Source organism: Prionailurus bengalensis, chromosome B4, assembly GCF_016509475.1.
Source record: "Prionailurus bengalensis isolate Pbe53 chromosome B4, Fcat_Pben_1.1_paternal_pri, whole genome shotgun sequence".
NCBI lineage: Eukaryota > Metazoa > Chordata > Mammalia > Carnivora > Felidae > Prionailurus > Prionailurus bengalensis.
This window is the reverse complement of record NC_057358.1, coordinates 90,076,820-90,148,908: the sequence shown is the minus strand read 5'-3', so window position 1 is coordinate 90,148,908 and position 72,089 is coordinate 90,076,820. Positions and strand designations below refer to the sequence as shown.

At 41.8% G+C, this 72,089-nt stretch overlaps 1 long non-coding RNA gene across 1 annotated transcript; it reads left to right on the top strand.

Moving 5' to 3' along the window:
- The first annotated feature begins 27,620 nt into the window (after window positions 1–27,620).
- On the top strand, window positions 27,621–33,221 carry LOC122472938. The gene is made up of 2 exons (XR_006294560.1): window positions 27,621–28,003; window positions 32,893–33,221. It is a non-coding gene; the product is annotated as an uncharacterized LOC122472938 (long non-coding RNA).
- The last annotated feature ends 38,868 nt before the right edge of the window (window positions 33,222–72,089 follow it).

Here is a 72,089-nt window from a genome sequence, read left to right as displayed (position 1 = left end):
GCTTTGCCTCATGCCTGTCCAGCTGCTCCTTTTCTATTTATTTTTATGTCTTACTCAAACCCCTTCTCTTTTGTAATTGATGACTTTCCAGCCTTAATGTTTAGCCAGGGGAATTAACAGATAACCCAAGGCAATGATTTCATTGCTATGGACTCAAAACACTACCATTACACTGGAGGATACAGAATTTTATGGTTTCTCCTTTCTAGATTCCATTCCAATGGAGTGTGAAATCCAATGGTTGTTAGACGGCAGGAAGCTGAACTGGGCTCAGGGTTCTGGACACAGTGACAGCTTGTTGGCACAACTTTGCTACCTAGAGAATGAGGGAGCCACACACTTTCCCTTTAGAGAAAGCCTCATGTCCTCGGTGAAGACAAGTTTTATAAAATGCCTTGACACTCAATTGGTTTGGCTTTTTCTCTCAAACAGTCTATTATGTGCTAAAACAATATTTCCTTTCTTTTGATTTACATAACTTGTTTAAGATTTGTAAATTTCCTGGATCAAAATTTTGTGACCTATTTAAACTTTTTATATCTTTTCTATACTGCCTCCACCCCTCAAATTCCAGTCTTTGCTTCCAAAATCTAACAAGCTAAAGATAGTGACTCTCCTGTAGAAGTCTCTCTAACGTTCATAGGAAATGCTTGAAAGTAGACAAGCGAATCACTGAGAGACCACTAAGCTTTATTTCAATTTAGGACAGGGGTAGTAAACATTTAGTTCAGTCTGATTTGTAATGTAGACTACAGAATATACTCTCTCTCATGTGACCCCTCCACATGGTCCCTAGACATACACTTGTGATACAACCAGGGAGAATGGTAGGAAGAGGATCAGATCTCACAAACTTTTCCCAACAGAGATACAGGAAATGGGGTTTCCTGAACACTTAATCCTGAAAGGTGCAGAGTGGAGACCTCCTTAGGAAGACACTGATAATAGAAGGAAGAGAAAAATGGAGAGGGAAGGAACAGAAGAAAAAAAAGAAAGCATTTGTGAACACCTCCTATGTGGCTGACATTGTAATGCATTGACCTTCATCATCAGGAGACAGAGCTAAACTCAGAAGTCAGGTGTCTTGGCTCAAACCTTGGCTCTGCCCCCCATCAGCTATGATGATGAGCAAGCTACCTAACTACTTTGTGTCTCAATTAATTTCCTCACTTTAGAGGGTTGATGTGAGGATTCAATGAGGTGATACCAGTTCAGAGCATAGAACAGTGCCGGTAGAGTAAACAACCAACATATGTTGGCTATTATTGCCAATCATCACATTTAGTCAAATAATTTATCACAGAATCAAGAGAGAAAGTGTTTCCATCCAGGACATGGGCTGTTCATTCACTCAGTTATTCAGTAAATATTTATTGGTCACACCTTCTATTAGACAGTCACTCTTCTAGGTGCTGGGGCTATAGCAGTGAACAAAACGGACCAAGACTCTGGTTATAAGCATCTTTTGATCTAGTACCCTTGGAAGCTGACTCCTTGGAAGGGAAATGCTTATATATTCCTTTGAAATGAGAGTTTTGTGTGAAAGAGAGGGAGAATGAAGATCTAAGTTTGAGAGTCAACATAAGATTAAAGCATTTAGTCATTTATGAAACACAGTAGTTAAGTAACTTGACCAAGGACACATAGCTGGTAGGTTACTTTTTCAATTATAGCTCCTGGTTTACAAAGACTCAGTTTACTGAAAAATCTGAAAGCCAGCTTATCTCAGTGGTAATAGCCTGATAAGACTATTTAGTGATTTCTGTCCAGTAGCTCTTTCTGATTCTGCCTGATTCATTCTTCTCTGATTCATTTTAGTCCTTTGACACCTGGTTTTTCTCCTTTCTTATTGATGGTGGGGGTCACCCCACATCCTTTCAATCTTTCCCCTACCTTTTTAGATTAACAACAATTGGTTCTGTTACTTATGATAAAAAATCTTAACTGACAAATCTTCAGCAATTCAAAAAGTGTTGAGGTCTCTCCATGCCTTACAGGAGTGAGGGGGAGACCCAAGATGATAAACTAGAGGCAGAAATATGAAGACTTTATGGGTATTAAAAAGAATGCTAAGCTTTAGCTGAAGAAAACCATAAAACCACTAAATAGTTTTGAGCATGACTGTATTAGTCAGGGTTCTCCAGAGAACCAATAGGAGATAGGTAAATGAGAGATAGATAGATAGATAGATAGATAGATAGATAGATAGACAGATAGATAGATAAAGAAGTTATTATAAGGAACTGGCTCGTGCAATGAAGGAAGCTAAGAAGTCCCAACATCTGACAATCTGCCATCTGTAAACTAGAGACCCAAGAAGCTTGTGTGTAGGTCCAATCTGAATCTGAAGGCCTAAGAACCAGGAGCACCAATGTTCTGAGTCCTAGTCCAAGGGTAGGAGAAGACTGATATCCCAGTTCAGCACTCAGGCAAAGAGACCAAATTATCTCTTACTCAGACTTTTTGTTCTATTCAGACCCTCTTTGTACTGGATGAGGCTCACCCACACTGTGGAGGGCGCTCCACTTACTCAGTCTAATTCAAATTTGATCTCATCCAACACATCCACACAGATGTACCCAGAACATAATATTTAACCAAATATATGGGCGCCCTGTGGCCCTGTCAAGTTGGCACATAAAATGAACCATCACAATGAGGGAGATAACCAAAGATGGTTTCAGAATTTCTCTTCGGAAGTAGCTAGTGGTGACAACCTGATTCAAGAGGAAGACCAGTCTTTGAGCTCAATCTGCAGAGCAAGCACTCTGCTTATTAAGATTTTTGTGTGTGATACAGCTCTGGGGATGATATTTAGAAGGAGCTAGAGGTCTCCAGAATATATCCATGGTGATTGTTATGAAAATGCAACTCCCAAACTGCTTGCTATGGGAGAGTAATTGACACATAGCCCCAAGTGCTGTGCTCTGTTCACACTAAGTGCCGTGCTCTGTTCACGTTAAGGCCATGCTTCCCATGGTTGCTCCCAGACAATGACAGAGTATAGCAAGGATACTAATGCAGACCCATTCCTGCAAGACATGGGACACGATGGCAGTTTTGACTCAGACTCCTCATCAGCCAGGTAGAAACTTTTTTAGAACTGCAGACTGAGATTCTTCCTATCCAACCTTCCTTCCATCCCTCTCCTTTAAATGGATCAGGCCAGTATCTCTCCCATCTCTTTCAACCTCCCATCTCTTTCTCCCATCTCTTTCAACATCCTCCCCTTTTCTCACAGGAAATTCCTTTTATATCTCATCCATGCTTTGGCATATGCTTCTCAGAGGATGCAAACTACATAACGCAAAGATAAAATAGATTGCTATCTTGGAAATATCACTCTGGAGGCTCTGGGAGAATGGACTGGAGGAGTGTCAGAGGATATGGAAAGACCAGATAAGAGGTAATATCAATAAGCCAGGCAAGAGTTAGTGGTGGCTTTTACCAGGGTAATGTCAGCTCAGGTTCACATTAAGCACAACAGATACCAGATTTTATGAGGGATTTCAAGTTTCATCTCCTACCAGTCTATTTCTGGAGATAGGCTCCTCATATACTACCAGAGTATCCCAGGCTGTATCTAAAAGAAGGAGAAAGTGTATTTGGAGTGCTTCTGTACCCACAGCTAAACCAGTTTGGTAAAAACAGGCACTGACCCCATGGAATCTGGGATGGTTTCCTTCAACTAGTTTTATAGACTATTCTATGATTCAGGTCATATTCAAGTTTCAAGCATTATGAGATTTTTCAATGATAGGGATAATACCATTGATATTTGTGCCACTATGATCAGAAAGGGGTCAGAATTTCCATTGCTAACACTATGTTTCCAGAGCCATAAAATTTACAACTTGCTGAAACATGGCACACGTAATTAGCTACAAAAATTTTCTGTATTTCCCACAAAGACTCCATCACTCCATTCTTAAAAAGCAAGAATAGAAATATAAGTAAAAGTTAGTTTAGAATTCACTTAATATAGGGGCGCCTGGGCGGCTCAGTTGGTTAAGCAGCCGACTTTGGCTCAGGTCATAATCTCACAGTTCTCATAATCTCATAAACTTGAGCCCTGTGTCAGATTGTGCTGACAGCTGGGAGCCTGGAGCCTGCTTGGGATTCTGTGTCTCCCTCTCTCTCCACCCTTCCCCCACTCACACTCTGTCTCTCTCTGTGTCTCAACGATAAACATTAAAATATATATATATATATATTTTTTAATTTTTTTTTCAACGTTTTATTTTATTTTTGGGACAGAGAGAGACAGAGCATGAACGGGGGAGGGGCAGAGAGAGAGGGAGACACAGAATCGGAAACAGGCTCCAGGCTCTGAGCCATCAGCCCAGAGCCCGACGCGGGGCTCGAACTCACGGACCACGAGATCGTGACCTGGCTGAAGTCGGACGCTTAACCGACTGCGCCACCAGGCGCCCCCCAAAAAATATATATTTTTTTAAAAGAATTCACTTAATTTTTAACAGTGACTTATACAATCAAGCTTGGTGAATAAAAATCTTCATGTGGAGAAGCAAGGGTTTTCTATAGGTATTCCATCAGAGAGTCACTAAAAATGTACATTTGTTGCACTTCTAGATGACCCAATTGCTGCTCAATTCAAGGGTTTCATTGAGATCAGTAGGAGGAGGAGACTTTTATACAGACCTTTATTTTCTTTCTGGGGAAAAAGGCTTTGAAAAAGCCATCACCGTCTCTAATTCTTAAAGATTATGGCAAGGCTGAACTGAATCTCCAAAACAAACAAAGAAAAAAACAAAAACAAAAAAGGGAAATGAAGGCAAAAATCTTGATACCCAATGTCCCATACTAATGTCATTGAGTTATTTCTTATTCCGATCAGTGAGTGGACTTAAAAAAAGAGAGTCTATCTCATTCTTTCATGTTCATGTAGAGGCAATGTCTTAACTGATATTGCTATAGCTGAATGTGCAGCAACTATATTTTAAAGCTCACTTTCCCCATGGATGGCAAGCCATTTAATTAAAAGTTTCAGTCGTGCCTTGACGACAAGGAAAACAGACTGAGAACCGGAGCGAGGTCTCTGGAGGAAGTTGGAGGGTGGGGTGGGGGCCTCCACCAGCAGGTAGAATAGGTGTTTGTCATTTCCTCTAATTTCTTGAGACCACCCACAGGCATGAAGGATGGTGAACAAAGCCTGAGGAATGGAGACTGTCTTCAAAAAGTGCTTCCTGGGGGATGTAAGGGACAGTAAGAAAATAATTTGCTGGTTTCTAAATCAGCTGACATGGCTTTTTGATCATTCAGATGGGACAGTTCTGCCTGGAAGGGATCCATCTTTTTTTGTTCCAAAGACTAACACAAACAGATACAAATCAAAGGAGGTGTTCTTTCAATAAAGGAAATTCCAGAGAGGATGCCTAGGCTTAATTAAAATATAACCCTTTGTTTCAAGGGCTCTTCTTTCCCTTGCAAAAGGAAATGCACTCTCTGAAGAAGCATATGCCAGAACTGGTGAGAGAGGATTCTTCAACAAGTAAGGATCTGTCTACATTCAGGGCAACATCTTAGGGAAGCCTTCAAGGGGATCGTGCCTGGAGTCCCGTCTGACTTAACTCATCATCACAGTCCTTCATCACAACATAATGAGTGTTATTACTTCCTCATGTGGCCTGTGGGCTTCGTTAATTAAAGAATGGAAAGGTAAGTAGTTCCAACCTTTTGCTTTTAATTAATCAGAAGATGTGTTTTCCATCTTCAAGTTGCTGCGCAGCAAGCAAAGTATTTACTCTGCCTTCCAGGACCTAAAAGAGTTCGGTGAAAAAACTCAGCTGCTGGTTTGAGGTTGTGTAGACAGCACCGTAGATGGTTGGCTGTCCTCTTCTTTCTAAAATTTAAATCGGTTGTACACCACAAACTCATGCTCTTTTTGTTATGTTATGCTGCCTTCCTGTTCCCTTGATTTACTTAAACTTCTAGCTTTACAGTCATTCTTCCATATTAAAATATCCTCTACACTTCAAATAGAAATATATTATTACCTGGAAGGAAAACACGTCAACATTAACAAGCATCACACATTAGCAAAGGCAGCATTTCAGAGAATGAGCAGGGCACGAGTATATTTCCTTTTGGAAGGAACTTAGGAGAAGCCTGGAATGGGAGGGTGAGTAGGTTTTATCTAGTATGCCAGCCCTCCACAATTAATGTTGGCTGCCTCCCAGAGCTCTGTTTTGAGAAGGAGCCTGGAGGCAAAGAGTCTAAGCTCTGTAGGAAAAAGAATTGCAATTGCTTAGTGATATCTACCTTGCTGGAGGCTTGATAGTGAGGAGTGAAGAGACACAACATCCTGCTAAGAAAACCTGCCTTGCTAAGCCACTGAGAGAAGTAGAGGTATAAAGTGAAAACTGTCCCATCTCTCACTAAAACCCCAAATCTTCCAAGTTTACCTCTATAAGAGAATCTCTTAGTGGCGGGGGTGGGGGGGTTGCGGAGGGGGACAGAAGACCAGAAAGCCTCTACTATTCACTCCTTCCAGATTCACTTTCACATTAGAGAGATCTCATACCATGGTGGCCAATGAGAAGTCAGGCCACTTAACAAATACTCTGGCTCGTTTGTAGACATGTGACCCTTCCCTCAACGGCCCATAGCATGGCTGAAATAGTTGGTTTATTCAAAGAAGGCATCTCTGAGAAGAGCTGGATGAAAATAAGTCTATAGAGCAGAGACTTCTTAAACCTTTTTATGTCATGGAACCCTCTGGCGCTTTGGTGAAGAATGTGGAACTCCTTGTCTGAAGAGTGTTTTCTGGTTTGGGGGTGGTTTTAAATTAATTGATTTTTTCAGTACAGTTGACATACGATGTTACTCTAATGTTACACGTACAACATAGTGATTGTACATCTCTATGCATTATGCTATGCTCACCACAAATGTAGCTACCATCTGTCAGCACAGAATGCTATTACCATACCATTATTATATTCCCTATGCTGTACCTTTTATTCCCATGACTTATTCATTCCATGACTGGAAGACTGTATCTCCTACACTCCTTCATCCATTTCACCCAACCCCCAACCCCCTTCCCTCTGGCAACCATCAGTTTGGTCTTCATATTTATAGGTCTGATTCTGCTTTTTATTTATTTGTTTATTCATTTGTCTTGTGTTTTAGATTCCACGTATGAGTAAAATCATATGGTACTTGTCTTTCTCAGTCTGACTTATTTCACGTAGCATCATACCCACTAGGTTTATCCATGTTGGTTCAGAATAATGTTTTCAAATGGGTAAAACGAAGGATTAAAAGGAAACCTGTAATATTGAAATATAGGCAGCAAAATATTAACATAAAAATGTGATCTAGTAATATATGGGCTTCTTTATTACTTTATTAAATAATAAGACAATACATTTAAAGTATAGGGAAGTTATAATTAAATTTTGAGGTGCCTGGGTGGCTCAGTCAGTTGAGCATCTGACTTCGGCTCAAGTTATGATCTCATAGCTCCTGAGTTTGAGCCCCACCCCACCCCATCCCCACTCCCACCAGGCTCTGTGCTAACAGCTCAGAGGCTAGACCCTGATTCAGATTCTGTGTGTGTGTGCGTCTCTCTCTCTCTTTGCCCCTTCCCTGCTTGCACTCTGTCTCTCTCTCAAAAATAAAAAAAATTAACCATTAACATTAAACATTTTAATTTAATTAAAATTTTTAACTAAAAAAATTAAATTTTTTTAATGGCATTGCAGCGTGAAAGCTATTGGTCTTAATTGGCTTGGAACATTAAACTTTGAGATGGCCCTTATCTTACCTCCTCAAACATATTCAGAAGAAATATGAGAAAGCAACATAGATGTCTGGATCACCAGCATGAGTACACAACCCACAGCATTTGGTGGGTGAAGGACCACTAGGCAGAAAGCTGCCCAGTTGTTGGCCATCTACATCAACTGAACATCTTCAGATAGGAAGACTTTGAACCTGTGCAATCTACCAGCAAGTGTAATAACAATCACAACTTCAAAGTAGTGATGAGCAGAAAAAATATTTAGAGCGGCTCCTGGGTGGCTCAGTCGGTTGAGTGTCTGACTTCAGCTTGGGTCATGATCTCTCAGTTTGTGGATTTGGGCCTTATGTCACGTTCTGTGCTGATGGCTTGGAGCCTGGATCCTGCTTCAGGTTCTGTGTCTCCCTCTCTCTGCCCCTCCCCTGCTCACGCTCTCTCTCTCAGAAATAGATAAAAACATTAAAAATTTTTTAAAAATATTTAGAGATGTCTGAAACAATAATGTGATATTAAAATACCTGATTTTTACTGCTGAAAAAGCCAATGATAGAGGCCAAACTTCTGAGGTTTGTTGCTGTGGTGGTGAATTAGTAGACCTAAACATTGCATCCCTTCTGTATTCCCATTTTTTCTTTGTGACTCTGCAATTACTCTCGCAAAATGCAGAATGTACTTTCTCACTCTAGGCTTTGGACTCAGCCATGTGACTTACTTTGGCCAAAGTAATATAGGCAGAAGTGATTGTATACCAATTCTGAGCCTATGTCTTAAGAAACCTCATGTGTTTTCATTCCCCTTAGTGCACTCTCTGAAACCATGGGAAGCCCCAGACTAACCCAGTATCTAAGGAGAATAAAAGACACTTGGCATGGGGTGCCTGAGTGGCTCAGTCAGTTAAGCGTCTGACTCTTGATATCAGCTCAGGTCATGATCTCATGGTTCATGGGATGGAGCCCTGTGTCGGCCTCTGACAGCACAGAGCCTGCTTGGGATTCTCTCTCTCTCTCTTTCTCTCTGCCCCTCCCCTGCTCATGTTCTTTTTATCTCTCAAAATAAATAAACATTAAAAAAAGGACACTTGCCATAGAACTGCCTAGTCAACCTACAAAACTGCAACAAAAGGCTGAATCAACCAGCTAAGATCACTCTAGATTAGACAACCACTAATACGTGGGTAGGATCTATGTTCAGAAGAGCTATTCCAGATGACCTATTAATGCATGAAAAATAAATGTTTGTTGATGTATGCCATTGAGATTTTTTTGTGATTGTTATACAGCAATAGCTGACTGATACACTATATTCATAATTTAAAGAAATGCTAAATTTCAGTTAGATCATGTGTAATATTTAGAGGTTAATAAACATAAATGTGCAGTGCTTTCTAACTCAAATTCACAAACCCTTCTAAAGCACACAGGGTACCCACAGCTTAACTTTCAGGCTCTGCTAAAATAACTGAGATTCCAGAATGGCCCCAAAATAATATTACTGAAGTCTGAGAAAGATATAAAAATACATATAACAATAATCCTAAAAGAGATGAAATAACAGTATGACAGCAACAAAAAACTAATTAAAACTATGTTGTTGATATTTTGCAGTAGATTTAAGTTTATTTATAAATTTTTAAAAATTATTGTATATGTTTTTACATTTTTATTAGACATGTAAGTTAAATAAATTGAGCATTAAACAAAGTATAAATAATTGTGGCTATTGCTGTCCACATTAAAAAGAAAAGCAAATACAAAAACCCTGAGCATTAAAAATCTGTTACTACTTTTTTCTGTGTTTAAGCTCCAATTATTCTCATTCCCACTCTTTCTGAATACTGATGGTATTGCAGGATTTTTGTTTTTACCTCAAAACCCAGGATTTGATATCTCATCACTTTGAAGAATGAACACAAAATAAAATGAGCAGCAGGCAAAAGTTTCTTAGAGGACAAGATCAGAAAGTAAGGAAAGTATAAAAGCTCTCTCTACAGAGAGCAGGCATTCAAAAGTGAATGACCATGACTATAGGGTTTTGTAGGGTTTGGGTCCCCTTGTTCCTTCTCAGGTTCTATTCTGGCTAGGTAACTCTAAATGCCTAGTCATTCCATTTTGATTGGCTTGTTTCCATTGTATGAGGGGTGGCATAGGGACATACCATTCCTTGTGGGTCATACACTTAATGGCCTACTTATTTTTAGTCAGGTCTTTTGTTATCAGCTTCCTGAAGGAAACCTGCAGGAGTGGGGGGGGGGGTAGGTGGTATCTGTCACATTCTCAAGAGGAACTTTACACCTGAGAGAGTTTGCTCTAGGTCAGACATCCCCAGAAGAAATGTGTTAAAATATGTGTTTTTTTTCCCAACGCAGGGACCTTCAAGCCCTAGTCTCTCTCTTTCTGCCTACTAAATCTTATCTTTCCTTATCAGAATGGGGTACAATTGGGGAAGATCTTCCCCCTTCAAATCAAACATTCACCTCCTCTTCTGTTCCAAGAGGAATGAACAGGAACAATGATCCCTTTTAGCTAAATTATTGCCTCCAACACACCAGGATATCATCTCTTTCTCATGTCCAGGAAAGGACTTTCACAACAGACCATGGTACAGTTTGTGAAGTCTGGGCTACCTGTTCTAAACATCAGCGTGTGTGATGATTAATTTTATGTGTCGCCTTGGCTGGCCATAGTGTGCCCAAGCTAAACATATTTCTGGGTGTGTCTATGAGGGTGTTTTGGAAAGAGATGGGCATTTGAATCAGTAGACTCAGTAAGGCAGATTGCCCTCCCCAGGGGTGGGCATTATCCAACCCATGAGGGCCTGAAGAGAACAAAATGTGGAAGAAGGAGGAATTTGCCTCATTTGCTCCATTTTTCCAGCCTCGCTGATTGAGTTGGGATATCTCATTACAGACTAAGATCTACACCATGGGCTACCCTGGTTTTTAAGCCTTCAGACTCAGACTGAATTATAACAATGGCTTCCTAGGTCTCCAGCTTGCAGACACAGATCATAAGACTTCTTAGCCTCCATAATTGTGTGAGCCAATTTCCTATAATATATATGTGTGTACATATCCTACTGGTTCTGTTTTCCAGAGAACCCTGATTAATATACTATGTATAGAGCACCAACAAAATGATCTAGTCAGCTCTATACTAAGATCAACTAAAATCTTTTCATTTCTATCAGTTTACTTTGATGAAAAAATCAGGCCTCTACATGAGCAGATGCTTGAACCAAAAGACATGCATGTCCTATGTGTAATCAACAATTTTCAGGAATAGGACAGCTTAAATCCAAGTTTAGAGGTAAATTATCTAATCTTCTGGGTCCCTCTACAAGCACATTCAAATAATATTACCAGTAGAAATGTTAACATCTTGCCCAAACTTCCATTGCTGTTACTCAAAAGAACTGGGGGAAAAGCCATAAAAACAGAAACATCTTCTTAAAAGTACCCATGAATTAGTAAGAAAGTAAGTCATACTTAGACCAAAACAAAGTGAAGTGGGAAACAAAGTTAAGGAGAGCACAACAGACATCTTTTCCTTGAAAACATTTACCAAATCAGCTGATCTTGAGCATTCATTGTCAAAACCCATACAGCTTAGGATACAGGAAATAAGTCCTAGAGCCTTCCAAAGGCAGGTCATATAATGGGAGATGTTATTCACAAAGTGAAAATTTCCAAAGGTCTGCTCTCTCAGTGTAAGGACAAAATATAAACAATAAGCCTCATGTCAAAGCACTGAAGAGAAAATTGCCTTCCAACATTGGTGTGAAATAGAGGTAGGGGGGCAGGGGAAAAAGAAATCCTCCTTGAGAAATCATCCCCATAAACAAGGCCTTGTGTATAATTGAGTCTAAATTTATACCAACTGAATGGTCTGAAGAACCTCAAAGTAAGAATTTAGTTGACAAGAGACCAGACTCTTAGTGCCCTCAAGTATGTGGTAGAAACAAATGCAAATTCACATTGGAAGAGCCTCAGAGAATTCCAATATAGAAAAATGGGCAGCTCTCAGGCAAAAAGAAAACAAAAAAAACCAAAAAAAAAACCCAAACAAAACAAATCACAAAAAGGAACTATTAGCAAGAGCCAAAAGAAACCACAAACAGCAGAATCAGATCCTCAGTGACTTCAGATACTGGAATCATAACATCCACAATATGAAATAATTATGTTTGATATATTTCAATAAATAGAGGAGAGTCTGGATAATGTGATTAAGCAATAAGTAAATGTTTAATAGAGTAAAACAGAACTTCTGGAGGTGAAAAATGCACTAATTGAAATTAGAAATTCAATAAATGGTTTCAACAGCATATAAGACATAGCCACAGAAGGAATTAACACATTGGAAAACAGAAATGAAGAAATGCTCTAAAATTCAGGCTAAAGAGAAAAGAGATAGAAAAGATGAAAAACAGATTAAAACAAATAGATATAATGAGAAAACATTTTTTTTTAATACTGGGAAAAAAAATATCCTAGCACTTACTGTTACTCAGATAACATAAAAAATATCCTGTGTCATTCAAGGTCTCAGAAAAATGGTCACACTAAGACTCACATTGAAGAACGGTTATCAATGAAATACTTAAAAAGAGAAAAAAATTAGGAAATATATGAGATATATGCAACAAAGTTATTTTAAAATCTTAGTTAAGGAAGAAAAAAGATATTCTGCTGAGAAGTTCAAAGGCTACACAAATACTTGATTTGAATTTCACAATTTTTAAAAGGAATTTAAATTTTTCAATGAAACAACCACCATACACACTGCAAAGTGTTATATCCCAAATTTCAATATACTGGAGACCAGTATTAGACCACTCATCAGGCCATTGATTGATCTCAGAATAAGTAAATATTATGAATTTTAACTATAAGATACATTTATAGCAAGATAAATGAATAAATATCCTTCTAGATTTTGTTATTTAAAAGTTACATTTGAAGAAAAAATATATATAATAACCCCTAATGAAGTTTCCAGATAATATCAAAATGTTGAGATTAGGCTGGAGAAAGGCAGGAAAAGGGTTTTGAGAGTACAAGCATATGCAGCCTTTTCATCTTGCTGGGGAATTTATAGATGTCTATTTTCTTAAGTAAAAAGCATTAAAAAGAAACAGAAAAAGTGGAACAAATGGAAATAATAAATCAATAAATACAGACCCAATATATCAGTAATTATAGTAAGTGTAAATGGACTAAATTACCAGCTCAAAGTTAGAAATTGTCAGATTGGAGTGTGTGTGTAGAAGAAACACATCTTCTCTCCATACTTTGGAGGCATAATCTACTCTCTCTACTCCTTATTATGCATGTATGGTAAGCAAGTCTCTTCACCTTTCTGTACCTCAGTTTTCTCATAATATGGAATATATCAGTTAGGTGTATCAGTTAGGGTATCTTTGTCTAAAGTACAGCATCCGTTCTTGATTAAAAAAAAAAACTCTCAACAAAGTAGAGATAGAAGGAACATACCTCAACATCATAAAGGCAATATATGAAAGATCTACAGCTAATATCAACCTCAATGGGAAAAAGCTGAGAGCTTTCCCTCTACAGTCAGAAACAAGACAGAGATGTCCACTCTCATGATTGTTATTCAACATAGTACTGGAAGTCATAGCCTCAGCAATCAGACAACAGAAAGAAATAAAAGGTATCCAAATTGGTAAGGAAGAAGTAAAACTTTCACTTTATGCAGACAACATGATACTCTGTAGAAGCCCTGAAAGACTCCACCAAAAACTTGCTAGAACTGATACACAAATTCAGTAACGTAACAGAATACAAGATCAATGTACAGAAATGTATTGCATGTCTATACACCAATAATGAAGCAGCAAAAAGAGAAATCAAGGAGTCAACTTAATTTACAATTGCACCATAAGATACCGAGGAATAAACCTAACCAAATAGATAAAAGATCTATATTCTGAAAACTATAAAACACTTATGAAAGAAATTGAAGATGACACAAATAAACAGGAAAACATCCCATGCTCATGGATTGGAAGAACAAATATCGTTTAAATGTCAATACTCCCCAAAACAATCTATACATTGAATGCAATCCCTATCAAAATACAATCAACATTTTTCACAGAGCTGGAACAAACAATCCTAAAATTTGTATGGAACAAGAAAAGACCTCGAACAACCAAAGCAATCTTGAAAAAGAAAAGCAAAGCTGGAGGCATCACAATTCTTCACTTGAAGTTATATTACAAAGCTGTAGTGGTCAAGACAGTATGGTACTGACACAAAAACAGACACATAGATCAATGTAACAAAATAGAAAACCAGAATGAACCCACAACTATAAGATCAACTAATCTCCAACAAAGCATGAAAGAATATCCAATGCAAAAATAACAACAACAACAACAACAAAAAACAAAAACAGTCTCTTCAACTGATGGCATTGGGAAAACTGGACTGCAACATGTAAAAGAAACTGCAAAAAAATACCTTGCAAAAAAATAAATTCAAAATGACAAACAACCAGGAAACTATCAAAATCCTAGAGGAGAACACAGGCAGCAACCTCTTTGACCTTGGCCATAGCAACTTCTTACTTAAGACATGTTTCCAGTGGCAAGGGAAACAAAAGCAAAATTAAACTACTTGGACTTCATCAAGATAAAAAGCTTCTGCACAACAAAGGAAACAATCAACAAGACTAAAAGGCAACTTTCAAAATGGGAGAAGATATTTTCAAATGACATATCAGTTAAAGGGTTAGTATCCAAAATCTATAAAGAATTTATCAAATCAACATCCAAAAATCAAATAATCCAGTTAAGAAATGGGTAGAACGCATGAATAGACATTTTTCCAAGGAAGACATACAGATGGCTAACAGACACATGAAAAGATGTTCAACATCACTCATCATTAGGGAAATGCAAATCAAAACCACAATGAGATACCACGTCACACCTGTCACAATGGCTAAGCTTAACAACACAGACAACAACAGATGTTGGTAAGGATGTGGAGAAAGAGGAACCCTCTTACACTGTTGGCGGGAATGCAAACTGCTGCAACCGTGCTGGAAAACAGTATGGAGCTTCCTCAAAAGTTAAAAATAGAACTACCCTTCAGCCTAGCAATTGCACTACTAGGTATTTACCGAACAATACAAAAATATTGATTCAAAGGGACACATACTCCCTAATGTTTATAGCAGCATTATCAGCAATAGTCAAATTACAGAAAGTGCCCAAATAAATGCCCATAGACTGATGAATGAATGATAAAGAAGTTGTGGTATACACACACACACACACACACACACACACACACACACACACACAGACTCACACACAATGGAATACTACTCAGCCATAAAAAAGAACGAAATTCTGCCATTTGCAACAACATGGATGGAGCTAGAGTGTATTATGCTAAGCGAAATAAGTCAGAGAGAGACAAATACCATATGATTTCACTCATATGTGGAATTTAAGAAATGAAACAGATGAACACTAGAGGAAGAAAAGAGAGAGGGGGGCAAACCATAAAACTGACTATTAACTATAGAGAACAAACTGAGGGTTGATGGAAGGAGGTAGGTTGGGGATGGGTTAAATGGGTGATGGGTATTAAGGAATGCACTTGTTATGATCAGCACGGCATGTTGTATGTGGGTGATGAATTACTAAATTCTACACTTGTGGGGTGCCTGGATGGCTCAGTCAGTTAAGCATCGACTTTGGCTCAGGTCATGATCTCATAGCTTGTAAGTTCGAGCCCCACATTAGGCTCTGTGCTGACAGCTCAGAGCCTGGAGCCTGCTTTGGATTCTGTATCTCCCTCTCTCTCTGCCCCTCATGCTCAATCTCTCTCAAAAATAAATAAACGTTAAAAAAAATTTTTTTTTCATTTAAATTCTATACCTGAAAGTAATGTTACACTACATATTAACTAACTGGAATTTAAATAAAAACTTGAAACAAAGGAAAAAAAGGATGCTTTTGTCTACAAGTACTAGAACCCCATCCCTTAAGAGGATTTAATGATGAGAATATTTATAATCATGCACAGAAGTCCAAATAGGAGTTATGTCAGCATGTCTGCTTTGCCCTCAAGCTAGCTCTCCTTATAATCACAAGATAGCTCCCACACTTTCAATCTTGTGCAGACACAACCACATACCGCAGCAGAAGAAGCCGTGTCTCCTCTGGGACCTCTTTTAGAGAATAAAAAATCTTTCCCAGAGTCTTCCCAGCTGCCTTCTCATCACCTTTCATTGACTAGAATGTTATCTCTTGTTCATGTCTAAACAATCCCTATCAAGGATAATGGGAAAACAATGACTTATGATTACTCCAGTTGCTGAGAGAGGGGGACATGTGAAGGACTTACGTCATAGGGGAAAGGTAAACACTCAAAGAGAAATCGAAGCTCTATCAGCAAGAAAAGAGAGAGAAAGAGTTGTCATACCGGCAGCCAACGCTGTTATAAATAGGGATGAGAATCTTTCCCACAGGACTGATGCAAGAATAATATTTGAAAGTCCCTAGAAAGTGACCCAAAGAAGACATTTCATGAATATTATTCTTCCTTCCATTTTCCCTTTCTTTCTCTCATTTCCCCCAGTTACAGTCTTGGCTTCTTTTTCTCTCCTCCATGTATTGGTTTAAGGTATTAGAACTAGAGTATGTTAACTAGCAGCCTGGGAAAGGTCCCATGGTACTCACCCCACCCCTGTGCTGACAAACTGTAAGCAACCCTCAGAAGCCACAAGGCTGATCTCCAACTGCCTTCTGGGCATTCCAGCTGAGAGAACATTTAAATAGTGTAGAAGATCCAGTTAGCAGTAGCCTGGTCCTCATGAGGATTCTTTACATGACTATCCAATTATCCATCCAATATAGTCAATTTTGGTGCAGGTTTTGGTAAATGCAGATTTTCTGTGTTTAGTCATCATGATAATTTACACTTACACATTTTGTAGGTTTGTTGTACAATTAAAGTGACTACACATGCAATTAGTTCAGAGTTTTAAATTAGAACCCTGTAATTCATATGCACACACATAATTTTATGAAGAGAATAGCACAGCTAACACTGTGAATATAATGATTTAAATACTATGTATATCAAACTACAGCAAAGCAAAAAATATTATTTCCTTTTGCCTGATGGATTTCTGTAAACTGACTTTATAGGTTTGGGAGGTTGGTTTTACCAACATCATAATAACAAATAATAGTTAACTTATTGAAAGCTTGCCAGAAACCAAGCACTCTTCGATGTGCTTTTTACAATTATTAAATTTCATTTAAATGGATTTATTTCATTGAAATGAAGAAACTGAGACACCAGGATTAAGTGATTTACTCAAGATCACAAGTATCAAAGCCAGACTTAAAACCCAGCCAATCTTTCCCCAAAGCTAACTCTCTTAACCATGTTCTAATGAAAACCCTATTGTTTAAGAAAGCTTGACTTACATTTGCTCATCCTCGCAACATTAAATGAACTAAGTGATGGAGATCTACTAATGGCATACCCAATCTCTCTTTCCCTTCTCCACTCACCACACCTAAAGAATTATTTAGTATCTAGGACCCCTGTCATACCTGCTCTCTCCACCCTTACTTCTCTCTTTGACTCCAGTTCATTTGCCATTTTTGAATTCACACACACACACACACACACACACACACACACACACACACCAAGTACTGTCCCACTTTGACCCCAGTAGGTCCTGCTCAAAGCTTACACATGTATTGTACCCCTTGGTCTGACCATCCTCTCTTAGCATGCAGCCTGGAAGGGATCATGGCTCTGAGGTGACTGCTGGGGGTCAAAGGTATTACAGGACCTTCATCTTTCAAGAGATAGCTGCTGAGAAGGCACACCTACCCTACCATACCTAACCAGAAATGGGCCACGTTAATGTTTGGCTATATTAACTTTAGGGAGCTGAAAGCATGATATGAGATGAAGACATACTGGGCTCCGTTCCCACCTCCATCACCACCCCAATCTCCCAGCATTACTTCTGCCATTTTTTTCTAGCCTATGTTTTCTTGGCTCCTCTCTTCTCATGTTCTTCCTCTACTGCCAAATTGTGTATATATTTCATTTCTCCAGGACAATTGAAAAGATGAACCTAAAAAGTGCATTGCATTAAGGAGTAGGGAATAAACAGAATTTTAAGAGTCCCTTTGGAGGCTTATAGCATTCTGAGTTACTGATCTGTACAAATGTAGGCAATCACAACTAACAAAGTCATTAAAATGAGCCACTTTATCACCCAACCCCATTCCGGCAACACTGTGTTACAGCATCTTGCTTCACTTGCCTAACTAAAGCAAGTAAGATTCCAAACAGTTCTGGGTATAGCCATAAATTTTAAAAAATTAATCACCTTAGGACAATGTGAAAGAATGGCTTTTTCTATGATTAAAGGACACTACTGAACTGTGAATATAGGTGAACAGGTCTGTAGTTGCTGGGTAGAACTAAGCTGCTCTGCAGAAGAAAGGGCGGCTATAGAGCAGGGAGAGGAGGCTATGGATTCCAGTGTAAGGGAAACCAGAGCAGAAAAACTAGATGAGGCCAGAAGGAAGAGCAGAAAAAAACCCTCTTTGACCTCAGCATTGCAGAGATTGAAAGAGAGGAAGGTCTAAAGGGACTTTTTGAAGTAGAATAATATTAAAGTGAGATAACGTCAAGTGAGATAACATGAATTGTGCAAAGTCAATTATCCTCGCCCCTTACAAAATATGCAGGAAAATTTATATTGCTGGCTTGTGTTTTGATTCTAGAAAATTCTCTAAGATGATGGCAAATAAGCGTCGATACCAGCTTCCAAGGCAGAAGAGGGCAAAAAGAGATACAAATTGGGGACAGGTGACTTATTGCTTAGATGGGTAATAGTAAAAATAGTAACTTTCACTGCTTTGGAGATTAATCTTCCAGTTCTTACTTGACATTCATTTCCTTCTATCTTCTTTCTATATCCACAACACATTTATTCTCTATTTTAGCAACAATCACACTTCAAGATAACTTATTTATTTATGTGTGCTCTTCTCCTCCCCATACACATACACATGCACGCGTGCACACCCACACTCACAAAGTGGTTCTGAGCTTCTTGAGGGTGAGAAAACTCTTATTAATTTTGATGTACCCAGTCCCCTGCTTGCCTGTAACACAGGAGACATTCAATGTATGTTTACTCAAAAATATGAAAAAACAGAACTTGAATAAAACTTTCAATTCTGGAAAAAAGGACTTCCAGAACCAGATGGATTGACCTCGAGCATGCTGTTTTCATTCACGTTGAATGTAATTACCTGTATTTGTAGGCAAGAAACGCATCTTCTATATTCACAATGCATTTCAAGCCCACAAACACAATGGTCAGTCTGAAAAATCTTGTAGACCCATTCTTTGTGAAAGTGTCTATAATGTGATCTGAACTTTTGAGAGAAAGACAGTATAGACGCTCCAGATATGATTGTAAATGTACTTGACGCCCCCTCCCCAGATTTAGAGAAATCATATGTTTTATAAACCACTGATGGAACAGATTCCAGAATCCAGGTAGAACTACGTGGGAGTGGTGGAGACCGTTGTCTGTCAGCCTGTAAATATTCTCCTCTGTTCCTTTCAGTGCTAGAGTGGTAGGTGCTCTAGCCTATTCAGCAAGGCTCTGGGTTCCAAGTTGGACACTACAGTCTCAGTATTTCTTGCAGCTAGGTGTGATCATTTGACCATATCATCAACAGCATAAGATTAACAGAAGGGATGTTTGCAACTTCTGGGTCATCTTCTTATAAGGAAGACACTTACAAGGAAACTACTCCCTCTTTCTCCTTCCTTCTAACCAGAATGGAATGATATGGAGCAGAGAAGCAAGCTTCTACCTTGAGGACAAGGGAGATGTCCCAGAATAGAGACTCTAATCTGTTTTGTGTCGTGGACCTCGTAGGCAGTCTGGTAAAACCTATGTAGCCCTTCTCAGAATGATGTTTATAAGTGCGTAAAATAAAATACACAAGGTTAAAAAAGGAAAATATACCAAAATATGCTTTTCAAAATTGTGTTTAAAAGTTTTGATATAATAAGTATGTGTTTATTAACCCATCAAATACCAAGCCCTAGAGGCAGGTGTGCCATTAGCAGTGATATAGTGTAATATTATTAAAAGATACATGCAACAAATGAATATGATACAAAAATTACCTGTTATTTCTATTGGTAGCAAAGTCATAGGTACTGCTGATATCATGGTTGTTTGTTACCTGCATTCAAAAGTGAAAGGAAACTTCTATCCGTGGCCTCCCAAGGGCCCATGGACCTAAGGTCAAGACCCATGCTCTGAGAAATAGCGGAGAAAGAAGCTGAAAGATGATCCCAAGGAGCAGAACCACCTACTTGCCATGGATTGCCAAGCTACCTCTTTTTTTTTTTTTTTTTTAATTTTTTAAATTTTATTTATTTATTTTTGGGAGAGAGAGAGAGAGAGCATGAGCAAGGGAGGGGCAGAGAGGGAGACACAGAATCTGAAACAGGCTCCAGGCCCTGAGCTGTCAGCACAGAACCCAACGCAGGGCTCAAACCCACAAACCGTAAGATCATGACCTGAGCCGAAGTCGGTCACTTATCCGGCTGAGCCACCCAGGCGCCCCATTGCCAAGCTACCTCTTGACTGTTACAGGAGAGAAAAATCAACTTCTATCTCATTAAAGCTACTGTATTTTACAGACTCTCTGTTACAGCAGCTTAGTCTGCACTCTAATAGAGTGAAATATCATAGTCCATCAGCAAACTGTCCTTTGCTGAGGCCAGATATTTTGAACTCTAAAACCTGCAGTTTTCTGCTGCTGAGGAAGGTGAGTAAAGAAACCAGGATGGTGGGGAGAAGAGGTATCCAGAGCGCAGGGCCCTCAACCCTTAGGCAGCAATGAATGCTCCTCACTCAGACACTCTCACCATTACTTCTCTTCAATTCACACTACCAGTTTCCCCGGGTCTCGGAAAAATGCCACCTCAGTCATTTTAACTCAGAGAAGTTCGGATTCCTCCCGGGTTTGATGTGGCTGGAACTACATCAAACAAAAGTGATAAAGAATGCCTCTTAAGGATTTAGTCTAACTGGCCCTTAGTATCTCAGAAGAAGGACAAGAAAAAAAGGAGAGCTTCCTCCAGCCATTATTGTGATTGCCCCAACCTTTCCATTTACTAGACAAATTTTTTTTTTTTTCAACGTTTATTTATTTTTGGGACAGAGAGAGACAGAGCATGAACGGGGGAGGGGCAGAGAGAGAGGGAGACACAGAATCGGAAACAGGCTCCAGGCTCTGAGCCATCGGCCCAGAGCCCGACGCGGGGCTCGAACTCACGGACCGTGAGATCGTGACCTGGCTGAAGTCGGACGCTTAACCGACTGCGCCACCCAGGCGCCCCTACTAGACAAATTTTAATCTCGGCCCCGTCATGTGAAACCAAATTAAGATCTGAACAATTCTTTGTCATTCTCCAGAAAGGGATTATACAAAGGAATGGAAAAAACAACTAAACAAAACTTTAGCTGTTATTAAGAAGAGACCAACATAGGGGTGCCTGGGTGGCTCAGTGGGTTAAGCATCTGACTTCAGCTCAGGTCATGATCTCGCTTTTTGTGAGTTCAAGCCCCACATCAGAGCCTGCTTCAGATCCTCTGTCTCCCTCTCTCTCTGTCCCTCCCCCACTCACCCTGTCTCAAAAATAAATAAAAACATTTTTAAAGACAGAGAGATCAACAGAAAACCAGGTGTGATAGAATCCTGAAAAATTTTTTTATCACACTGCTTGGCAGATCTTCTCAAGTCCTAGAGAAATAACTAGTTTTGTTTAAAAGGTTAAAAACTATTTAAGTCAGAGGCAGTAACGTAGAGCATTTTGTGAACACTATATACCATTCTGGGTCAAAGGAACACAGGTTGCAAAGGAAGAGGAAGAGAAAGGCATTGCAAAGTAACCTCCCATTGCATTGAGAATCTTTCTAAAAGACCACGAAAAGTTGTGTCCTCTTTAATATAGATGCAAAAAATGAGGCAGGAGACAGGAAAAACCTACTGATGGTAACAATAACAACAGCTAATATTGATCAGGTTTGTGTAAAATCAGCATTATTTCTTCCTTAAATGTCTGGGAGAATTCACCTGTGAAGTCATCTGGGCCTAGGATTTTCTTAGTGGAAGGTTTTTTATTTTGAATATAATTTCTTTAACAAATAGAGGGCTTAGAAATGTTCTATTTCTTCTTTGTCATTTTTGTTAATGCATGTTTTTCAAGGAGTTGGTTCACTTCATCTAAGTCCTTGAATTTATTGGCATATACATTGACTATGATATTCCCTTACTATTTAATGCCTGTAGGATCTCTAATAATGGCCCCTCTGCCCCTCCTCATACTGGTAATTTGTGTGTTCTCTCTTTTGTTTCGATCAGTATTGTTAAAGGTTTATAAATTGTATCAATTGTTTCAATGAACCCACTTTTGGCTTTTTGATGCCCTTCATTTTTCTATTTCACAGATCATGTGGAAGTCATGTGATCTGGGGACAAGTTTTTATAGGATTCACTCTGACTGATGTTTGGGGAATACACTAGAGGGAGCAAGGGCAGAAACCCAGAGGCCAGTTAGGAAGCTAGGGCAGTGATCCAGACAGGTGGCTTGCACCGGGGTCGTAGCAGGGGAGATGGTGAGAGTTAGTCATACTGGGACATCTCTTGAAAGGAGAACCAACAGGATTTAATGGCATTTTGGATGTACCATGTGAGAGGAGAAAGGTTGCAGGTAACTCCAAGGATTTGGGACCAAGCAAGTGGAAGAATTCAGTGGCCACTAACTTAGATGGAAAAGTCGGTGTTACTGTTATAATTAATGAATGTGCTATTCACTAATAGCATATGAAGGAAAAATAATCAATAGAATAATTCCAGTTCATAAAAAGTATGAGTGACTGAGTTTTTTCCTCTGTTTCTTAACAAGAATTTATTGCATCTATGATGTGTGAAGCTTTATGTAGGTATGCGGAATCTAACGATGCAGTGACTTGACCCAAGATATTCAAAGAGACAGAATGAAACCTGACTGGTGACTTGGCATCAGAATAAGACTGCTTTTTGGGAGGTTTGCTGTGAAGCAAGGAATCCTGCTCTAATTTTCTAAAACTAATTAAGTGACCACCGTCTTACTAGCTGTGTGGTCTTGAGCACATTCTCGACTATAGTTTTCCAATTAATCTATCAAGGATAATGGGTATTCAGTAATTATTAATTTCTTCCCTCCCTAATACCTATAAGTTGTAAGTTGCCCCAACTATAAATTTTAGGGATAGTCTTACCTTGGCTATGAAGGAAATAATGATGAAAACATTCATTTTGACTTCCCAGATACTCTATGTGGATTTGGTACTTTCTGAGAAGTCTCTTCTGAGATGGGAACTAAGTCCCTATCACCCAACCCGGGGACCCCCAGGCAGGGTCCTGCTCAGGGGTCGTACATCAAGTTCACTGCAAGAGCAGAGGCTCCCAACAGGTGCAGCACCCACGACTGTGTGCAGCTCTGGATTTACACATTCACACACAGAAAGAATATTTGCTGCCAGATCTCCTGTGTCGAGATACAGCAATGAGCTGTATGAAGGGGCCTCAGTGTATCAGGAGGCAGGCGAGTATTTTCCCGAGCACCAAGTCCCCATGAAAGCCTGAATGTGGACCCAGAGTTAGCCAGAGTCTCCTCATCCTCCCTTTGCTCCATGATCAGAAGGCCAGCCAGGTCTTCCGGGCCTCAGAAGACAAGTGTCCATTGCAGTCCACACGACAGTCAGCAGGCGGCTCCCTCTACCTCCTGGCACACTCAGAGTCTCGCCTCTAAGGCCCCAAGTGGAAGCTCAATGGTGGTCTGTTGAAATAACAGCTTCTCCCAGGGCCAAATAACAGTGGTCACCTCTAGGAAGGAGAACCGGGAGCACAGGGACCAGTGTGGGATCCTTTCTTCCATTTAAACAGTATTGAACATCTACTATGGGCCTGTAGCTGTTTACATCCTGGACATACTGTAATGAACAATGCAAACAGCTCTGCCTCCTGGAGCTTGTTTGTTACTGGAGGACACGGACAATAGATAACATACATTTTTTAAATGCCATAAAGACAAGGCAGCTATAGATACTAAGTGACAAATGTCTATCAGGCAATATTGCTATCGCCTGATTATTGCTCCTCTTTCACTAGAATGGGAGCAACTTGAGGGCAGGAATCAAGCTTGTTGCTGATTCAGGGCCTTTGCACTTACTGGCCCCTCAGCCAGAACCCTTGTTCCCACACTTGACACAGCCCTTTTCTTCACTTCATCAAAACCTCTGCCAAAATGGAGCTTCCACAAACCAGCCACCTCCGACCAGTCTATCTGAGGGCACCTTCTACCCCAGGTCACTAGCCCCTTCCTCGGCCTCATTTTTCTTTATAGCACTTACCACTACTCTACGTTACAGGGTATATGTATTTGCTTACTGTCCATCTCCCCAGTGGAAAGTCTGCTCCAAGAGCAGGGACCTTTTCTATCTGGTTTTTCATGTACCCCCCCCCCCAGCACCTAGAATAACGCCTGGCACTAAGCAGAGGGCAATTCGTTGTTCACTGGCTGAATGAACGCATGCTATGCCTAACCATGTGCCAGCAATGCCAATGCATGTTCTAGGGAGCATATGGGTATGTGTGCGCGCATGTGCCCAACAAAGGAAATGATGACACGTGGAAGATAGTTGCCACATAGCTCCAGAGTGATCACGTGAGAAAGATGAGAGGCAGCAGGAAGGGTCTGGATGGGAGGGGTGAAGGCACAAGACCAGAGCATGGGAGGCTTCTGATCTGACCCCCGCAGGGAAGGGAGAGAATGAGCGAAGGCACAGCCTTGGCCAGAAAGCCTTTCTTGCTTGCTCTGCTCCCACTGTCAGGGCTCAGGAAGTAAAGGGGGTAACAGAGAACACCCAGAGTGCACAAGGGCTACTGAGACAAGACACTGGGGTCTGAAACAAGTTGAATACCTGCAGGCAAGAAAGCAATGGAGCCCACCATCTGCTGTGGCTCTCCAGATTGCCCCTGATTCAAACCTGATGTTGACTCATATTCAGAACTACGCCCTTTGCTCTCTTTTCCTTTCCTGCTCCTATTCTGGGCCTGGTCTGTAGGGTCCCCGAAGAGGCTTTCCAAGTGGAAACTCTCAGAGCACAGGACTCAGTCTGGGAACTCAGTACAGCAGAGCTCTCCAAAGATTTTGTAGACGGGACCACATTTAATTTTCTCGGTCATTGAAAAAACAACACAGGCTCATTTTACATATTTTCAAAAAGCAGAGAACAGAATTTTTTTAAGTTTATTTATTTGTTTTGAGAGAGAGCACAGGAGGGGCAGAGAGAGGGAATGAGAGAGAACCCCAAGTAGGCTCTGTACTATCAGCACAGAGCCCAACCAGGGCTGGATCTCAACCACCACCAGATCATGACCTGAGTTGAGATCAAGAGTCAGGGCTTAACCGACTGAGCCACCCAAGCACCCCAGAACATATTTTCAATCACTCATAATCCACCAACCAGGAACCCTAATGGTAATTGGTGTATTTCCTTCACGTCTTTGTTTTTAGACAATTGGGATCCTATTGAATACATAATTTTCCATTCTCTTCTAATATTCACTCACAAGCTTTTCTCACACCATTATAAATTCTTTGAAATCTTCATTGTAGTTGCCGCAGAGGAGTCTGTCATGGATTGATTCATCCTAGTGTTGGGCGATGACTTTCCTTGAGGGTTTGAGTGGCCTTGGGTTCTGTGCAGACCAGGTTGAGGGCGTGGGTGGAATGGAAGGCATGGGGACTGGCAGCGCCACCTTCCTGACTAGGAGTCCTGGCAACTACAGGAAGGGCTTTGAGTGTGAGGGTGCAGGGAAATGGAGAAGCCATCTTGGGATCTTAGCGTGTGGAGCTTCAAGATGTGCTAGTTGGTCTTGATCTGTGTTTGAAGACTCCAGTTGGATCTAGCTGTGAACCAGGTACCAAGAGTAGTGTAAAAAGTGCCATGTGCTGACGAAGGGAGAAGGTGGGTGGGGAAGCCACAATACAGTCATATCCTGGCAATCGCCAATACGAGTTATAAGATTTTAACTTTTTTAGTACTTTGATGTACCACACCAACTGTAGCTCTGGAGGCATTCTTTGCACTTACGAGAACAAGTGGGATTTTGTGTGCCTTGGGAGCACCTGGGTGCCACAACAAGAGAGCCACATGTAGTCACCCTCACAGTACAAAGGTTAGCCCAGGTGGCCTAATGGTCTTCTCTCCTCTTCATGGTTTGCTGGCTAATAGTAGTAATATTTCATGTGCCATTTACACTGTTATGTTGTGTGGGATTTTTATTGTTTTGCTTTGTGTTAGTGGGAATATCAATTTTTTATTTACTTATTTTACTGAAGTATAGTTGACATACAATATTGCATTAGTTTCAGATGTACAACATAGTGATTTGATAACTCTATATGTTATGCTGCGCTCACCGCAAATGTATCTACCATCTGTCACCATACGCTGTTATGATACTATTGACATATTCCCTATGCTGTACTTTTTATCCCCGTGACTTATTCATTCCATGACTGGAACACTGGCTCACTATTAATTGCAAGAAGCAGTCATGTGGACACACATGGGGCAGAAGGGCTGGGGAAGGTGCCTTCTGCCTGGCTCTCTGAACACATTCCTTTCTACATTGCATGTCAGAGAACAAGCCTCTGCTGTAAAAGGGGCCAACATATGTTTGGTAGACAGATAGCTTTCTTTCCCAGGCTTCAATGACATACATACATAGACTTTGTACAATTTTTAAGTAACTATGCATTAATAATTTCAACGAACATTCCATTTTTTACCTATAAGAGGTCTGACTACAAGGAGTTTTTCAGAAACAACTTACTATCGTAAGGCCAGGGGTGGGGCTGTAATTTACTGAAATTATGGAGAAATCAGACAAATGTTAACTTGCATCCATGCTGAAGGAAACCACAGAGCCAGAAGATGCCTCAACAATCTCTGTGATCTTCCTCACTGCTCCAAATTAGGTCACACCTACAGTTCTCCCAATTGAGAGTCTCCCACGCTTTCTAAATGAAGACAGTAGAAAATGAAAAGGAGGGGTCCCTGGGTGGCTCAGTCAGTTGAGGTTGAGCATCCAACTTCGGCTCAGGTTATGATCTTGCAGTGTGTGAGTTGGGGCCCCATATCAGGCTCACTACGGTCAGATTGTCAGCCTAGAGCGCACTTGGGATCCTCTGTCCCCTCTCTGTGCCCCTGCTCCACTTGTGCTCTCCCAAAAATAAATAAATAAAAATGTTAAAAAAAAAAAAAAAGGAAAAGGAAATCCCCAAAACTGTTTGATGCAACTCTAATATCCCTGCAGCTCTACACAATTTTTCTCTTATACAAACTACAATTATCAAGTGTTTAACTAATGCTTACGTAAAATCCTGGTGCCCTGCCTGCTTGGCATCTTCTAGATTAAACAAGGTATGCTATTTCAGAAGCGGATGATAGTTGCAAAAACTTACACTCCCCAACAGCTATGGATCGTAACACCTTCATCTATATGGTGCAAACCCTCTTTTTCTATGTGTAATTATGACTTCATTATAGGAAAGGAATGTCACAGCAAAGTCCCTCTCTCTCTGCAGAAGACAAACTGGGACTTCATGAGAGTCTGAAAATCTATTCAGTGTGCTCTCAGTGTAAGGAAGTAATTCGGATTTTAAGTGCAGAAGGTGTTAGAAACTTTCAGGTTGAAAATATCAGGTACATTTGTACATGCCCTCAGGTGATTGCATTTAACAGTAAAGATACAAGAATAATAAAGAAACCTGGGAAATTTTTCTACCCTGAGTACTCTACAGTGACAGTCAATTATCTTGTGGGATTTGAAACCCTCAAGAGAGGCAGCAGTCTACACTGGTAATGAGAGAGGGAGAAAAAAGGATTATGAGTCACTAGGAGAGTAGAATGTATACAGTAGGGGGGCGGTATGTCAGAGAAGCTTAAGTCTGAGGGTCTGCATTCTAGAACCATTGCTGGGTCAGCTTCTGGAGCTGCTTTCGCATCTTGAGAGGGTTGAACAATATCTACCCAGAAGACTAGAAAATATATATGAATAACAGTGTTTGTAAGTTCAAGGTTTTTCTGTTTATGTCAATATACAGATCTTCCTCAACTTACAATGGGATTAGGTCCCAATGAGTCCACCATAAATTGAAAGTATTGTTAAGTCAAAAATGCATTTAATACAAATAACCTACCAAACATCACAGCTTAGTCTGGCCTACTTTAAACATGTTCAAAACACTTACATTAGCCTACATTTGGGCAAAATCATCCAACACACAGCCTATTTTGTAACAAAGTGTTGAATATCTTATGTAATTATTGAAAAACAGAATTGGTTGTTTACACTCATGATTGCTGACCACTGGGGAGCCTCAGCTAGCTGCACTGTCCAGCATCACAAGAGACTGTTGTACCACATCTCACTAGCCCAGAAAAAGATCAAAATTCAAAATTTGAAGTACAGTTTCTCCTGAATGCTTATGGCTTTTGTACTATCATAAAGTCAAAAGCTCACAAGTAGAACCATTGTAGGCTGGGGACCATCTGTATTGATTTGAACCCTGTCATGACATCCCCCTACAATTATTACAATTGCTGTGGTATTCATTTTTATTCAGCTAGCATTTTATTCTTTTTTAATTTTTTTTAACATTTATTTATTTTTGAGACAGAGAGAGACTGAGCATGAATGGGGGAGGGTCAGAGAGAGGGAGACACAGAATCTGAAACAGGCTCCAGGCTCTGAGCTGTCAGCACAGAGCCCGACGCGGGGCTCAAACTCACGGACCGCGAGATCATGACCTGAGCCGAAGTCGGCTGCTCAACCGACTGAGCCACCCAGGCGCCCCTCAGCTAGCATTTTAAATGTTAGATTTAAATGGTTAAATCTTTAAAAGATAGTGGCTTTTATTGATTTTTAAAATTTATAATTGTGGAACCAATACCTTGTCATGGAAAAACTAAAACTTTACAATAGGTTATAAAGAGGAAAGCAAAACTCTGCAGACCCATCCACTCCCCTACTACCCCTCATTTCCATTCCCCAGAGTTACTTGCTGCTATGGTTTCCTGGGAAGCCTTCAGAAATGTCATCTGTGTACTGATGTTCATTTTAACCTAATTTCCTCTGGATAAAACTGTAGTTTGGTTGGTCTTGAAATGGACCTCCACTGTGCATTTAGCCAATAGGACATTATCTGAAGGCACCAATTCTCCCAGAATAGTTTCCCCCACCATATTTGCCTTAGGCAAAATTGTGATGTGAACCAGTTGTCTTAGAAACGCTTCATTCCTCTGTCCTCTCCAAATGTCCCATCCCTTCTCAGGACAACCTGTGACCTTGTGTTGCCCCTCACCATGCCTCACTCAGACCACTCCTGCCCAAATACTGACCCACACTCAAAAAATCCTATACCTCATCAAGTCTTTCAATGCGATGCACAAATTAATACTGGATTTGAATGGAAGAGTTTTCTTTTATAGGTCACCTTTTCTAAAGGATATCTCCATTTTAGAAAAAAATAACATAGTTGACTCAGAAGAATAAGTGTGTAAGAGTGGAGTTTACCACTGATAGTCAATAAATATTTGTTATGTGGCTTCCAGGTGCCAGAGCACAGAGCTATTGGGCAGAAACTTCTAGATTGGAAGAAACCAATGTCTGCTATGAATAAGATTCCTGGGCCTATTCCAGAAAGGCATAGCATGACTAAAGTGGTTAGTGAGGAGGAGAGAGAGGACACAATCCAACATAATAGTAACAGCCTCTCCATGAGTTGAAACTCATGGCTTCCCTTTGTTTTCAGTTCCTATCTTGTGGAAAATTTTGCTGTTTACACTCTGTCACAGAACAGATGGAACCATGATTTATGATTCACAATTTATGAGACTAATTTAATATTCTACCACACTTCATGCTCTATCACGTTTCCCACATTTGCAATATTTTTTTTTCTGGGAGAGTTGTCACACAAAGAACCCTGGGGTATTGGGATGGAAGAGGTTGGAGACATTCTAAAATAGGGGAGCTGGTACTATTGCAGGGGGCATTCATGCTTCCAACAAATATTTACTGAGTCCCTTCCTATGCCAGGCACTGCTCTAGGGACTGAGGATTTTATCAACAAGTCAGAGAGGTTTTTACTTTGTGAAAGAGAAAAATAATGAACAAGTAAATAAGAAAACACATAACAAGGTCACTTCTTTTTTTTTCTAATTAAAAAAAATTTTTTAAACGTTTATTTATTTTTGAGACAGAGAGAGACAGAGCATGAACGGGGGAGGGGCAGAGAGAGAGGGAGACACAGAATCGGAAGCAGGCTCCAGGCTCTGAGCCATCAGCCCAGAGCCCGACGCGGGGCTCGAACTCACGGACCGCGAGATCGTGACCTGAGCTGAAGTAGGACGCTTAACCGACTGAGCCACCCAGGCGCCCCAACAAGGTCATTTCATAGATGTGCTTTGAGGAAAATAAAATAGGGTAATGTTATAAAAAGAGACTGGAGGTGCATAACATTAAACAGGGTGGTCAAGGTCATCTCCAAAGGAGATGCCACTGAAAGCAATGCCTAAATGATGGGAAGTAGCTAGTTTCTTCAAAATCACAAGGTAGTGTGTTCCAGGAGGGAACAGAAAGTACAAAGGTCATAGGCTGGGAAGAAGTTTGGAAAGCTCAAGATACAGAATCAAGGCCAATGTGGTTTTATATTCACCAACCCATGCTTACATCCTTCCTGCCCCTGTTTTCCATCCAGCCATCCATGCTGATGCCACTAGGGCCATCGGACAGGATGTTGGCTTTATGATCTGTGATGCATCAAATAAAATACTTCCTGGCTCTAATTCAGAAGCTTTAGTGTGGCTCTGGTGAAATCCCGTTTCCTACTTCGCATTATAGTTCACAAGAGGTCAACTAGCAGAGTGATTCTAATAGAATGTCAGCCTTGAAGCCTGGAGGAAAAACTCCAAACGCGAACAGCAAAAGATCTTCAGTGGGTGGTAGCAGTGTTTTTCCTACAATTAAACTTGTTTGTAGGGAAAAGTCAAAATTGTTTCCGAGGTAAATCTGATGAAATCATCACAGCAAAGGCACCGTATATTCATGGCAACAAACTGTGTGAACTTTTATTCCCGTGTCTGTATGAAGAAGTAAACTATTTGGGTCGTAGTGAATGATCTTCATCAACGCTATAAGTCCACCACATCTTGGTGAAAATTTTTTTTAATCTTTATTTATTTTTTTGAGACAGAGAGAGACAGAGCACGAATGGGGGAGGGTCAGAGAGAGGGAGACACAGAATCCGAAACAGGCTCCAGGCTCTGAGCTGTCAGCACAGAGCCTGACGCGGGGCTCAAACTCACAGACGGTGAGATCATGACCTGAGCCAAAGTCGGACGTTCAACCGACTGAGCCACCCAGGCGCCCCCTTGGTGAAATTTTTAAAGTCTTTGAAAACTGAATCTTTCTCGTAACTTAGTTGGCAGGAATGCCTGACCTAAAATGATGTGAGTTTACTTAAGATCTTTATTTATCACACTTAATGTCTATACTCATATGTATTCATTTAATGGCAGAGATATTAAAATGTTTATCATTTAATATGTTTAATAGCAGATATTGCTCTATACCCACTAGCAGTATAACATAATATACATACCATTTTACCTACATAAAGTAAGAAAAATTACGAATTCTAAAAAATATCTGGCACTTGGGGTGACTGGGTGGCCCAGTTGGTTAAATGTCGACTTCAGTTCAGGTCATGATCTTACAGTTTGTGAGTTCAAGCCCCGTGTCGGGCTCTGTGCTGACAGCTCAGAGCCTGGAGCCTGCTTCGGATTCAGTGTCTCTCTCTCTCTCTCTCTCTTTCTCTCTCTCTCTGCACCTCCCCTACTCGTGTTCTGTCTCTCAGTCTCTTTCTCTCTCTCAAAAATAAACATTAAAAAAATTAAAAAAAATGTGTATCTGGCCCAAAGCTTGCAAGAGCAAACTTGCACTCATGAATCTCAGACTATTTTTATCATTTTAATATCAATATAACCTGCCAATGTTTTAAAAAGTGGTCGAAAGGAAAAAATGACCTGCTATTCAGTTCATATGCATGAAAGTGAACTAGGCTTAGCCTCTTCTACTGGTCTGTATCACGTGCATGGTAATTGCCCACTGAATTCTAAGCTGCACAAGAAAGAACCACAGTAAAGGCACAGTATATTCATGACAATGCACAGTGAACCTTTATCCTAACATCTGTGTGATGGAATAAACGATTTGGGTCTTGGTGCGTCCTAGTAACTTTGCATCCCCAGCACGCGGTGGATACTCAGTAAATACTTGTGGAATAGTTGCTCCGCTTTTGTTTGTTTGTTTTTATCTGAGAGAGAGAGAGAGAGAGAGAGAGAGAGAGAGAGAGAGAGTGCTCCAGCAGGGAAGAGGAGCAGAGGGAGAGAGAGACAATCTTAATCTTGACACAGGGCTCGGTCCCACAACCCTGGGATCATGACCTGAGCTGAAATCAAGAGCAGGATGCTCAACTGACTGAGTCACCCAGGCACCCCTGTTCCATTCTTAATACCTGGCCACCTGCTATCTTGAATGAAAACTACACACCAAATCCCATCGCCCTTTCTTCTGAGCTGCCTGCCACGCCAAGGTCGGATGCCCTTCAAACAGATGTTTGCCATTCCTGAGACTTGCATGACTCTCTGAAGGCAAGAAGAAATAGGTTTTCGGCCAAAACCCAATTTATATTTTTTGGGAATCTGCTAATTCCCCTCCACACACTCTTTTTTCTTTTGCAAAGAAACACTCAATTTAAAAGAGCCCCATGACTCTCTAATTCAAAGAAATACTTGGAATCATTAATAGTGTCTACCGGCAACCCTAATGAATTTGAATCCATTTCCAAGCTCTTTCTACATCTTTAGCCCTTTTTCCCTTGCTTCCTACAGCCTTCAAGACGCTTAACAATACATATCGGTCAAAAGCATCTATTTGATGATCATGTTTGTTCCTTCGTTGACTGAGCCAAATGAAGGTGAGCAGAACCCACAGTCTTGCCAGTTTGCTGTCATGGCGGTTTCCCCCTCTATAGCAGGCCCAGGAGAGGCCAGCTCTGCCCACATAGTCTCCCAGAGGTGAAACACAATTGTCACTCCTTCCAGCTGAGGCAGACGGAGAGTGATGTCTGCCACAGCTCAGCTTGACAAAGAACTTGAGCTCAGCTCCGAAAGCCAGGGGCCAAGGCACCATGTGTGATAAAGAGAATGAAAGGACCACATTTGATATGTCTTATGATCTGTAAAATAGCACATCTGGGTGTTTATTTAAGCAATAACCAAAAGGGAAAATTGTAGGACATGTTAGGGCCTTGGAAAACATGACTCTTACTATACAGACTGTTAAGTGAGAAAAGTGACAGTAAATGGGATTGAGAAATGTTTTTAGGTTTAACAGTAAACATCTGCTGTGTTCTTGGCCTCTCACTTTGTCCTTGGTTTTTAAGTTAGAAAACACAGAAAAGCATTAAAAAAATAAACAATTCCTACCTCTTAAACATTAGCTGCAGTTACAGCCAATATCTTTATTTTTAAAAAAAAAAAAACAAAAAAATACGGTAATTCGGAGTCTAGCCTGGAAAAACTCTGCATAGGCCCCAACATGTCTTCATGTGAATGAAAACGCTGCTCATGGGCGTTCTGTATACATGTGTCAGGCACACAGAGTGCCCAGGAAGACCACCAAGGAAAGTTCCTACTGCGCAAGGGCCCCAGGCCCCCAGAGAGCAAGGAAAAGCAAACTCTGGGGCTGACAATCAGAGAGTCCCAGACCCCAGACACTTGAACAATCCTGCTTCATTTCCTGAACCTCAACTTATTCTGTGTTTAAGGGTTCTTCCTCTAGGCCTCTAGCAAGCTAGTTATAAAACTGAATTCGTAATGCCCCCGATTTCGAATCCGAGAGACCACCAAGGAGCCGATACCAATGCAAACGCACAAGGGTTTATTTGCAAGCTCGAGCTTGGGCCCAAGTATACCCGACACAGCAGGGCAGGGACTTGGACCCCTAGGTTAAGAGGGGTAGCAGTTTTATAGGGGCCAGTGGCCAATGAGATTGTAACACACACAGAAAGTTGCACAGTCATGTCAGTCCACACGCAGGTGGCCAATTGAATTACAATTTACCCTATAGTAACTGTTTGAACTAGCCTATCGCTCTGGTCAGAATTGGCGCACAAGTTTGGCGGGCAAAATGCGGGGTTTACATTCTCTGGCGGTTAGGGGTTCCGCGTTCCTAAGTGAGCCGGTTTCCAGTAAGGGTGTACTCAGCGGCTTGACTAGGGTGGGGGAGTGTCTTAGGCAATAAGCAGGTCATGTGGGGGTTATACATGAGATGGTGGGTGTAGCACAAAATGGAGTCAGTCTTGCTCTGCTTGTCCAGGGGTAGGGGATTTTTGTTAAATTCCTTGGGTCCCACAAATTAGCAAGGTAATATTTTGGCTCCAAGTTTGGTTGAAAGACCTGTCACTTTGGGAGACACTTTGATTGCCACTTTGCTTTGGAAAGAACTGTCATTCATGGTCAATCTCAGTGGGAGGAGCATGGTGCTTTCTGGATCCACCCAGCATGACAGGAGCCCTGCAGACACAGCAGCCCCATCACAGAGAAGGGCATTAGAGCCAGAGCATAGCTACCTAGGTGGACACAGCAGCAGCATTAGCCATATGGAGACTATGGGAAAGAGGGAAAGCAGAGGGAAGGAGCATAGCTTTTCCTGGCCACACACATGGATAGGTTGCAATAGTCCAAGAAGGCAGGAAAGAGCGGGCTGGTGCAGTGGGTGGGGTCACAATTCCTAGTTGCAATAATAAAATGGCAGTGGCAGGTTGGGTTCCACGTGTGACAGGGGCTGTTGTGATCTGTGCAAAAAAAGGTTTATTTGATGGGAAATTATTCTAAATCACTTTGCTTCTAATAAAATTTTCCAGAGCAGGAAGGCCACTGGCACCAAAAAGAGGTACTGATGTTTTCCGCATCTCTAATTCCAAGCCTATTGCTTAAATCCTATCGATTCAGCCGAGACTTCTGTGATGCCTCCTGCCTGACCAGTGTGACGTTTAGCAGAAGCTCAGTCAAACCCACACCTGGAAAGTTGGAACCAGCTCTGAAATATGATGGGATATAAGCATCCAGTAGCAACTAATGGGGGAATTATTGAGAGTAAGAAAGAGGAGTTCTCCAAACACGGACCATTATCTTCATGTCCCTTGGATATTTCTATTAAACTAACAAGAGCTGATCCAAAGATAATGACCCATCCTTTTCCCTGGGTACTTGATTGTTAGATCTGCAAATGGACATCCTTTAAGCATAGAGAGGGTAGAGGGTAGGAGGTATGTGCCTGTGTGCATGTGTGTGTGTGTGTGTGTACATTGTAGAACCAGGCATGAGACCAGGGAGTATGTACATACGCAGAGCATAAAGCCCCAAATTTGCCATCGACTCAAGCATATTGGATGTAGGAAGGTCAATGAATGAGGTCTGTATCAGAAATGTAGGCAAAAGAAGTGTTTAGAGGTCCAGAATATTTCCTTCCAGCCTATTCCAAATATTGTGATAGGAACAAGTATAGAATCTCTCTTCATAAAACAAGATAAAGTGTTAGACACTGGGAAGCCCGGAGAGATGGACAGAATGCCCTGCTCCATGCTGCTATGCCCTATGTGGGAACCAGTGTGATAGAAGCCTAGAATGGACACAGGGGACTGAATGATGAGAGGCAGCAGGAGGGTGGGAGGCCATGCTTGGCAGAAAAGAATGAACATAAGGAAAAGAGACCACTGAGAAGGACATTGAATGATACCTTTGATCCCAGACTGCTCCCAGAAATCCCAGGTCTACCTGTAGGTCTGGTGCATCCCAACAGGACACATCATCAACTGATGGGTCTGGGACCTGTGACATTGGCTTCCATAAATCAGAGTATAATGGCTAAAACATTAGAAAGGAAAAAAATTCTGCCACCAACAATGAACACACACACACACACACACACACACACAGCACAAGACTTTATAATTTCCAGCATTTTACCAACACCCAAACAATACCAGTTTGGGCAATCTTTGACGTGCATTTCTTTTCCAGAGATTTCCTGACAACTTAGGCCATTTTAAAGCAACTACCTGCCCTTGGCAGTAATTTGCAAACAATACTGATGTAATGATGGCCTCAGCTCCAGGCAGGGAAATGATCAGTTTCAGGGAGAGTCCCTGCTACCACCCATGTGCCTCCCCTGAAGGACACCTGAATAGAAATGAAGAAGGTTTCATCTCTCTCTAACCTAAAGGTTCGGATGTAGGGTAAAGTCCTCTTCTGGAACGGAGTATTTTGATGTCCTAATCTATCCTGCAGAACAAACACATCCCTTTCCTTCTATTCGAGAATTAGATGGGCCTAGAGGGTCAAATGCTAAGTGAAATAGGAGAAATAAATCAAAGAAGGACAAATACCATATGGTTTCACTCATATGTGAAATTGAAGCAATTTTAAAAAATGAACAAAGAAAAGATGGACAAACAAATAAACAAAACACTCTTAAATACAGAGAACAAATAGGTAGATGCCAGAGGGGAGGTGGGTGAGGAGATGGGTGAATTAAAGGGGATTAAGAGTACATTTATCACGATGAACACTGAGCAATGTATTGAATTGGTGAATCGTTATATTGTACGCCTGAAATTAATATAACACTGTATGTTAATTATGCTTTGATAATAATAATAATAATAATAATAATGATGATGATAAATAATTTTAAAAGAAAATAAAGGAATTAGAAGACCAAAGGGCTCTTGGGTCTCTGCCAGTTACATTTGGGATTATAAAGGTAGAGGGACCACGTCCTGACATTCCTGGGAAATCTGCTCAGACTATCTTCACAACTCCATCCCAACCCACCTGTGTTCTGGAAGAGGGACAGCAAAACCCCTCTCCAGAGATTACATACCAGCTGAGACAAGCACCTGCTTTCACTGTTCCCACTGGCCCAGGAGCAGGCTCAAGAGATGCCTTCCTTGCCTACAATGCCAGAGAAGCCTGGACTAAAGCAGAATTGTCTTCTTGGTTAGACACTGGCCAATTAGTCACTGCCATGGTGCCTCAGCCCATACCCAAGACCCAACTGCAGTCAGCACTGACTAGTGAGTGCCCCAAGTCGCCTGGGGCAGAACAGAAACATGTGGACTAAGTCGTGCAATGCACTCTCAGTACTGGGGGGAGATGTGCTCCCCAGAAAGTCAGCGGAGAAGAGCATCCAGGTAGAATTTTTTTTTTTTAAATCATTCACCCAACGGATGTTTCTCAGTCACTGTGCTGGGCCATAGAGATAGTGGTGAACTTGACAGATGGTCCCTGCCTTCACCTAGCTTACTATTTAAGCACAGGTTTGAGAATTTAACCAATCTGACTTCAAATCCAATTGCTTATCCTTGCAGAGCCTCTTCAGGTATAGAGTGAAGACAATAAAACCAACACAAAGGGTTATCACGAGGGTTAAATGAGATCACCCATGTGAAGTATTTGGCCAGCTGCCTTGCTCTGAGTAAATGGTAGCTATCATTAAGATGATTATTACATAGAGGCTGAAGCAGCCAGCCTCTAGGTCACACACTGGAAACTGAACACTGGACATCAGTGTATATGTATCTATGTATATTTATATGCGTATGTATCAGTGTATATTTATCTGTGCATAAAGGGCCTCGAGCAGAAAACCAGACCCAGCATCTCTAAGGACGGTACGGTGGTTCCAAAGAGCGCAGCCCCGGAGCTCTCAGCTGAAGCTCAGCGTTGGCAATGCAGACAGAGCTGGGAGAAACCCAGCCACCATCACCACCACCGCCGCAGCAGGCAGGCCATTGCCCCAGGCAGCAATAAAGGCTCCCCGAGGCCTTTTGTCAATTGCCCCATGAACAGAAAATAAACATCTCCACGGCTGCCATTCAGTGGACATCCTGTTTACATGGTGAGCGGGGATCTTGGTTGCTTTCCCTTTTTTCTTTTTAAAGGCTGTAATTATGTTTACCCAAGTCCAGCAGTAGGTGCCAGGAGGGCTGTGAGTTGATTTCCCTGGCTAACACTGCAGACGGCTGGCGGCAGCCCCACTGACCCCTGCATCCCGGGCAGAGAGCCAGCCCTACACGCACAGCGACACTCTCCCTACAAAGACAGCCATTCTGGCCTAGCTGTTTTCTTTCCATGCACACTGGGATACTCTGGATAATGGTCTAGCAAATGCCAAACTACGTCGGCGCCATGATCTTACTGGGTAGCTGAATTATGAAGGAAAGAGAAAGGTAAAAAGCTCTGTGGAAGACTGCGTGTGTACCAGGCAGTGTACTGTATGCATTTCATAGACATTGTTTCAGATAACCCTGTACAATCCAGAGTTATGTATCATTATCCGACTTTACAGACGAAGAAACTAAAGCATAGATTAATTCGTTTGCGGGAGGTCACTCTGCTAGTAAATGTTAGAACTGGAATTTAAATCAGATCCATGAATCTCGATACTCCATGTTCCTTCTACTCCAGGAGCAAAAAAAAAAAAGAATTAAATTTAAAATCATTATAGTTTTTTAAAAAATATTCACTTATTTTTGAGAGAGAAAGAGATTGCATAGTCATGCGTGTGCACACAAGCAAGGGAGGGGCAGAGAGAGAGGGAGAATCCCCAGCAGGCTCCACGCTGGCAGCACAAAGCCCGATGCGGGGCTCGAACTCATGAACCCGGAGATCCATGACCTGAGCCAAGATCAAGAGTCAGATGCTTAACCGACTGAGCCACTCTGGCGCCCCTAGAATCATTGTAGTCTTTTATGGAAGCCCAAACGAGTTGTTCTGACCCGGCAATTCCTGGGCTTTTTAATCCTTTTCCTTCCCACTATAACCGGGGTAACATATTGTCCAACACTAATCTGATGTATTCCAAATAATGCAGAGCTCCACTTCCAGTACGAGAGGGGGTATACACGGCTTACAGAACACCCTCCCCACTGTGAACTGTGATGAACTCTGGACAAAATAGAAAGAAAAAAAAAAAATGACTGCTGTGGATTTCAGAAAGTAAACACTGGTAGGCAGGTTGTGGAGGGAGAACTTGAAACTCGGAGAAGTGACCAGCATGGGAGTTAGCTTCTTGGTTTTTGTTCAGTTAGTCTGGTTAATAAAACAGAACCCAGAGAGAAGGCCGGGAGAAAGGGAGTGGCCCGAGTTGTGGTATGAGTAAATGCACAACTCTGCTCACAGCTCGTTTTCTCTGAAGCGCTCCTATGACCCCTCTCAGCTTGTGTACACCCTGCTCCCTACTGGGAGATAGCACCCTGTTTCTCTAACTCTTCTTGAGGGGGTCTCATGCAACCTCTAAGATGACCTCCAGTGACCCCTGCCCCCTACCCACTCCTTGTGTAATCCTGCCCCTTCGAGTGTGGGCTGGATTCAGTGACTCCCTTCCAGGTGTAGAATAGAGAAGCGATGGGATGTTACTTCCAAGACCAGGTTACGAAAGATCATGGCTTCTGTCTTGGCCTCTCTCTATCTCTCTCTTTCATCCCTCACTCTTCCAGAAACAAGCTATCATGCTGTGAAAAGTCCTGTGAAGCCCATAGGTCAAGGGACTGACATCTCTGGCTAGTGAGGGCCTGAAACCTGTCTACAGCTGTGTGAGTGAGCTTAAAAGTGGATCCTGCTCCCTCTAAGCCTTGAGTTGACTCCGGCCCCGACCAGCACCTTGACCTTAGCCTCCCAAGAGACAGGAAGTCAGAGGCACCCAGATAAGCCTCACCCTGTAGGTTCTGAACCCATAGAAGCTGTGAGATAATAAATGTTTTTTGTTTCCCACATCGGGCTCTGCACTGACAGTGTGGAGCCTGCTCTGTATTCTCTCCCTCTCCCTCTTTCTGCCACTCCCTTGCTTGCATGCGCTCCCTCTCTCTCTCTCCTTCTCTCTCTCAAAATAAATAAATAAACTTAAACAATTTTTAATATCTTTTAAGAAAATTTAAAAAAAGTAATAAAGAGAAAGGGGAGCTGGTGCACAGGAAGAACCAAGGCAGCTGCCTGCTACTGCTAACTAATCCTTGTAGGCCCCTGGTGAGCCAACAGTAACCTCATGTTACAGCTCTAGAAATCTATAAAGTAAATGTTAAAAAGCTCAGCCTGCATTAAGGAGGGTACTTGTTGGGATGAGCACTGGGTGTTATGTGTAAGTGATGAATCCCTGATTTCTACTCCTGAAACCAATACTACACGATATGTTAAGTAACTTGAATTTAAATTAAAAAAAAAAAAACAAACACAAAAAAGTTCAGCCTGCTTCCGAGATAGTTCCCAAGGGAGGAGCATTCAGTGTGGTTGCAAACTGACACAACTCAGATGGACCTGGACCAGGGACCTGGCCCAGGGAAAGATGGCACTCTGACAACCCAGTGAGGGAAGAGGTTGTGGCTGGGACAAAGCAGGGCTGGGCGTGCTGTGGCCCTCATCCTCAAGAAGGAGTGACCAGGAATTAGTAACATGGAGTATAATGTGACCCAGGTTAGGTGAGGAGAACTTGGGCTGGCGCCCACATGTAGGCATGTCTAATCCAGTGACAGGAGTGGCATCATTGTGACGCTGAGGATGAGTTCAATGGGAGATGTTCTCTTCGCTTTGGCTGATAATGAGAGGACAATATGCAGTCCGCTAGAGTGTAGGAGGCTGCCCCGGCTTGTCCAAATGTTGACCTGGGGTCATAAACAAGAAAAGAAACCGAGGAAGAACATGAACTGTATAGTCTGGCCCCAAATAAAGGATTATAATGAAACCTGCAGTTTGTAGGGGTACCAGAGGACCAGCTCTCATCCCAGGCATACCAGATGCGCACTTACAGCAACAGGGCAAGTTTGAGGCCCCACAGCACTATGGGATGGGAGGAGGTTCAGACTGTGCTCCTTGCAGTGGTAGGCTGAATCATGGCCCCCAAATATGTCTACGTCCTAGTCCCTGCAACCTGTGAATGTTATGTCATTATATGGCTGAAAGAACATCTCCTCTGAGATGGGGAGAATAATCCTGCATTATCCAGGTGGGCCCAGTGTAATCACAAGCGTCCTTATAAGAGGGAGGCAGGAAGGCTCAGAGTCAGAGAAGGCAATGTGATGATAGCAGAGTTTGGAGTGATACCCTTTGAGGGTGGAGAAGGGGTCACAGGCCAAGGATCACAGGCAGCCACAAGCTGAAAAAAGGTAAGAAAACCCATTCTCTCCTCAGAGTCTCCAGAAGGAACCAGCCCTGCCAACACCTTAGTATTAGCATAGTGAAATTGATTTTAGAGCTCTCGAACTCCAGAACCGTAACACAATAGTAAATCTGTGTTGCTTTAAGCCACTAAATTTCTGGTAATTTGTTGCAGCAGCCACAGGAAACCAGTGCAGAGACCATCAGGAAATTGTCAAAGAACAGCAAGAAGTAAAGAGGATCGATTCCTGGAGCCAAACAGGATTGCAGGAAATAACAATAGCAAACCAGCAAAAATTCATGTTCCAGGGAACCCATATTTGAATTCTCGCCATTGTTCAAGCTGAAGATGATGAACCATCATTGCCTGTTTCCCTATTCATTATCCCGTCAACATCAAGAGCTGTTCCCAGAAAAGCTCTCAAATTCACCTTTTATTAAAGGCTACGAATGAATGAAAAAAAAAAAAAAAAGAAACATACCAAATGGAATGAACATCATCTATGCCAAATATTAGGTCTAATATTTGCTGTAGAAATTTTACTAGGGAGAATTTCAAATCAAGACCAACCACTTCTTTCTCTGCTTAATTTCTTTTCTGTGATTTATAGATCAAATGTATACACACGAGTATACCAATGTGTGAAGAAAGTGGGGTTTCCCGAGGTTTACCTTATGGTACAGGTAAACATATAGAGTACTCTGCTCAGATTTGACTAGGTAAAAAAATCCCAAACCTCTGTAGGTCAAAAAATAATCCAAATTCAAAAGTTAAGCAACAGATTTCCAACCATATATTTTCAGTCAATATATACTATATAACATATATTTGTAGCTAATACGTTTGCTAATATATCTCTAGCTAATATATATTATGAAAAGCTTATCCAAATTATTAGAAAAACAATTAAATCTTATAGATAAATATATAGCCCATGACCAGATCATTCTTTAAAAGTAAAAACCCCAAGGGGTTCCTGGGTGGTTCAGTTGGTTAAGCGTCCTACTCCAGCTCAGGTCATGATCTCGGGGTTCATGAGTTTGGCCCCACGCATCTGGCTCTCCACTCTCAGGGCCAAGTGATACACTTTAAGGATCCTCTTGTCTCCCTCTGTCTCCCTCCCTCTGCCCTTCCCCAACTTGTCTTCTTATTCTCTCTCTCTCAAAAAAAAACAAACACATTAAAATAGATAATAATAAGCACAAAAAAGGGAAAACCCCAAAATAGAAAATATGTCATCCTTCTAGATTTCAAAGGACATGGTAAGATATGAAATAGAATACTATCAATTTCTTACATTTTCCAGTATCTATGAATTTATGCAGAACAGACAGGCACCTTAGCACACTGTCACCTCCTTGAAATATCGGTATTGTTTGCTTTTGTTTTAGACCGGTATAGATGTGCCTTTCGTGTCTTCTCTCGTTGTTCTCCTTATTTAAACAGGAATTAACTTTTCTGGTTTATTTACACACTCTTAGTTCCCAGGCCAGATATTTGTCTTTGGCTCTTAGCCCCACACTAACTATTCTATTCTGTGGAAGAAGTGCAAGCAGGAAGCCTGAAAATTCCCAGAGTTCCTTACAGCTAAATCCTCATTAGCCAATGGGAGGTGCCTGCACCTGATCAGCACTGGAAAGAAGGTCAGAACTATCCTGTTTCTTTCTGACAGCACCCTGGCTTTAGCAGCAGTGGCGGCTCCTGTGTAGCATCAGCCTTGTGGTTCCAGTAGCATCAGTGACTCTGCAGTTCCAGCAGCGCTGACCGTGTTGCTCCAGCATTGGTCACAGCAAGGGGGAGGCTCATATGCTCCCAGGTACAGGAACAACCCCCTGAGCTCGCAGTAGCACACCCTTTCCTCTTTGCTCCTCGAGCAACAGCTTTGTAATTGCCTCCCTGCTTTAAATCCCTCTCAATTCGAACAATGTAAAATGATTTGTTTTCCTGACTGGGCACTGACTAATACACTTTCCATATTCTTAGCATCCTCCTGGAATGATTCTTTATCCTCCACCAGCATTTCAAAGCAGGTCTTTGGGAGGTAAACATTCTCAAACTTTGTATATCTAAGAATATCTTCATTTCACTCCCTGTATTTCAATGATAATTCATCAGGGTCTAAAACCCCAAAAGCAACATTCCTGTGCTGAATGTACTACTCCACTGCCTTCCTGCATCCAGTGTTCCTGCTGAAAATTGTGATGATAGCTTATTCTTGTTCCTTTTGAGGTCATCTGCTCTTTCTGTCAAGAATCATCTAGAATTTTTAAAAAATCTAGAATGTTTTACTTGTCTTCTAATATCTTTATAATATGGCTGGTGTTTTTTTTAATCTCCACTGTATGACACTCTAAAAGCCCTTTTGATCTAAAGACTATTATTTGCATTATGCAGTCATAATTCTTGAAATATTTCTTCACCTACTTTCTCATTCTAGGATCCCTATTATATTGGCACTCTTTATATTCTTATCTTTTAACTTTTCTTTTATCTAGTTGTTCTCTTCATGATCTCTTTCTGATACCTAAGGGCTTGGTCTTCCAGGTCATTCATTAGTTTATCCAAGGTATCTGTTCTGCTGTTCAATTCATCTGTTGGGATTCTTAGTTCATCTATTGCTTTCCTCTTACCCACTATATCTGGTTGGATCTTCTTTACACTGTTCATTTCTGCTTTCTATCTCTGATATTTTTTCCTTTGAGGACATATATTATATTTATTTTATATTCTTGCACTCTTTGAGCCATTAATTCCAACTTCCTTTATTAGAGATTGTTGTCTGTCTTTTATAGAAATCAAACTCCTCCAATCTCTCCTTTTTCTCCAAGTGAGTTCAGCATATCAATTGGCTAGTAATGTGGCACCAGATGGAGGGGCTAACCAAAGTCATCCAGGTCTTATGTGTTGTTGATCCTTTCCTGAGAGTTTAGAAAGGGATAGTGAGGACTGAGACCACTTCTCTTTGGCCACTCCAAACTCTACCACCACTACCACACACCACTATCCACATTCCCAATCAGGTGGCCCTGCTCTCTAAGAACCTCCTTCTACTTCCAGGAGGAAGCTGCAATGCTTAGAGAACAGCATCCCTCACTTGAATCACCTAGCTCACTGGGTGGGGACAGTGGGAAGAAGGAAGAGGGAATTATCGGGAGCTAAACCTTCCACCCACCTTTGGTATTAGTAGCTGGGCTCTAGCTTTCCCACAGCTTCAAGTTAAGGAAAAGTGTCCCTTTATTCCTGCCTCATAGTATCTTTAGGACAGGCAGTGACCATCTTCCTATTTTATCCCTCTTTCAACATATCCCCAAATGCCACTTTCATTATGTCACTTTCACACTCAAGGACCTTCAATGATTCTTCATGATCCATTGGATTAAAAAAAAAGTCCAGCAAACAAGTCCTCCTCTAATGTTTTTTTTCCCCAATACTTTCCTCTGGCATCTTCTAATTGACTTTGCTATCCTATATTTAATCCTACATAGCCATCACAGCATAATTTCTTATCCACAGCAGAGACATAAAAATATACCTCTTAATTGATTGTGCTAGCTTGTAAACTAATAGTAGTAAAGAAGTGGAAAAATATTTGTTCTTGCTTTAGAAAAAGAAAAATCCCTCTTGCTGGGTACAAAGGGAGGACACAATCTACCATCACTAAGACATGTGTTAAGCATTTTCACAATGTTGGAGAAGGGTTGGCAAAAGAGTGAGCCAAACTCACTTATTTGATCTCTCCTCTGATCAAGGTTTCATGTTTGCAAGATGTCTTAGTAGTTTGCAGCTATGGAACAGGCTTATGGAAACTGACCTCATGATGTCAATCTCATTAGCAGTATTTTAACAAACAGGAGCTAACCTGCAAGGAAAGCAAAGGCACCAAAAGATGATGTAAACTGTCTAAGTGCCCTGGTCTAATAGCTCAGGTTATTGGCCAAAGGACCACTGCAGCAGTTTGCAATTATAATTCTCTCCCCTCAATCATAAAAATTTGTCAGTTCAGTGGGAAGTAAAATGGGCCTTTAAATGAAGATTGCAAGGTAAACTTGTGCATCACAAGCGAAATACATGCCTTATTCCAACAGGAAAAGTAATTTAAAATGTGCAGCAGTTGGATGAGATTTCTTTTAGTGGTTCTTCCATTTATCTTTGGAACCCAGTCATTTCTATGTCACCGTGCCCAAGTAGCTTAGAGAACATAAGAGCTGCCAACAAGGGCTCTGACTTTTTAAAGGCCTGTTTGTGTCTGCATGACTAACGGTGCCTATGTGTACTTAGGAGGAAATACCAAGCTAACAAGGAAGACCACGAATCCACAAAATTTTAATTCTAGTCTTGGTAGAAGTTAACCTCCACATTCATGTTTTTGTGTTATGAATTTTCATGACAACTTTAAAGCTTGCCATGGTATTTATGGTAATTTCATTACAAACCGCATCTTCATCTTTTAATTTCTTTCCTATTTATAATTATACAACTGTAATTAAAAGGTATTATCACTACACACTATCCTAACTAAAGCTAGGCCTGCCAGACTTACAATATTTAGGACATTTCCCTGGCTTCATTTCTTTTCTCCATTTTGGAAGAAGGGTGGGGGAGGGAAGGGAGGCAGTGGAGACTTTGGTCATTATAACCTCAAATCCTTTCATCAACTTCTCTTTGTTCCTTAAAAAAATTAAGTTTTTCCAAACAGTCCCCCCCCCGCCCCCCACCAAATGAAATGTTTGATGTAATAGTTTCCATTTCAGCTTCTCACCACATCTGAAGTGACACTCATTCGGACTCACTAAGAACATGCAAAGGACTCCAAGGATTGTTGAGACTTGAATTGAATTCTGTCTTCCAGCGGTGGTGCCAGGAGCCTCTGTCCCCATTGCTCAAAGGGTCCCAGAGGCTGAGCACCATGGCTGAGGTAATTCTAACCTTTCTCGTTCCACACATAGGAGGTACTGGTGGGAAAAGGCTTTTCCTCATTCCAACGAGGTACCACTCATAAGTCCAAGAAAATTATTTAGAGGCAAGGAAACTGAGCATCTGAGGCTAAGCCTCAGCTGAAAAACAACAACAACAACAAAAATGGAGCAAGCTGATAATTAACCACACTTTCAATATCTTCAAAGAAGGTTGAGTCTGCAGAGCCCAGCAGAATTGGCTCCCTCATGGAGTTCACGAACTAGCTGGAAAAAGGATGCACATCGGCTGGTTTTTTGCCAACCAACTGTCCATTTTTCCATTAGAGAACTGACACTCTCCCAGCCCGTGCCACCCTGATAGGACTGTCAACTGCTGCATGTCACCTAATTTAAGTCAAACCCACTGAACCAGGTCAACAAAATCACTTCGGGTAAAAGAGTACTGAAACAATCTGTCACTGTTTTGATCATTACTGTTACAAATGTGGCCTCATATTGAGCACCGATTATCAGACTCCCCCTTCTGTCATGAAAAGCTCTTCTTGGGATACTGTGGGATCTTTTCCTGCTGGTGGAACTTCATCAAAACAATCTTGACCCACTAGAAAGTTGAATCTCAAAAAAGTAAGGGTCAAAATCTCGATTGCTTCTCTTCTGAAAGGATCCTGAGTGCCTCTTGGTCAAACCTGTCCTCTTTGTCAAGCCACAGGAAAGGCTCTCTTCCCTGAAGCACCTCCTCTGGAGCAAGAGGTAACAACCTGCCTTAGATTGAGAGTGATTCCTCACAAACATAACAGAATCTGCTCCAGAATGACTTGCTGTCGGCATTTCAACCGGTGCTTTACAACCTTAGCTCCATATTGGCATCACTTTAGTTGTTCTTGGAACTGATGCCCAGGCTGCATGCCACCAATTAAGTCAGAATCTCTGGAGGTGAGACCCAGGCCTCAGGGTTTGTTCAAGTTCTCAAGATGATCCCAGTGTGCAGCCACGTTGGACACAAAGAGGCTCCTGGCAACTTTGAAATAGCCAGATTCTCTCTTTTAATTTTATTTAACTGATGTTCCCACTGTACAATAAGGGTATTAATATGTTATCATAGGTACTACATATATTTGTCTCAGTTTGCTCTTTATGATTTTGCCAGAGACACAAACACATATGCACATACAGATATGTACGTATATATACATATATATGTAATATGTGTCTATATGTATACATGTGCATATAATATGTATCCATATTACATATATACTATATATATTTTTTGCAATAGTGTTAGGGAGTGGGCACTAACTCTATTAGTTAGTTTACAGAGCTAATAATAGGTATGCTTACTGACCCCCAAATTCACGGAAATTTTGGTTTATTTGTTTAGTGTTCATTTTGTGCCAGATACTGTACTAACTTCTAGGGACTCAATAGTGACTAAGAGCATACCCAGTCCCTGTACTAATGGAGCCTAGGGCAGGATGGTAGACAGTTATCAAACAATCACAGGGATAAATGTTACTTACACACCACGGCCTGTGCTCTGGAGGAAAGGAACATGAACTCTAAGAGGATGCAACAAGGACCTAAGAGCTTGGGTCATTCCTGGCCTCCCTGAGAATTATTCCAAGGCCATCCCTTACTCACATGGATTCTTTATTAAGGATGTTCACTTCCTCACTGCAAAGCAGTTTATAGTCCATTATATGAAGAGAGGCTCCAAGATGGACTTTTAGAATACTATGTTTTTAGCACAGTGCTTAACACGTGACTTATTTTGGAATATGCCTAATCACCAGCAAGCCTTAGATACGCATTCCACGTTGGTCCCTAAGGAACTCATCTGTGGTTTGGTCAACCACAGAGCCGTTCACTCTACAAATTATCTACAGAGCCACGGAGTAGAATCTCTCCAGCTTCACAATCGACTCTTTGTTCCCCAGAATTTCAGGAATTCTAAAAATTCCAAAATGTTTAAAAAAATCTATATATGCTAGAGAGAATTGGTATCACCAATTCTTAGGTGCACCCTGGAGTCAGAGCCTCATTCAACTTAACATTACTGATCATCACTGTGGACCAAGCCCTGCTCTACGTGCTGAGAACATCTGTAGATCTAAAGCTTTTCAAGATTTATGTTGTTCTCTCCTATAGAAAAGCAGGAAACACATTTTTACTTTTTAATCCCTACTCCCACCCACCCTGGAGCCCACAAAGGGACTAACATCCAGTAGACATTCTGTAATGCATGTCGAATAAATGGGAACCATTAGGGTACTTGGGTTTCCAGACATCCTCTGATGGGGTTTAGATCAGGATGTTGTTGCCACCAGGCCGGGGGCCTTGGGATCCTTTGGTGGTGATGGTGGTGGTGACGGGGGCAATATGTGTGTAGCCCCTCTCTTTCACTCCACAGGAATTTTTACATTTCTAAGCCAACAAAATGTTCACCAGGGAACACTAAAATCTGCCCCGGTCACAGGGCAGGCCTTTGGAACAATTAGGAAAAGAACTCAGATCTCCTAATAGTTCTTGGTAATTCTCAATGGATGCTATAACTCTGACCCAAAAGACTTCCTTTGAGGAGTTATGATTTCACAATCTGACCACCAAATGTTGTAAATGAGACTGTGTCATGATGCATCAATCCAATCAGGAGAGATGAGATGAGGCCTGTTGGTAAACATGCATGAGATGAACACCCAAACGCTCACAGAGGACTCTTGTGGAATTTTTATTCAGCTTTGGTAGCAGAAAAGAAAGATCTCATACACAGGTACACATACTCCCCCAGGACTGGGGGGTCTATCAGACCTTGTGGAGACAGGGAGACCAGGTGATACTGAAGTTTAAGGCCTAGAAGTCACACGCTGCCCCCAAGTGGCAGACAGGGACGGGCTGTAAAGCAACCGTCAGATTGAAGAGATAACCTTCTATTGACTCTGTTCACCCCCAAATGCTCAGATTTTTATAACTACAAGACTGAATGGACTCTGAGAAAACAACTATACACACTATCGGCTGATAGCCTTCTATTTACTGTTTCGTTTGTACTTTGTCAGATGGGTATGGTTTCCAACATTGCCTTCCTTTCTTTCCCTTTTTAAATCCCTTCCTTTCTAGAATGTGATAGGTTTCATTCCCTTTCCCTTTATAATTACTTCAGACTCACTTTGATTGGTGGGTAAGAGGAAGGAAGAGAGAAAAGAGAACACTAACTCTCTGAAGACACTCCATCCAGTCTTCCTGAGGCCGAGTGGATTCCACTAGGACTGGCTGAGTGACTCCGATATGGGAAGCACCTATGTTAGGCCAGAGGGAAGCCTGTACTCCCCCCAAGGAGACTGTCGTGTCCTGGGGTGCATGAGAAGGGACAGCACAGGAGTGGGATGGGTTTGGGAGGTTCTTTGTGACTTCTACTTATCCTGGAAGAAAATTCCACCAATGTCATTCAGAAGTTGTTTTTTTTTCTAATATTTACTTATTTTGAGAGAGAGAGAGAGAGAGAGAGAGTGGACGCAACAGGGAGGGGCAGAGAGAGAGAGAATCCCAAGCAGGATCCACGCTGTCAGCACAGAGCCTGATGTGAGGCTTCATCCCATGAACTATGAGATCATGACCTGAGATTATGACACGCCTTAATTGTCTTGGTAATGCAAAGGGTTCTGGTATGTGGGTTTTTCTCAATCATCTGCATTTGCTAGCAGCTAACGTGATCCCAGGTATACAGCATTTACACACACAACAAATGCCTGTTGAATGAAACTGCAAAAATTCCGTCTGTGTAAAGGTTATCAGGGAAAAAAATCACAGAGCAGAGAACTTTTAATCTGTTCACTTTTCTTAATAAAAAAATTACTTGACATACTATGATTTTGTGCTTTGCTTCCAAAGATCTCTTAGGAATTGAAGCCATGGTACAATCTGACCCTCCAAGTAGGCCCTCCAAGTAGATAATCCGTAAGAAATTAACTGCCTTATATACGTGAGTCCAAACCTTAGATATAAATGTATGCACTTTCTCCTCTTGTATACTTAGAGAAATGAATGTATTTACTTTTTATTTACGTGTCTGATGATTTATGCTGATTTATATTATGCTGATTTCCATTTTTCATTCAGTTCTATCAAAAACAGAAAAGGTATCTTGCTTGTTTCAGTAGTGTAAATACCTCGTCCAATGAATTGTCTCTGGTAACCGCTGCCAGGCCGGCAGATTGCACGGGGCATGGAACTGGTTTTGTGGTGACTGTCTGGAAAAGCAGTTCTTGGACATGACAAGCAAGCGTGTGGGTGGGCCTGGACTGGATCGATTCCTCTTCTCCCTGGTTCCGTTGATCTGATACTGTGCCATACAATGCATTCGCTCTATGTTAGTCTGTGCTACCAAGCCTTGAATCAAGGCTCTTTCAATTATTTTCATTTGAAAATAATTCTTGGTCCCTTCATATGCCATGCAATTGACCGAAGTTCAATTGAAGAATCTTGTTGCCACTGATGTCTATAGAAAATTATTTTTCTCTAACATCCCCCATAAAATGTGGGCGAGCTGCCTGCCTCATGTGTTAGCACATCTTAGCACATCTTATGTGTTAGCATGAATGGATTCTCTCTCTAAACTGAGTATTCCGGCTCTTTACTCTGCTGCCTGTGACCTGGAAGTGGAAGAAAAGAATAGGGGAAGTGTGCACGGCAGGAGAGTTTTCTGATTGGAGTCTGAGCTAAAATCGGTTTTTCCTTTTGTGCTTCTCATGGCCTGTGTCACACCATCGGACATTGTCTGAGTCCAGCAGCTGAAGTATAATCACCACGCAACCTATTGTCACTGGCCCAATGTCAAACAAAAATACAGCGTTGACATAGTGTTAGGAAAGCATGCCATGCCATCAGCCTACTGGTCTTGCAAAATGTAGAAATGAAATTGCTTTCATGGCTTCCATTACAGTTATGTGATATTCAAAATATTTAATCATAAGTAAGTTACAGGCGCTGACCACTCAGAACAGACACCTGAAGTAATTAACTGGTACCTTCTGACTGAAAGTCACATATGGGAAATTCTTATTTTTCCCAGATGCCTGTGACACAACTAAAACTTATCCTTGGAATGCCTGTGTTGACAAAATCGTGAGATGGAGTCTGCTTCAAAGCAGGAAGCAGTGAACTACAGTGCCTGTGATTAAAAATAGCATAAGGACCAGCACTTTCTCGGATCACCATGTGCCCCCACTATGTCCCCAATGCCTACTTGCAGACATCTCCGTGGGGAAGTCACCACTGCCCTCAGGAATGCCAGCTAGCAGGAGTCGGCAATTTGCCGCGCATCTTTGGATGACTGCCATTCCACAGCCCTGCCCCAAGTCCTCTGTTTACAGCCTTGCAACCCTGACAGTCCATCCCTGTGGCCTTGGTTGTTCAGAGCGATTTTCTATTCTGATTTGCTGGAGGTTGTTATGGAAGAAGAAAAGGATCAGGAAGTAGGTGATTGATTTTTTTGAAGAAGTTTGAGAACTACCTGTCTAGGGCACAAGACGCAAATATCAAAGGACTCGGGTAATCTTGGCAAAGTGGGACTGAAACTTTACCTGTGAGTATTCAAATCGGGTCCTGTCATGGCAGGGGTCCCTGATTTGCTTTTTCAAATTATTCTGGTAAATCAAACTATGAGTGCAAGTTACCCAGGCAAGGGAAGTTAATAACAACTGCTTCTCATTTTCATCAAAGACCTGAGAGAATATTCAGTTGTTTAGGAATCAGTATCAAATTGGTTGTGTATGAATGATAATGAGGCAAGTCATATTGATCATTTAAGGAGGAAACCCAGTAATTATTAAGGCAGGTGAGTTTGTCATTCGATCTGAACATGTAATTCATTTGTTAATGCCACAAACATTTGCTGAGCTCCTCCATGCACTATGGTGGGATGAGTAAGACAGTGCCTGGCCTAAAAGAAACCCAAAAAACCCTACCCCTTTCACTGACATTCTCAGGATAATCGCTTAATCCTCTCACATATGTTACCTATATAGATAGATACACCTGTGAGTGAGTAAGTAAAGAAAAGGACCTAATAATCTTGGCGTCTTCTGCCCACAGAGAGTCGTGGGAAACACTCTAACACAGAAGTCAAGAGGCTGGTGTGGAGGAGGCTTTTCTTTGAACATAGCCCTGCCACTTTCTTGCTGTGGGTTTGTATGCAAGCTACTTAACCTCATCTGTTAAAGAGAAATATTTTCAATGTTATATATAATGGAAAAATCATGTCACACCGTGCCATTCACATAGTAAATGTTCAGTAATAGTGCACTTCTCAGGATATATAAGTAGTAATATGAAATTAATACAGCAGAAATCCAGTTCACACACACATAAACCCACAAACAGATGTTGCTTTGTATGAGGACTCCCATAAGGGAAGTTAGGGAAGAAGTTCTTAATCATTGGAGTAAGTGACTGCCATGGACCAGCCGTCTTACTCCTTTTGTCTTATTTGGTCCTCACTACAGTCCTGTGCAGTGGATATTGTCACCATTTTGCAAATAAGGAAACTGAGGCTAAGCAAATTTCATCAGACCAAGGTCACACAGTAAGCAAGATAGGAGTCTAGCTTTACCTGACTTTGATGTGAGTGCTTCTTCCTCTAAGCCATTGGCTCTCAAAGTTTGTTTTCAGGGGAGTGGTATCAGCATCATCTGGGAACTTGTCAGAAATGCACACTTTCAGCCCCTCTCCAAACCCACTGAGTCAGAAAACTCCAGGACCTAGTCGTCTGTGTTTCAACAAGCCCTCCAAGCAATTCTGAGCCCTCCAAGAACCCCTGCTCTAAGCCATGCATCTCCTCTTTAGTTAAGATCCTACTCCTTATTCTGTATTTTACAAAGAGCATAGAAAAAAAAAAAACCCTTGGGCCCTGGATTTGGGTTTACTCCAACTCCTCAGCAATGATGAGTTGAGTAACTCAAGTAACAAGCCACTTCTTGTCCCCTTCCAGCCCACAATGCCTATAGGTAAGGAAGTAGAAATTAATCATGGGAACCATGTTTCACATTCTTAAGCCTCTGGAGCATCTCTCTTAGAAGAAAATAAGTGCTTCCCTTCTTGGTGTTGTCAAAACTGGTGGTTTCACTCCCCATTATGCCACTTGGTCCCAGGCAACATGATATACTTATTAGGGCCCTGCTCTATGCCAGACACTGAGAGAACAGTGGAGAACAAAACCAGCAAAGCCTCCCCTCAAGGAGTATATGATCTTATTTCTCCCAGCATTGGACATCGTTGACCTTTCCTAGAATCCCTGAACTCCCAAGGCAAATGGACAAGTTAGGGGTTCCCTCCTCTTCCTCCATCCATCCACCAGTGCCCATCTATATTTAGAATGAGAATACCTGTCACTCCTAAGCAAAGATGTTACTGGGAGAAACCAGACAATTTACTCAAGCCCTCATGGACCACACGCAAGGGAGTGTAGCTAAACAAATGAACAAAGATCCAAGAAAAGTCACTCAAATTCAGTGAAACAGCTTTCCAAGCAACCCCTACACCAGCAGTCCAAGACTTTTTATTCTGGCCATTAGGCTGCGTGCCTATGGACCTCAGCATGGAGGTCCTGAAAATCAGGACCTGAAAATCAGATCTGCCAAGCCAGGACCCATGTCTTTCAGTATTTTAATCCAATGTTTTCTGAGTTTCACGGGTGATGGTGTGATGCTGGAGTCATCACAAATCATCAACTACTCTAGCTAAAGGGCAACCACCCTGAATTTGCTCTTTATTGACTATATAAGAACCATATTGTTTCCCACTGAAAATAGGTACTATTTGGAGAATAAAAGGACCCCTAATGCATATTCCATCTGCTGCTAGCCAGGTCTTTCAAAGCCATTGCCTTCCCTGAATGATTCCAGCTGCTGCTCTCTTTTGTGCTGGCTTTTATGGGTTGTAAGGACGGATACATAAGGTGTAGGTCAGTTTTTTAGAGAAGGTAGAAGTCTTTCCCCCTCAACCCAACACATGCTCCTCTTTTCTTCCCTCCTCCCTACTGGAATTAATAGGGATAAAGTTTGCTAAAGCAGCTAATTACATGCTTTCAGATCATTCTGGCCTGTACACAGACTGACTAGAAAACTAAATGACCTCATTTGGAAGAGGGGAACCAATATTTGAGGGAAGGAGGAGTGATGTGTTTATAATATTTATGTTCTCCTGCCTCTTGTCTAACTCACAGGCAATTTCCAGAATAAAATCCTTACATGTTTTTTCCATCAATTGGAGAACTTGAATCAATATTATGGGCAGAGATTTTCCTTGTTTAAATTTCCCTCCCACCTCACAGTGTGCCTGCTACACGTTTATGTCATAAATCCCAGCATAAAATTCCCTGTTGTTTAACTTGCCCATAAATGTGGAGCATGGACTCATGTTATATGATTCCTGACCTGAACGTGAGTTTCCTGTGGTCTCGGGGTGCCTTGAGGAGGACCTAATATGTTCACCTGCTTGCTTTCCAGGCAATAAACCCAGAACAGGTGAAATGAGGAGGAAATTTAAATAAGATCAAAAGGTAGGTTCAAAAGAACAGACAAAGCCATCTGGAACACCTCAGTGCTGCCAATCTCAAATACGAGACCCGGTGGAATTTCAATTGGAATTTCTAGTTTTTCTTTCTTTCTAACCTCAACTCTTCTTTGGGAGAAAGCTCCTTGTCCGACAGGTTGGGTCAGACCCTGGCAAGTGAAAAGATATTCATTTCTTCTAAGTGCACTGTTGACAACCTCTTTCTTCTTTGCAGTCCCCTGGACTCCACTCTTGTTGCTTTCAATAAGTGTGCAGCTGTCTTCAGCATTTCACCCTTGCAGAATGAGTTTGGGGAGTTTGGAAGTTATTTGCTGAGATAGTCAGGGAGAGCTTCACTTTGGACTTCAAATTACTCTATTGCTGAAAAGACTATGCTGAACAAACGGGCCAGTAGGAGGACAAATTGGTATAGGCTTCAATACAATTTGGCAATATGTAGCAAAATCCTTAAAATTATGAACCCTATTTGATGCAGTAACTCCATTTCTATGAATTGACCCTAAGGAAATAACTGTACCAAGACAGTAATGAATGTAACTGTACGAAGACATCCTATGAATAAAGATATTCTTATTCATATTCTTATTCATAGGAAAAACTGAAAACAACCTAATGTCCAACAGTGAGGTTGGTTAAATAAATTCTGATACGTTGATAATTAGGAATACTATGCAGTCATTATAATAATAACGGAGACCAAAGGTTTTGACCAGGAAGAACGTCCACTTATATGAAGCTAAAAAAGAAGTTACCAAAAGCAAGTGTATACTTGTTATCTCCCCCCAAGTTATACACACACACACACACACACACACACACACATATATATATGACTTATGAAATTTTTTCTATGAAATTCTTTTTAATAGACCACACATACTGAAGTCCAATAAGTACGCATTAAGAAATTATCATGCTAAAATGCCATTATATTTTTTTCCTCCAACTACAGTGAGGTAAAATCAACAAGTATTTCCCATGAAGATTTGAGCCTTTAAAGCCTCTTCCATGTTGGGCTCATTATGCTCATGCTATTTTGGGTCAATATGACATACATCCTTCTTCCATTTTGAAATGTTTCTCATTGAAAAAAAGGTTTTATTTGTGGGATTCGTTAGGAACCCTGACATAAATAAAGACACACACATCAAGGACAGCTATTTCCACACAGTGTCAGAAAATATTTCATTGTAGTGGCTTCTCTTGAATGAAGGCCAAAGCCTGAATTGGAACCGAGTGAAAAGAAAAAAAAGCCTTACAAGTAAGTTTCTCTAAAACAGATTTAGTGTGCATTTCTATGAAAGAACTTTACACACATTTCCATTCTAATTAAAAACATGATTGGTAACATACGTCTTTATGCTATGAATGTTTTGGTAAAGGAAACTCAAGGGCGAGCAATTACACACATCTCTAAGAAGCCTAATTATTCACTTTGAGGATAAAAACAAAAAATTTATAACAAACAACAACAAAAGCAATTTGTGATATTGACTTTTGACATCTAATTCTCCTATGGAGGTGATTGAGTATAAAGGATGCTATAAGCTAGAAATTACAGACAAGACTCTTACTGTGACCTCAATCCTGGCTGCCCCATAGCATACCCACCCTGTTAGGGATTCTGATTTTATACATCTGCATAGGACCTGGACATCAGCCATTGTTTAAAGTTTCCTAGGGCCTCAAATATGCAACCATCATTTAGAAGACCTGAACCTTTATAATTATGCAATTGTTATTAGATATAATTATTATTATATTTATGCAATTATTCTGGAAACCAAGAAGAATGAAGTGTTATGGTTTGAAAGGAACATGCATGTAAACCGACCCTTATTTTGCAGAGGGGGACACCGAGGCCTGGCAACTTCCTTGGAACGGCTTCATTTTTTTTCTTATTTTGGTGACAAAGAGCGACAGTAAGACCAGCATTTCTTAGGGGATTTTCTTTATCCCTTCTCATGCTTACTCAGTTCTCAACCATTTTTTCCATAGAGGCACAAAGTTCTATGGCCACCATCTTCCCATTCAGTGAGTGGGACTTTAAGTTAATGTGAATTCAGACAAAGGCAACCATTTGTTGAAAGCTTTTGCTACCCCAGGCATTACCTCATGTTGCCACAACTCTGGGATGCATATATTCTTCTATTCCCATTTTCTAGATAAAGAAGCTGAGACTCAAAAGGGTTCCATAACCTGCCCAATGTCGGGCAGCTGGAAACGGTGGAACTGGAATATGGACTGGGCTCTCCCCAACTTTGAGTCGTCAGAAAAGAGAATGAGAAAGAGGAGCTCTCCCTTGAGTAAACCCACAATCCAGGATCCTGATTTTTATGAACATTGGGAACAGATCTGAGAAGATATTCACATATGTCCATTTCCGTACGTGCTGCCAAGATAGCAGGAAGGGGAAGAAGAATGATTCAGTGGGAAAATGAGAAAAATAAAGCTCTTGATACCAGGGTTAAAGGCTTCGCTGAACCAATGTGGCAAGCAAATTACACGGGCTTTTACTTTTAGGATAAAAGTCCAATGAGAGGCACTAAGCACTCACAGGGAGAGCCTTCCTTCCACAGGAAGGAACCCCCTGGCAGGCTACTCTCGCATGGCTAGGACTGATTTTCTCTGAAATATGCTTCAGGTCTCACTCACTCCATCCCCGCATGCTCCTCAATCTACTTGGAACTCCCTTTGCCTCCTCCTTTATCTGGCTAACTCCTGCTGGTCTTTCAAGATTTGTTCATCATTCAGTCTACCTGCACCTCTCTGATCTCCGAAGAGCAGATTACATAGTCCCCTCTTATGTATCTGTAATATGCAATGACACCATATCAAAGCACACGAGGTTGACGTGCCTGTCCACTTTTCTTCCTGTCACCACAAAATGCCAATTCCTTGAGGTGAGGCCTGTGTGTTCCAGTGCTTCGTCCATCTCTAGCACAGGGCAAGCCCTCAATACCCAAGTATATGATAAATGGGTACTCCTTCTACATAGGATGGAATAAAGCTTAGAAATGCATTAGAACAGAGAAAATAATATTATAATGCTAAATGTTCACAGCTGGCATGAGAATCTCTTAGAAAGGGAAACAATTTGGTCTGAAAAATAATTTTAACAAAGACTGGAGTGCACAGTGAGACCCTCTCCTCTCACACCCTTTTATCCCTCTCCCTTGGTGCAATGGACTGAATGTTTATGTCCCCACACCACCCCCAAATTCATATGTTGAAACCCATCCCCTCAATGTGATGGTATTTGGAGGTGGGACATTAGGTTGCAAGGGTGGAGCCATCGTGACCAGGATTAGAGTCCTTATAAAAAAGACCCACGAGAGGTCCCTCAACCTTTCTGCCATGTGAGGTTATAGCAAAAATCCAGCTCTCTATGAACCAGGAAGTGGGCTCTCAAACACTGAATCTGATGACACTTGATCTTGAATTTCCCAGCCTCCAGAACTGAGAAATAAATGTTTGTTGTTTATAAGCCACCCAGTCTATGATATTTTGTTATAGCAGCTCAAGATACCTGGTTAGGTCCTCTACGTTGGCTAGGACCAAAGATTCTGAGATGATAATTAAATTATTCTGCATCCAAGAAGGATGCCTGTTTGAAGATTCACAGACAATCCAGGAGAAGGGAGTGAGGAATAGACAAGAGAGGAAGTCGTTGATACGATGACAGTCTCCGTACTATGCAACATGGTAATTCCTGTTGACCCTCTAAACTTTAAAAACTGATGTGTTCTTAATCTAAGTGATTTTAACATCCTGTAGATTTAAATACAAGACTGAGTTTCACATTGGAGTTGATGTGGAGTAAGATGGAGATAGCCCATTAGGACAAAAGAGCAAAAAATAGTGATTTCATCAGCTCCCATGCTTCCTGTAAAGGCCTCATCTGCAAAGCAGAGCATGGAATGAAGTGCTGACCTGCAGCATGGGCAGCGCCAACACTCGGAAGGTGATGGAAGTGGAACCTGCTAAAATGAACCGACGAAGGAGATGAGGCTGCACTTAACGGCACTAGCAAAACAAGTAGGTTTGTAGCTTATTTTATAGGTCAAATACAGCCAAATCTGGCCATTCAGATGCTTTGATGTGCTTTCATGGCCAGGGGGTGACCCAGCACTCATAACCAGCTCTTCATCTCCTAAGTCACTGTGACACAAGATGGCCGCGGCTCCCACCTGGAACACAACAGTCCAAGTCCCATCTACCTGGGTGGCTGCCTCGGGGAGGGGGGCAGTGAGGAGAGGAAGGGGACAGCGGTTCAGACACATCCTACTATGCAGGACAGCTGCGGGACTGGGGTAGGGTGAAGACACAGAAAAACGAGAAGGACAGAAGGAGGGCTCTGGAAGGAGGTGGTTGGAAGGGCATCTATGTCAGGAATGGTTGAAAGAACTGGAAACACCTGGGCAGAGAAGACCTGCACAGGAGAGGGTGGACAGTGTGAAGGGAGAGAAACAAACTCCTCTTGTCATTTAAAAGTCCCATAAAGGCAACAAGTTGTCCCTCAAGTGTGACATTAGAGGGCCCACCTAAGACAGATGAGTGAAAAGTTGGAGGAAGCAAGATACGATTCATAGGAATCAGAAGCCTCTGGCAATGTGGCTTTCAATGGTGCTGATCTTTCCCCCCCCAGGAAACATTTTGGAAATGTGTAGCAATTTTTTCCACCTAAAATAGAGTCACAGCTGAGCATTTACATGTTAAAACACACATTTTCATGATAAGTTTCTTTCCTGTTATCTCTCCCTATGTATTACAGTTAAGGCAAAATACTCAGTTTTTAAAAAAATTGCGCTTGTTAGTTATATCATCTATGGATTTCATTGTTCAATAGAAAAGAAGGTGATGTCAAATATATGTTATGGGGGCACCTGGGTGGCATAGTCCATTAAGCCAACTCTTGATTTTGGCTCAGGTCATGATTTCATGGTTCGCGAGTTCAAGCCCCGCATTGGGCTCTGTGCTGATAGCACGGAGCCTGTTTGGGATTCTCTGTATCCCTCTCTCTCTGCTCTGCCTCCACTCTCACGCACACACTCTTTTTCTCTCTCCCCCTCAAATATAAATAAATAAAACATTAAAATAAACTACTAAACCTTGGGTTGTGAGCACAATTCGTTCTGGAAACATGCTTGTAATCCAAAGCACTTGTATATCAAAGCAACAAATTTCCCCATAAGAAATAATGGAAACTAAGATGAGTCATTTCACAATCCAAAAATATTCATATAAAAGTAATTACAAGGGTGCCTGGGTGGCTCAGTTGGTTAAACACCTGACTTTGGCTCAGGTCATGATCTCATGATTTGTGAGTTCAAGCCCTGCTGCAGGTGAGCATTAGCCCGACTTTGGGTGAGCCCTGCTTCTCTCCCCCCTCCTCTTTCTGCCCCCTCACTCACTTGTGCCCCCCCCAAAAAGTGATTGCAATACTGTAATATAATACAAAATAATAAAGAAAATACAAAATATTTAAAAAATTAATTAACCTGCACTTAACTTTGAAAACCTTCGCAGCTGGTGCGAGGGAGACAAGAGAGAGGAGGGTTATTGTGTGGGGTGACTTTCACTGTCACTAACAGAATCACTACAATCAATTGAATCTTTCCCTTTTTGTGCAACTTTAACAAGGAACCTATCCAATGACCTAGAATGAAGCAAAGCATTCCTAAGCTTACTCTTGTATGGAAAAGCAAAGGACCATCCATAGGTGCTTTAAAGTGACAAAAAATACACTAGTGCCAGTTGTGGGCACCTTCCAACGTTTTGAAAAATCATGAATTTCTGCCAAACACTGCAGCCTGAGACAGAGCATCCAAGCATGAGGGACGATCAACCACAATCCTGAGAGAGAAAGAGAAAGAGAGAGAAGAAACACTGGCTCAGTTGTGATCATGAGACATTGGGCATCATGCACTACTCATATTGCAAGACATCATTCATTTACCCCCAAAAGTATGGCCAACTAATCTTGACAAAGCAAGAAAGAATATCCAATGGAAAAAAGACAGTCTCTTTAACAGATGGTGCTGGGAGAACTGGACAGCAACATGCAGAAGAATGAAACTAGACCACTTTCTTGCACCATTCACAAAAATAAACTCAAAATGGATAAAGGACCTGTATGTGAGATAGGAAACCATCAAAACCCTAGAGGAGAAAGCAGGAAAAAACCTCTCTGACCTAGGTCGTAGCAATTTCTTACTTGACACATCCCCAAAGGAAAGGGAATTAAAAGCAAAAATGAACTATTGGGACCTCATGAAGATAAAAGCTTCTGCACAGCAAAGGAAACAATCAATGAAACTAAAAGGCAACCAACGGAATGGGAAAAGATATTTGCAAATGACATACCGGACAAAGGGCTAGTATCCAAAATCTATAAAGAGCTCACCAAACTCCACACCCGAAAAACAAATAATCCAGTGAAGAAATGGCCAGAAAACATTAATAGACACTTCTCTAAAGAAGACATCCAGATGGCCAACAGGCACATGAAAAGATGCTCAACGTCGCTCCTCATCAGGGAAATACAAATCAAAACCACACTCAGATACCACCTCACTCCAGTCAGAGTGGCTAAAATAAGCAGATCAGGAGATTCTAGATGCTGATGAGGATGTGTAGAAACGGGAACCCTCTTGCACTATTGGTGGGAATGCAAACTGGTGCAGCCGCTCTGGAAAACAGTGTGGAGGTTCCTCAAAAAATTAAAAATAGATCTACCCTATGACCCAGCAATAGCACTGCTAGGAATTTACCCAAGGGATACAGGAGTGCTGATGCATAGGGGCACTTGTACCCCAATGTGTAGGACAGCACTCTCAACAATAGCCAAATTATGGAAAGAGCCTAAATGTCCATCAACTGATGAATGGATAAAGAAATTGTGGTTTATATACACAATGGAATACTACATGACAATGAGAAAGAATGAAGTATGGCCTTTTGTAGCAACATGGATGGAACTGGAGAGTGTTATGATAAGTGAAATAAATCATACAGAGAAAGGCAGATACCATATGTTTTCACTCTTATGTGGATCCTGAGAAACTTAACAGAAGACCATGGGGGAGGGAAAGAAAAAAAAAAAAGGTTAGAGAGGGAGGGAGCCAAAACATAAGAGACTCTTAAAAACTGAGAATAAACTGAGGGTTGATGGGGGGTGGGAGGGAGGGGAGGGTGGGTGATGGGCATTGAGGAGAGCATCTGTTGGGATGAGCACTGGGTGTTGTATGGAAACCAATTTGACAATAAATTTCATATTAAAAATAAATAAATAAAAATAAAATTAGAAATGTTTGCTTGTCTTGCCGAACACTTGCAGAACAAGTTACTTGCAATCCAAGGTTTTACTGTGTGTGTGTGTGTGTGTGTGTGTGTATATGTATATATATATATATATATATATACATATATATATATATATACACATATATATATATGTTATGAAAATGGAGCCTTGAGTTTGTTCTTAATGTCAAGCACTGCTCTGCCAGAAAGGTGACAAACGAAAGGATGTGGCCAACTCTGCCCTTGCAAGCATTTTTGTGGGGTTTCCTTCAATATTCTTCAAAATTTTGAGTTAGTTGCTGACGTTTAAATATATGAACATCCAAAGGCACCTAGCTGGCTCAGTTGGTAGAGCACACGACTCTTAATCTCGGGATAAGTTCAGGCCCCAAGTTCAGACCCTAGGTTTATATATGAACATCCAGCAACACTGAGCCGTATGGTTGCTCAACAAAAGCTTACCCTGGAGAGGGTAAAACGACCCCCTCTCAAAAGGAGGTGTAGCCTCCCTGGTCACCATCATACTCCTGGTCCTCTTTACCCACTTCTGCCATCCACAGGGCCTTGAGGGAGCCGAGTGTGGCTTCTGCGCTCCTTCCCACCCAGCTCTCAATAAATCAGAGCAGTCCTCATAGGGGCTGCCATTCCCCCGTGGCAGGAACCACATGTGGGAGGCTGTAGGGGCCAGTCCACAGAGCAGAAGACTGAGCAAGCCATCAGGAAAGAGTCCTCAGCTTTTCAGGGTTGTGGCTCTTTGGGCAAAGCTCATAAAACCTATTCACTCTATCTCCAGAAAAATGCTCAGCCACACAAAGTATTGCTTATAATTTCAATAGGTACAGGACCCTTGTATCCTATCACTCTTCTCGAAATTAAGATTCTAACTTTAATGGTATCAAGTCCAGCTGGTTAGACAAACCACACTTCCTACCCCAACTCCAATTTGGGAGATTTTTCCATAAGCACCTAGATATTCCCCTTAGGGGATAATGACATTCAGTATGCTACACTTGTGGGCAATCAGGCAGCTTCCAAGCTCTGCTCTGGTTAAATACCTGTCCTTTGACTAGGGTGACTAAGTAACAACTAAAACCTGCTATTCTTGGAAACTTCCTGTTTCCCAGAGATCTCCAACCTGACCACAACCAATAAATAAAAGCAACTGCAAGACCAAATGCCTTCTCTCTGCAGTGACTCCTTAGGGCTACAATTAAATAAGAAAGACAGACATACCAACTATGTTTGACAACGGGCTTAAAGAAATGAAATGTGGCAGCTTTTATTTTCTGGAGAACAAACTCCTTGAAGCCAGTGCCTCAACGTATTAATCTCTCCTTTTTATGTTTTTCTTGCAAATGATTCCCCAGCCCATTCTGGCATTGAAGCACTCTTTGGCTTCAGAAGTCATGCATCAAAAAAATATATTTAAATATACAGTCTTATAAAAATCTATTTTCCCTCAGCAAGAGGGGAGGGTTAAAAATACCTAGCATAAAAAAAAAATTACCAACAAGCCTTTAATTTGGCACTTGTCCTTCCTGTGATTTAAACTCATCAAACCACAGTCGTCTCTGGATAAATTTAGAATCAGACATAACAAAAACAATATAGAAGACTACTGGGGGCAATCTTCAGAGACAATGACACATAATATAATAATGAATGTATATAGAAACTGTGCTTAAAAACCATGCACTTCTATATATACCTATGGCAGTATTAATGCAAAAACTGGGAAAAGATATAGCATAAAAGTTGAAGAATACTTTCTTAAAACAAGGCAGTTTTTCACAAAGCACTTTTTTTTTTTTTTTTTTTTTAAATTTTTTTTTTCAACGTTTATTTATTTTTGGGACAGAGAGAGACAGAGCATGAACGGGGGAGGGGCAGAGAGAGAGGGAGACACAGAATCGGAAACAGGCTCCAGGCTCCGAGCCATCAGCCCAGAGCCTGATGCGGGGCTCGAACTCCCGGACCACGAGATCGTGACCTGGCTGAAGTCGGACGCTTAACCGACTGCGCCACCCAGGCACCCCAACACAAAGCACTTTTCATCAAGTAATCATACAACTTCAGAAAGCTCTGGGCTAGAAAATGGGAAATATTCCCCAAATCCAGTAAAGCTCTTTTGTGCCACTGAAAATCACTGCCAAGAAATGGGACATTCTGGGACAGAATTTTGGATCAAGCTACTATGGTATTTATAATATCACTGTTTAGAAATGGAAAACCCAATTATGCCACTGAATGGACTGCCTGTTGGTGAATTACTGCAAAGCTTTGAAAGAATAGATGAACACTTCCTCCCGGACCCACTAGCAGTCAGATGTGGTGCTCTCTCCACTTGGCATTCAGATACAAGTCCTTCAGATGCAAGTCGTGCTGTCCAGGAATGTCTGTGCATGTTGGCAAGGCATAGAATTACAGCTTTTGCTTTAAGCTTAGCGATAGTGATTTCTGTATAGTGATAAGAATTCCCGAGGCCTCTGGGTGGCTCAGTTGGTTAGGCATTCGCCCTTGGCTCAGGTCATGAGTTCGAGCCTGAGTTTGTGAGTTCGAGCCTGAGTTCAAGCCTCCCATGGGGTTCTCTGCCGTGGGTGCAGAACCTGATCCCGATCCTCTGTACCCGCCTCTCTCTGCCCCTCCCCCCGCTCATGCCCTCTCTCTCTCAAAATAAAGAAATATTAAAGAAGTCCCAGAAATAGGCCTCAGCGAGACTTATTTTTGTAGTTGTTGACTTACGCCGCACATGCTTTGTGTTTTTCAAAACCCTCATTTACCTGTATATACACTAGAAGCGGGGTGACATATCACTGAAATCACCCCACCTCCTGGCTGATACTAACTAGCGTACATTCTGAAAGAATATGATAAAAAAGAGGGGAGCCTGGGTGGCTCAGTCGGTTAAGCATCGGACTTCAGCTCAGGTCATGATCTCACGGACCGTGAGTTCAAGCCCCGTGTCGGCTCTGTGCTGACAGCTCAGAGCCTGGAACCTGCTTTGGATTCTGTGTCTCCCTCTCTCTCTGCCCCTCCCCCACTCGTGCTCTGTTTCTCTCAAAAATAAATAAACATTAAAAAATATATTTTAAAAAAAGAGTATGGGGGCGCCTGGGTGGCTCAGTCAGTTAAGCATCTGCCTTCAGCTCAGGTCACGATCTCGCGGTCCATGAGTTCGAGCCCCGCGTCAGGCTCTGGGCTGATGGCTCAGAGCCTGGAGCCTGCTTCCGGTTCTGTGTCTCCCTCTCTCTCTGGCCCTCCCCCGTTCATGCTCTGTCTCTCTCTGTCTCAAAATAAATAAACGTTAAAAAAATTTTTTTAAAAAAGAGTGTGATAAAAAGAGACCCTCAGACTGAGCAAATGAAGTGGTAGGAGATATGGGGTTGCAGGAAAGGACCAAGACCAGACAACTATCTCTGTCCCCCCGGTGAGGTTTTGAAAAGAGCTGATAAAGACAATTTTCACCTCCCTTCTGGAATTAAGAAATTGAAAACTCTGTCTGGTCTTGTAGGTTTCTTTTGAACAAAGTTATGCATTTAACCATGATTCGGCTCCCATCTGGGTGTGCACTACCTCCAGGATCACATTCTTCTATATCAGGAGCAGCATATAAATGTCTGCAGCAAAGCATCCCAAGCAGGTGGAAGTCAGGAGGCACCCGCCACCCGAACCCTACATCCTCCTGTGTCGGCCTGTCTCTCAGGACAAGTTGGACAGTGACTCTGGACCCCACATTTAAAGTAGGGGTGGCAGGAAGCCCTAGGGTACTGGACCGTATCCTCCCTGCGACACCCTTAATGGCTATTTCAAATTTTCAGTCCCAAGTAGGCTTTAAAAAACTTGGGCAGAGCAGAGTCCTTTCAAGTGAGATTATCTAGGTTGGACCCCACCTGGTTTTGTTACCTCAGGCCCAGAACCCTCCTCCAAGGTATGACCCTGCTTCAGTTTACCTTCCAGTGGTGGCCCCCTCCGAAGTGCTGGGAACCTGGAAGGATGTCATGGGAGGCTCTGCAGTACCAGGAGAAATCTTTGCACCTCTAGGAATGGGTCTCCTGCGTCCTCAAGAGGGAGAGAAACTCTGGAGTTTCTCAGAACACAGGTATTTTGTCTTTCATGTGAAGCAATTTTAATACGTTCTGAGAGATTTGATTTAGATTTAGTTTTGGAATATATTTCTGAATCTAACATCGAACAAATTGATGCTTCAAGCCATCTTTTGGGTTGGTTACTACTTAGCTTTATTTTTTTGAGGGAGTCCCCAGTAGAATTCACTGGCGCCTGAACTCAGTGAACAACTGGATATGAATCCAGGGATGAAAATGTCAGAGAAAAATTTATTCTGTGCCCTCCTACTCATCCCCTAGCTCTAGGCTCGCTGAAGTTGACCTTCTATGATACACCATGCTACCTTTGATTTTTCTTTTGCAAACCATGAAAAATAAAAATTTTGGGTGCCAATGTAACTTCTTGGGACAAAAAAAAAAGGAGAGAGAATCCCCGTGGTGCCGGGAAGGCTCGGGGGCACATAAACCTCCAGGTCACTACTGAGCGGGAGCTAAAAGACATCATAAGACTAAATCTCTCTTCACCTTCAAAGTCTGTCACAAGCTCTAAAGCATTCATCCTTAACACATTACTGTAATCATGTGATTTGGCACAAGCAATAGTCCTTTCATCTTGGATCCCAAGGCACACTGTAAATGCCAATTAATCCTTGCAAATGACCTGCAAGGTGACGGAATATCAGCTCGCCTACTCGGGAAACAGAGAAGTTAAGTGACTGAGTGTAACCACACAGCAAATTGGCAGCAGAAGTTGAGACTTGGTCTGGAGGTTCTATTTCTGGGTTTGGACATCTAAGGCTGAAAACCAAACCAATATTTAAAGCCCTTGCATGGTAGCTGGCACATAGTAGGTGCTCAGGTCATAACTTTTGAATGAATGGATTAAGTTGGATATCCATATTTCCAACTGCCTACCAAAAGTGTCTGAGCTCTGCCAAATTCAGGTTCAAATTTCTTCTCCAACTGGCTTTGACTCTTGGGTTCCATGTATTCATTCTCCAACCAGAGCACCCACTCTGGCAGAGGCCCTCTTCTAAGTCCCGAGGACAGAGAGGTGAATAAGAGGCAGCATCCTTCTCTCAAGGAATTTACAACCAGAGAAAATGAGACAGATCATAATCAAGAAGACAAATAATGTTAGCTAGTAAGAAGGGTGACATGACAGTAAATAAAAGCCAATCACTGGAAACCAAAGGGTCATCCAGTTACCCCTGCAGATGCAAGGTAAGAGCTACATGCCAGGGCCCAGGGCACTGAGAATTTTGTAATATTCTAGCAACTTACAGAAAGAAATTCTCATTTGTTTCTATTCCCCTGAAATTGACAGCAAAACTCTTAAGTCAAAAATAAGTCTGGGAATGCCTGGGTGGCTCAGTCGGTTAAGCCTCTGACTCCTGATTTCGGCTCAGGTTATGATCTCACTGGTTCGTGAGCTCAAGCCCCGCATGGGGCTCTGTGCTGCTAGCAGAGAAACTGCTTGGGATTCACTGTCTCCCTCTCTCTCTGCCCCTCCCCCATTCTATCTCTCAAAATAAATAAATAAATAAATAAATAGGGGCACCTGGATGACTCAGTCAGTTAAACGTCCAACTCTTGGTTTTGGCTCATGACATGATCTCACCCATTATGTGAGTTAGAGCCCCACATGGGGCTCTGCGCTGGTGGCTGGGGTGGGGGGGGGGGGCACTGCTTGGGATTCTCTGTCCCTCTCTCTGCCCCTCCCCCATTCACACTGTCTCTGTCTCAAATAAAACTTAAAAAAAAAATTTAAAAATACATATATATATATACAAAACATTAAAAAAAAAGAAGTCTGATCATTTGCCTTCAGGGATGATGAGAAAGAGGAAAGAGGTGTTTTAAGGAATCTAGGAACAGAGTGGGTGCTGGCAGCTTCTGTGCCTGGGGGAGGGGACAAGTCTGGTCCGCAGAGGTAGGCTGCACCTAAGTGTTGCCCCAGGGCATACCGCTAGACAGACCCAAGTTCCCAACCAAACCTTGGGCACTCATCTTTTTAATTATCCATTCATCCATTTAATAATTAATTAAATACATAGTGAATATCTATTACGTGTCATGTTTCAGTCTCCTCTGTGCTGTTGGTGACCCCAGTAGGACCCACACCATCAATGACCCATCCTTCTACTCTTCTTTTTCATACAAATTAGTTTTCTATTATTAATATTATGAAGTGATTTTTGACTCATAAACAATGAAAAAGGGAGCAAATACAGGGAAGTGATTGGTAGTTGTTAAAGTGAACTAATCAGTACCAATTCTAGTTTTTTAATTTTATTTAACGGATAGATTTTTTTTTAGGGCAGTTTTAGGTTTACAGATAAATTGATCAGAAGGTACAGAGTTCCCATACGCTCGCTCCCCTCCCCTGTCCCTCTGTTGTTGGTCCTTCCTGGAAACGTGCCTGCCTGCTGATAAGGAGCAGGTAAGAGCACTGAGTGCACTAACTTCATGCTTTTCTGATCCCTCAAACTGTACAAAAACCCTTAAAAGTTAGGAGTACTCAGGCTTCAGAAAATCTAGATTCTGCTTCTCTGCCTCAGACTTTAGAACAAGCTGTGTCCAAATAAAATTCCACCCTTGCTTCTTGGACCTAAGGTGGATGATGGGAGTACACTTCAGTATCCCTTTTGGGACCCCTTTTTTTTTTTTAATGTTTATCTATTTTTGAGAGAGAGAGGGAGAGGGCTCATGTGCAAGTGGGGGAGGGGCAGAGAGAGAGGGGGACAGAGGATCCGAAGTGCGAAGCATGCTCTGTGCTGACGGTAGAGCTCCGTGCTGACAGCAGAGAGCCCCATGCAGGGCTGGAACTCGCAAACCGGGAGATCATGACCTGAGCCAAAGTTGGACGCTTAACCAGCTGAGCCACCCAGGGGCCCCAGGACTCTTGATTTCATCAGAAACTACCTCTTTCCTCTCTTGTGTCTGACTTAGTGGGATTGAAGAAGAGGAGAGAGGCTCTTGCGCTCAGAGCTGGCCATCCTGGCAAAAGTCACAGCAGTGCTAGGGAGCTCCCCTGCGAGTGTTCCCATTTTTCTCCAGGCACGAAAGATCACTCCAAGGCTCTTGAGCCTTGGTCTGGGGACGCAGCTTTGTAAAGAGGAATTCCTTATTCCCATGTTCTCTCTCCTCTTACTGCTTCTGAGGTCACTACAGTCCCTTCTCTGAACATTCCTAGGCAGGCTTAAATTCCAGCAAAATCACTCACCCTAACTATAACTTGCCCAAAGGCAGCAAAGATTTTCCTTACCACTATAAACAGGGTGCTCACCTTCTCTTATTCCCATTGTATCATGAAGATACCAACAGAGAGTACCCGAAGGTAGAGAGTAGAAGAGAAAAAGGCGAATTTAAAGGTTGGGATGATCCTCAATTTATTTACTTATTTTTTTAAGTTTATTTGAGAAAGACAGAGACAGCGTGAGTGGCGGAGGGCCAAAGAGAGAGGGAGAGAGAAAGAATCCCAAGCAGCCTCCACACTGTCAGCATGGGCTTGAACCCATGGAACTGTAAGATCATGACCTGAACTGAAACCAAGCGTTGGAGGTTTAACCAACGAAGCCACCCAAGTGCCGCAATCCTCAAATTAATACTTGTTCCTTATAAGGGAGGGTTCACAGAAGAGATTCTCTCAAATGTACCTTCCTAAGAATATGGTGGTCAGCTCTGAGACCTTTAAGAAAATCAGAAACCAGCCAGACACCCCAGTAACTCATTCATAGATCAGCTGAAAATGCTGAAGGGCCCTTTAGATGGCATTTAATTCAGTCTCCTGAGGAATTTGTCGATGAAGAGTGGAAGACGCCAAACAGTGAAGGGGCCAGGCCTGTGTCATCTAGTCAGGATGAGCTGGACCCTGAATGCCCCGATGCTTCCCAAGGTGATAAGCACGTTCATTATAAACAGATATTCGTCCCTGTGTACATATTTAAAATCTACCACCTACAGAGTTTAAGTTTGCCTTAATCGGCTAGAGACTGGAAATGAAAAGGGACCCTTCAGACAGACAGATAGGTTCCTGTTCAAAGCCCCAGAAGTAAGATGGAGAAGTTGGCACAGTCAGTCCCAAGAAACTAAGTATGGGACCCATTCTCCCCAACACTGTCATGCCTGCAAGCAAAGTCATCAGTTGTATACGTGACTGATACAAGAGGCCATTATCTAAATAAATAATTATTTAAGGAGACAGACAATTGGCTAAATAGCGGAGCTAGAGATCCTCAGGGTGGCAGCTGAGGTAAAACGGCCCCAATGGCAGAGCATGTGTGTTTTCTTCTAGTTATGTTCTCTGGGCTGAAAGCAGGGCTTTCCTTCGAGCCACTGCTGAGGTCCAGCCACTGCTGAATTTAAAGGATGATGATGGCTATAATTTGTTGGGTAGCAGCACCTGGACTAGGTAGTTTTCCTACAGCCTCGCAATTATCCTCATTGTTCTGATGAGAAAATGGAGACTCAACTAGGTTAACCCATTGGTCTCCTGCCAAAATCTGCCGATGCCCTGCCGGGGCCATGCTTCAGCCAGCCAGGAGTGTGCGCATCTGCGTAATCTCTCCGAGAGTGGAGGAGAAGCTCTTAGGACCCCGCAGGACAGTAAGTCCATGAAGCTGAGCCTAGAGCATCTGGAGTGTTTCTGCCCCCGGGGTTGGAGGAGAGGCGAGGAAGCTCGTGAAATCAAAACTCACGTCACAATACACCAAGGCAGACAGTCACAGCAGGAACGTTACAACAAGGTATTCCAATTCCACGAAGCTCCAGTTGCAATCCCAATATTAGGTGTTTTATAGAACTGATGTCACCCCTCCCTATGACAGTCTCACAGGGAGCACTGTCCTATCACCTTCTCTGAGAAACTCCCTCTGCCACTGCCATTTCCAGGTGATTCTGTATTCATAATACAGAAGTCCTCTTCACAATATCTCCTTCGTGGCGGCAGTGTGGGGTGACATCTTTGTCACCACGGTCACGTAACCCTGGAAGCACTTCCACTGCTCCAATTCGTGCACTGCCTAGAACCTTCCAGAGGGACTGGACATCCACTCCTTTTGCACATATGTTGGGCTATACGAGTGAGGGGTATTGGTGTTTGAGATAAGTGCATGTCAACAAGTAGACAGAACAAGGGATTTCACATAAACCCCAGGCTTCAAGGTCACAGCAAGCTGACCTTTGAACCCTAACCAGCCTCATTCACCCCTCACACTGAACTCCTACGTGATGCTGCCCCCGTTTCTCCTCTCTTCAGGTATTCCCATGACTCTCCCACATGGCTGCCCCATCCTCCCCACCCCTACCTGCACGGTGTTCGTTGTAGCTCCGTCCTTCTCAAACTTGAGAAACATACCAAAAATAATGGGGGAGAGGGAGGCAGACTCACATCCCACTTTAAGAGAAAGTTTAAAGCTGTCCTTTTCTGTGACCCTTAGCTATGAACCTAGATGCAAATGTGGGTACTAACATGAAATGACAGTGCTTGAATCGAAGGTGATCATGATATGACCAAAATCAGATTATCTTTTTTAACAGTGAAACATTAAAGGGGCGCCCGGGTGGCTTAGTCGGTTGAGCGTCCAACTTCGGCCCAGGTCATGATCTCACCATGGCTGTGAGTTCGAGCCCCGTGTCGGGCTCTGTGCTGACAGCTCAGAGCCTGGAGCCTGCTTCAGGTTCTGTGTCTCCCTCTCTCTCTGCCCCTCCCCCGCTCATGCTCCATCTCTCTCTGTCAAAAATAAACATTAAAAAAAATTTTTTTAAATAGTGAAACATTAAATGTATTCAATATTAAAATATTGACATAAAAAATAAAAATTTAGGGGCACCTGGCTGGCTCAGCTGGAAGAGCACACGACTCTTGATCTCAGGGTTATGATTTCAAGCCCCATGCTGGGGTACGGAGATTACTTAAATAAATAAAACTTTAAAAATAAAATAAAAAATTTAAACTTCTCACTGAACTCATGGATCTTCTGGGAATTCATAGCTGGCAGCTTAAGAAATATTTTT